The 68,786-nt window shown below is 44.2% G+C and overlaps 6 protein-coding genes across 12 annotated transcripts in view; 3 read left to right on the forward strand and 3 right to left on the reverse strand.

Annotated features, from left to right (window-relative positions):
• mrtfab (myocardin related transcription factor Ab) overlaps window positions 1–1,528 on the reverse strand; it is a 40,375-nt gene extending 38,847 nt beyond the window's left edge. For 3 of the 4 annotated variants that reach the window (XM_076759415.1, XM_076759422.1, XM_076759413.1), the window contains exons 1-2: window positions 1,420–1,528; window positions 689–750 (exon numbers count right to left, since the gene is read on the reverse strand). The gene's annotated coding sequence lies outside the window, so the exon portion shown is untranslated. Of the gene's footprint in view, window positions 1–688; window positions 751–1,191; window positions 1,244–1,419 lie in introns of those variants that run through there. The other variant, XM_076759414.1, reaches the window with a different exon arrangement.
• Window positions 1,529–10,171: 8,643 nt separating this feature from the next.
• On the forward strand, window positions 10,172–17,647 carry get4 (guided entry of tail-anchored proteins factor 4). The gene is made up of 9 exons (XM_076759609.1): window positions 10,172–10,372; window positions 11,543–11,621; window positions 12,252–12,333; window positions 13,126–13,275; window positions 13,760–13,898; window positions 14,321–14,461; window positions 14,695–14,770; window positions 15,086–15,158; window positions 15,339–17,647. The coding sequence occupies exons 1-9, from the start codon at window positions 10,233–10,235 to the stop codon at window positions 15,428–15,430; spliced, it is 972 nt and encodes a 323-aa protein (XP_076615724.1). The 5' UTR covers window positions 10,172–10,232; the 3' UTR covers window positions 15,431–17,647.
• Window positions 17,648–17,824: 177 nt separating this feature from the next.
• Window positions 17,825–26,505, reverse strand: vps35l (VPS35 endosomal protein sorting factor like). The gene is made up of 30 exons (XM_076759608.1): window positions 26,468–26,505; window positions 25,737–25,836; window positions 25,400–25,582; window positions 25,175–25,294; window positions 25,035–25,059; window positions 24,560–24,636; window positions 24,074–24,202; window positions 23,888–23,972; window positions 23,751–23,807; window positions 23,528–23,624; window positions 23,359–23,406; window positions 23,089–23,182; window positions 22,627–22,827; window positions 22,437–22,483; window positions 22,160–22,271; window positions 21,963–22,079; window positions 21,824–21,877; window positions 21,647–21,727; window positions 21,507–21,569; window positions 21,338–21,423; window positions 21,175–21,255; window positions 20,917–20,980; window positions 20,638–20,736; window positions 20,426–20,503; window positions 20,171–20,285; window positions 19,708–19,847; window positions 19,423–19,588; window positions 18,933–19,051; window positions 18,673–18,822; window positions 17,825–18,525 (listed from the first exon to the last, which is right to left on the reverse strand). The coding sequence occupies exons 1-30, from the start codon at window positions 26,482–26,484 to the stop codon at window positions 18,427–18,429; spliced, it is 2,904 nt and encodes a 967-aa protein (XP_076615723.1). The 5' UTR covers window positions 26,485–26,505; the 3' UTR covers window positions 17,825–18,426.
• Window positions 26,506–26,991: 486 nt separating this feature from the next.
• Window positions 26,992–34,886, forward strand: zdhhc16b (zDHHC palmitoyltransferase 16b). 2 transcript variants are annotated; one of them, XM_076759331.1, is made up of 10 exons: window positions 26,992–27,113; window positions 30,376–30,677; window positions 30,772–30,966; window positions 31,124–31,212; window positions 31,304–31,332; window positions 31,486–31,619; window positions 32,089–32,174; window positions 32,267–32,390; window positions 32,554–32,624; window positions 33,011–34,886. In XM_076759331.1, exons 2-10 carry the CDS (start codon window positions 30,408–30,410, stop codon window positions 33,111–33,113), a joined length of 1,101 nt encoding a protein of 366 aa, XP_076615446.1. In that variant the 5' UTR covers window positions 26,992–27,113; window positions 30,376–30,407; the 3' UTR covers window positions 33,114–34,886. The 2 variants fall into 2 exon arrangements, with proteins under 2 accessions (XP_076615446.1, XP_076615444.1); XM_076759329.1 differs by having other exon boundaries at window positions 30,380–30,677.
• A 61-nt stretch (window positions 34,887–34,947) lies between these two features.
• On the reverse strand, window positions 34,948–47,318 carry mms19 (MMS19 homolog, cytosolic iron-sulfur assembly component). Of its 3 annotated transcripts, XR_013079268.1 has the most exons (32): window positions 47,217–47,313; window positions 46,656–46,704; window positions 46,262–46,362; window positions 46,091–46,176; window positions 45,815–45,889; window positions 45,272–45,341; window positions 44,560–44,688; window positions 44,356–44,417; window positions 43,725–43,811; window positions 43,548–43,622; window positions 43,243–43,320; window positions 42,747–42,885; window positions 41,987–42,141; window positions 41,755–41,833; window positions 41,440–41,565; window positions 41,261–41,342; window positions 41,042–41,139; window positions 40,754–40,915; window positions 40,487–40,642; window positions 40,234–40,333; window positions 39,755–39,857; window positions 39,495–39,569; window positions 39,285–39,411; window positions 39,078–39,184; window positions 38,835–38,891; window positions 38,466–38,652; window positions 38,002–38,084; window positions 37,725–37,889; window positions 37,501–37,560; window positions 37,024–37,124; window positions 35,517–36,544; window positions 34,948–35,460 (listed from the first exon to the last, which is right to left on the reverse strand). XR_013079268.1 is itself a non-coding variant. In XM_076759327.1 (31 exons), the coding sequence occupies exons 1-31, from the start codon at window positions 47,302–47,304 to the stop codon at window positions 36,514–36,516; spliced, it is 3,096 nt and encodes a 1,031-aa protein (XP_076615442.1). In that variant the 5' UTR covers window positions 47,305–47,318; the 3' UTR covers window positions 34,948–36,513. The 3 variants fall into 3 exon arrangements, 2 of the variants coding, with proteins under 2 accessions (XP_076615442.1, XP_076615443.1); XM_076759327.1 differs by having other exon boundaries at window positions 34,948–36,544; window positions 39,495–39,572; window positions 47,217–47,318; XM_076759328.1 differs by having other exon boundaries at window positions 34,948–36,544.
• Window positions 47,319–47,835: 517 nt separating this feature from the next.
• On the forward strand, window positions 47,836–56,248 carry ubtd1b (ubiquitin domain containing 1b). Its single transcript, XM_076759332.1, has 4 exons — window positions 47,836–48,612; window positions 54,000–54,227; window positions 54,337–54,494; window positions 55,342–56,248. The coding sequence occupies exons 1-4, from the start codon at window positions 48,531–48,533 to the stop codon at window positions 55,609–55,611; spliced, it is 738 nt and encodes a 245-aa protein (XP_076615447.1). The 5' UTR covers window positions 47,836–48,530; the 3' UTR covers window positions 55,612–56,248.
• The last annotated feature ends 12,538 nt before the right edge of the window (window positions 56,249–68,786 follow it).

The following is a 68,786-nucleotide window of genomic DNA, read 5'->3' on the forward strand; positions in this document are numbered from 1 at the left end:
TGAATTTCAATTGTGCTAAAATGTAACAGTCAAGAAGAAGCAATCAGTCAAGAATGAAGAAGTCACTGCTGCAGTATGACAACACCTTAACTAACAGTGGATAATGCATTACTAGCATCCACAGCTGGATGTACCTATATGTATATATGATCTCTGCCTCACTGCAAACTATCACCCACAAGACATCTTAAAGTATGAATAGCTTTGGATCTCTGCTGTGTACACAGTGATACCTCAATCATCTGGCCTAACAGGGCCCATGACTCTACAGTGACCTGGATATCAGGTGTTATGCGGTTAATTAACAGAACTATGTCAAACAAATGGCTTTCCACTGATGCTCACTGCAACCATCAGTTGCTTCATCCTTACTTTCACAAGACACTGCTGTTCCAGCACGCAGCGTGGAGGCTTCTGGTGCAATGCACTGCAAAGGGACACTGAGTGCTGAGTACATTCCTCTCTACATGCCCACACTAGTCATTCAGATATGTATCACAATTACAAAAGGTGCACACAGAGACACATGCCTCTTAAAAGCTGCTTTGTTTCACCATCAGACAGGTGGAAAGTGCTACCAAGAATAACCGGAATAAACACCTTTTCAGTGTAAGTCAGTTTCAGCAGCAAGGTAAAGGATGTGGTTCCCACCTGGCCTGTCTGAGTGTGAACTCAGCGTGTTGCTTACCTGTATTACTAAATCTTGAAGGGGCGTTTTCCCATTTCAGCAGGACGGAGCTTTGAAGGGATCTGTTGAGGAACAAAACAAAAAGCTTCACCAGAGAATAAAGGAGCTCTCTTTCCCGGCCAAATCCTTTTCTCTATTCTGGTCCATTCCTCTATGGATTATGATGCTGAGCAGCAGTATCAGTTTCAGTGTAACCGGGGCATGAGCATTAAGGCCACTACGGAATAAAACAGGTTTAAAAAAAAAATAATCATGAGTACTGATAATGTGGTCCAGGCGACTCCACGTTGCAGGAGGCCTCGCCACAGATGTCATGGGGCTGCTGCCTACAGCTGTCACTGTCCAAAACACAGACATGCTAAGCTATTGTTAGCTTGTCTGGGTGGGAGTTAACCTGGGTAGTCTAAAAGCACATTAAGACAAACTACGGCGTAAAATCGCACAAAAATCAAAAATGACATGATGAACGCGAAAGGTTGCCAACTACTGTAAAACGTACTTACTGCTAGTTCGACTACATGTGAAACCTGCTCGGCATCCCTGATGACTGCAGACAGTCATACACCCCAAGTTAGCTAGCTACCGTTAGCATGCTATATCTGCCAGCCATTAAGTCTAACCGCTAGCTAGCTGTTCGGCGCAGTTCCTGTCTGTCACGTTGCGGTTCTCTCTAATGGGGACGCTAGCTAATGTCGCAAAGCTATCGATTGGATTTATGTATGTACGCTTACTTTTCATGGTCGCCACTTGTGTATTGTGTCTGTAAGGATAAACGGCTTTGGCATCACACCACCACTTCCGAATCACAAAGGAAACTTTAACCGGAAAACCCTCCTCTGCGTGGGACGCAAAGACCCACTTCCTTCACAACAGCTTTCTGTTCTGTCAGTTTACGGCTACTTCTCTGCAACAGGAGACAGTGCAGCAGAGTTATAGCTGCGTATGTCATATACCACGCTGTATTTAATATAATATGTATAATGTTTGAGTTGAAGAAACAGAAATAAACGACGGGTAGATGCATGCAGCACATGAAACTGCACACACTCCCCTGCGCAGTCTCTGTCTCCATCTAGTGTCCAACTGCGTGTATTTCAGAAGGCAAGAGCTACAGGTTGGTAAGTCATTGGGTGCAGCACAAGTTCACTGTGCCTCTCGTTATAATTTAGTATTATTGATCATCTTTCCCAAATGAAGAGAGTGCCTTTAATGGCATTCCAGAAGATTTAAAGTTTCCTGTGATATTTGCAGTGTTACAATCACAAATTTTCACAGAGCAGCCAATAAACAGCAATTACAGCAATGAAAGAAACACAAGTTTGTGTGAACATCCTCAGGATATATATATATTTATATATAGTATTTCACAACTGCTTTGGCTCAGTTTTCACATGAAGATCCTTAATTCTCAGAATAAAGCCAACTCAAATGAAAAAATTCAAATACTTATACAGATGAATGAATGAATTGAACACGTTTATGAATATGTCTTACTACATTAACAACATACCCAGGTGAGGAGCGATTTCCTGTTTCTGTCAGAATATATTGATGTTTTTTTCGTGTATCGTAAAATGTGACTCATTTTATGCTTCCTGACATCAAGTACTGACTTGCTGTATTTTGAATGATTAGATGTTGAAGTGATTGAATTATCTAATGAAGAATCAAGGGTAAGCACTGCCTCTCACCTGTAACTGCAGCAGTTTATAAGAGGAAGACTTGTTTCAGGTGTATGTTTTCTCTGTTATCCTGCTCTAAACATTCTGTTTGTGTCTGTCCGCAATCAGAACAACTTGTAGATTTTCTGTGAAGGTCATCAGCGGTTTCCTCCTGATGCTCCCTCTGGCTTTTGGTGAGTGACTTTAAAGTAAATTCAAACTAAATTCACAACTAAAACCTGGAGCAGCTCGTTTTGTGTAGTCCAGATTTTTGAGAGGCTCCTTATTAATAAAAACAAATCGTGGATTATTACACTTTTGCAACTTCTAGTATTCCATGTGAAATAAAATGGTGAAAGAATTTAATATTAAGTATATTTAAATCCCCCCTTCAGGGAGATTCATGTGCTTTCCTGTCTCTCAGGTTCCCTGTATTGTGATCGTGGCTGCGTCTACTTCCTGGGTCCTGCTTGACACCTACTGCTACAGAGATTATCATCAGTAATATTTCTATTATTATTACTACATGAATATTATTATTATGTGCATATACTTCCATATAATGATGTATACATACGATCATACACATACTATATAGTTACATTATCATATACTCCTTAATCATTAGTCATATTATATTATTAATGTAGCTATGATTGTCATTGCTGCACATACCACTCTCTGTCTTTCGCTCTCTCTCTCCTTCTAGACCCAACTGGCTGAGGGAGATGGCCGTCAGTCCAGAGCCTGGTTCTGCTTGAAGTTTCTGCCTGTTAAGAGGGAGTTTTTCCTCGCTGCCATCATCAGTTGCTGTGAGATGAGTTGGTTAATATGAGTAAATGTGTTTTTATTGAAACCTTTTCTACCAGAGATTTCATTAACACTATATCTTGATATGACAATTATACAGAAAAGCATGAAACTAAAAAATACAACAACAAAATGAATCCATGAGTTCAAGAAATGTTGTGACATAATTTTAATTTTAAAAACAAATATTAAAAGCCCCCCCCAAAAAAGCCTCTTATGTAGATTTATGTGCTGTATCATAATGACAGGCGTCAAGATTTGTTTACAAATGTGTAATAATTCACGAACAGGAAAAGAACGGATGATCATAGTCCATCCTGAGCCTGATCAGAGGTTGATTGACAGAACTCGAAATAAATACAACATCAAATAAATAAAAGAAGATGAAGCAAAAACAACAGCAACAAAAAAGATGTCTAAATAAATGAAAATGGCAGCCATCAAATACATATTCGAAATACATTAAAGCATAAAGAATATGGAATGCAGTTTCGTAATAATAAACATATTGATTTCATTGAATACTGATTTATTTTGGATGTATATTTGAATGCTTGTTGATTTATAAAGTATTTAGGGGCATGTTTGATTTTATAATTGGATATTTATTTTAGTTTAATGTTGTATTAACAGATTTCATCAGTTATAGAAGAAAGTTTAGAAGGTTGAGGCGACTGTAATGAAAGGTGCTAACAAAGATGTGACCAGTAGGTGGCAATATAACAACAGATACAGCGTGCGCGTGAGCCTTTAAGGAAAAATAAATAGCTAGCCGAAGCTAGCACGAAATTCACTCCAGTAGTCCTATTCACGATAGAATTAGAACATTACAGCGACGTTTGTGACGAAATAACGTGAGGATTCTCTGGCCGCCATTTGCGATCATATAGAGGAATTCGCAGGCAACAGACTCCATTTCACCGCCTGCGCGTGGAGAGACAGACGAGCGACAACTGACAGAGAAGTTGAGAGCTAGCAGGAACTCGAAGAACCAGCGACCAGAGAGGACATCGAAGGAGCAGCGACAGACCTCACATCAGCTGATTTACAGCTTGGACACGGAAAAGGTAAGAATATTAATCGTTTCAAATCACTGAAAATCATTTTATCCTTCTCCGTTGGTTTTGTAATTCACGTTAGCGAACATTAATATTAGCCGACGAGGGTTGCAAGTTCAAATTCAGGAATTTGGTGTAAACTTAAATCATGAAAAAATCGACAACAGTAACACTAGTTCTTTAAAAAAAAGTATTTATGGGGCTTTTATTGGACACCGTGAGTACATTTGAAGCTGAAAATGAATGAATTTAGTGAATTTAGTGTAGCTTTAGTTAGCTAATGTTAATGTTAGCTTAATGACAAAGATTTCAGTGTAACTGTTAGGCTGAATAATTGACAGAGATAAAAGACAGAGATAAGTATGCAAAATAATGAAGTGAACAAACAAATTGACAATGTTTTATCTTTTAAACACAGTCTGGGGCAAATAAAATATTGCATACTGCACATAATCATGTACTTAGTATAAGTGAACGCCTTCAGTGCTTTTCAGTGCAGCATGAAATGGCGAATTAAAAACTCCTCATATTCAATTTCTCTTCATTAGGAGCTGAAACTGTTCACATAACTGCTTTAATACCAGGTATTTGGAGAATATTTCCCTTGCAGTGTCTGGTGAGGACCAGAGGCAGCTGTTAAGAGCAGAGCCTTTGAATGTGTCAAGTCCTGATCTGTGCTAAGCAAAGATTTGAAGGTAAGTCACATTTCATGTGGATTTCTGCAGAAAAGACAAATTCAACAGAGACTGGACAGATGGTTTGTATGGAGCTCTGTCAGAGTTTTAAAGATTGAAAAGGGTCAATGTCCTCTAATCTATAAGGTCAAAAGAATCAGAAGTTAAAGTTTTTAAAGATCATAAGGTAACAAAGGTTTGCAAATTCATTTTTCATTTTATTATGATAGCAGATACTGTCTCAATTAAAGACAAATCCAAAAAGTTGTATGAAAAAACACTGTTCTTCAAGAAAGGGATTTTATTTTTGATTTTAAGTACCGGAAAAACAAAAGCTGTAGAAAGCATCTCATGACAGATAATATGAATTTTATAAACAACAAGCAAGTAAATGCTTTTTCCCCCCAACATGATGTGAAAGTGTATCCTGAACAGAGAATTTCCTTTTCTGGAAGTTGTTTAAAGTGGTTCTGGGAAATGTAGGAAATCCTGATCAGAATAATCACTAGACAAAGTGAGGGAGTGTGGGTAAACCTCAAAAGTAACTTGTGGAAGGCTGTGAACATTACAAATGGGTGATATTAATCTGTGCGCTGTCCTGTCAGGATCTTACATTGGATTTGATGCCAAACATAGATTTATCCAACTGCACGGCATCAGTCAGAGAGAGACTGAACTGGAACCGGCCTCTTCAATGTGGACGTTGTCTTCAGCGGGCCCAGACCCTCCGTCCGCATGCCCCCCTGGGTTCCACCTGCCACTGCACGGGAGGTGCTGGCAGAGGTAAGTGCATGGTGGAACGATTCTCCTTTCAGCCCGGAGCTGTAAGACCCCTCACAGGTAAAGGGCCGGGCTGAGCTGGAGGAGCAGGTTAAGTATCATTCACGGCAATTCCACCGCCACTCACTCACACATGTTCTCCATCTTTCTGTCCAACTCTTTACTTTCCTCCTTTGAAAAACTGAAAAATTGGGTGAATGTATAAGTGATAAGTTTATGTTGTAGATCAGTAATGACAAGGATATAGACATTAGTTTATTGATAAGTGGTGATAAGTTTTGTATATTTCTAAGTGATAAGTTTATGTTTTAGATCAGTAATGATAAGTTAAGGATATATAATAAGTTAATGTTGTAGATAAGTTGTGATAAGTTAAGCAGATCGATACGCAGAGCTGCAAAGTTTTGTTGATCAATCATTGGGTCGATTGCCAGAACATTAGTTTGCAGCTATTAGTATTTTTTTTAGTAATTTTCTAATGAACAGAGCCAAACATTCCCTGGTTACAGCTTCTTAAATGTGAGAATTTGCAGCTTTTCTCTGTTTTGCGTCATTTTAAAGTGAATATCTTTGAGTTTTGAAGACGTCACTCTGCACTGAAATGTGATGGTGATTTTTCACTAGATTCTGGCTTTTTATTGACCAAACGATTCATTGATTAATCAAGGAAGAACATGGCAGGTTCATCAATAGTGTGAATAATAAGTAGTTTGTAGGCCTGGAGATAATGACAATATTAGGTTGTACATGAGTCATGTTAAGTTTAGGTTATAGATTAGTGATGATAAGACTTTAAACTTCTCATTTTTCTTTTTTAAAGAAGTGTATGTGAAGCATTGATCAGTTTAGTATATCTGTTAGGATTTAGATCAGCCATAAAAGGTCCACTGACTTTTTTTCCTTCCAAAATGTCTTTAGACTTAGACTTTACTTATTGATCCCAGTTTGGGAAATTCTTTTGTTGCAGCAGCAGGTTAAACACACACGTAAACAGAAAATATATACAATAAAGAAGAATAAGGATGAGAATAAAACTAAGAAAAAAGAATGTTCTTAAAAAAATTATTAAATATATAAACATAGAATAGCAACAATTCTATTATAAATTTGTGCTCTCGCAGTTTCAGGAAGTTTGAAAATGATAAAAGAATTAAAGGGCTTCAAGAGGGTCTCAAGGAAATGTTCCATTCAAATCCTTTTTTCCTTCTGTGTTTATGTTAGAACGGCTGGAGAACAACAGAAATCAAATGTTGTGTTCGCGTGACTTCTCTTATTGACTCAGATCTCAGCGTGTTCACTGACGAGCATCTTAATGAACTGTACGACATCATCGGCCAGTGTCAGGTTTCTTGTTAAATTGGTGTCTCGTTCTGTCGTTGCACTGCAGTCTGAGCAGCAGGAAGTGTGTGTCTGGATGGAACATTTCCAGAGGGTTAGGGTCAGGGTGGGTGAGACCCTCTTGAAGCCCTTTACTTCTCTTACTGTTGTTCCTGTTACTGAGTCACAGTGACAGCTCATCTCCAAAAACAACACAAAGCATTAGTGTATAGATCGGAAATGAAGGTCTCTCAACTCTCCTTTCTCCTTCTTCGTTTGTGTTGAAGAGTTTGTTTAAAACGTCTGCAAGACCTGCAGATTATTTTACTTTTTAAACCCTGAGGGACAAAAGTTAGATGAAATATTCCAACACCTTTTACTCTATGCTTTCCAGAGAAAAACTCATTGAAAAAATAATTTAAAAAAGACTTTTCATCAGTCATTTGTGTATAAAAAAAAACATAAGTTTAAAACCTTAGACAAACATAAGTTAAGGTCAGATCGAGGTCGAATCCCTGAAAACAAAGACTGTACATGAAGGAGAGGACTTCAAGAGGGTCTTTTGGCAATGTTCCATTCAAATCCTTTTAATTAATATTATTGTCTTCCTCCACTGTCATTATTAATAATGTTAAATTGATTTGTTACATCTCATTATATTAACTGAGCAGCATATCAAACAAATGTCCACAATCTGCACACTAGTTTGTTGAACTAGCGTGTGAACAAGAAATGATTAATACATAGAAGAATAAAAATACACATTTTGACGTCCAAACAGAAGAAAAGGACTTCAGGGGGGTCAGCTGGCTCTATTTCAGTCCAGCTGCTCCTCCTTCACTGCACATGTTAATATAGTGACAGATCAGTCATTGTCCTGTGGTGAACCAAACAGTTGTTTGTATGTGACACAATGTGAAACTCATTTCAGCCACAAGAGGGCAGCAGTGCTCAGGTCCAAAGTGTTCACTGAATAAAATTAACTGTTAGCTCCAGACCTGTTTCTTATGTCACTGTGACCAACAGGAAGCACATATTTGATGGAGCATTGTCAAAGGGTTGGGGTCAGGGAGGGTTTGACCCTCCTGAAGCTCTTTACTTCTGTTACTGAGTCTTCACACTGAGTACTTGTACTTCTACTGGTAGCAGTACCAGTAATAGTGGAAGTAACATTAACAAGCAGAAGCAGAAGTGTTGAGCTCGGCGGTAGCTCAAGTGCTCTGTTACTGACACTTTTCTGTTTCCAGGTATCCTCGGCGGTCGGGAGGACGCTGTGGCATCCAACCAGGAAAACACCAGTAACTCCAGTAACAGAGACACTGGAGCGCTTGGACGATTGGGACTCGGCCCACTCGGACGTGGACCTTCACACACAGACCAGCGGGGCTCAGACTACTCAGATGTGGACCAGGGGGACTCAGACTCCTCGTCTAACAGTGCTGTTAGGGGAGACGTCTGCTGAAGGCAGACTGGGGGACCTTATGTCATATTTCCATTGCCATTTTCTGTCACGTCAGTATTTGCAGGGCCCACGTTTATCAAGCACTTGACTCTCCAGGTAATTGTGCTGGAGGTAATAAATATGTGTCCTCATCTGTGAAGGTAAATCAATGTCAAAACACCTGAATCAGGCTCAATTTCATTTGTAGTCACTAAAATGTTAGCAAACATGTTTGAGTTGAATTTTTCAAAACAGGAACTTCACAGGATTGCATATAACGAAAGTTGTTTCTAATATTTTGTACCTCCATTTACAGAAATGGAGGTGGACAAAATGAAAAAGTGTTAACCTTCATATATTTCAGTGAATACAAATTGATGAACTTTGAAATTTGTCTTGAGCTTGATTTCCCTTCACTCTCAGGGCAGCATGGTGGCTCAGGGCTTCACACTTCTCTCCATGTCTGCGTGGGTTCACTCCGGGTGCTCCGGTTTCCTCCCACAGCCCAAACATGCCAGATAAACTGGAGTGTTTGCTTTGAATCAGCATATTGAATTTGACTTTGACTTCTGTAACAATAAACACACTGAATTTGAGCTGTTTTGCTCTGTGTTGTATTCAATAATAAGCTCATTCTGGTCATATGACAAATGCAACAACTACATATATCAAGTATTATCTAATGTATGTATGAGTTTGCTTTTCCTCAGCATTGTAACTGTAGACAGCGAATCATGTAAGAGCTCAACACAGTATTTTTAAACCATCACGCTTAGATGTTCCTGGGAGATGCATAGTATTTTTTGTGATGTATGAGCATTTTTTGTCTGCCATACAACAAATCCATTACAATATAATACATTGCAATATGCAGAGGAGATGGACAATATGTTCAAAAAATAAGCAACAGCGAGGAGTTTGAGTTTCCTGCACTGCTTCAGGAAATGAGGATGAGGATGGTGAAGATGCTGCGGTATTTAATAGGTCTTGACCTTGAGGTTGTGGTAAAGACAACTGATGCTTCTGCTCTTGGAGAGCTGCTGAAGATGCTCAACATAGAGCTTTGGACCAATGGAGACATTCAAGCTCGAACTTAACACACACCCTGACCCCTGACCCTACAACTGTCAGCATGAAACAAGCTGTCAATGTAATCCCTGTCAGACCTTCCATGTGTCACCTATCATTCAGGGCAGTATTGTTAAATGTTCACCTTCACTAATTTAAGTGCTGGGAGTTAAAGTTAGGATGATGGGAGCTGGACGCGTTTCTTAAAATTAAAGGGACACTTCACAGATTCTACACATGAAGGTTGGGTTACTTGTTATGAGGAGTGTTCGAATAAATGATACTGCACTTTTTTAAAATATTACCTAATAGGCTCAATGTGTGAATCAAGTTTAAGATTGAAAAAAGGGGTCTGTTTTCTATCGGTGCTGGTACTTGTGTTGCTTTTAATAAAACAGCTTTGTGATGTTTTAGGACATAAACCGACGCATTGACATCTATATTTCCCCTATAAGGAATTAATAATACTTGGTATCACGTGATCGTGAGCATGACCACTATCTTTCACTATCCACCAAACAGTTTATTTCCATCCGCGTTAAAAATAACTATTCTGGCATCACAGTTACTTTAGTCGGTCAGGGGAGTTCATGAACTTAGTCCGTGGACCCATTATACGTCCTGTAACAACAACATACCGGCTACGGCAAGCGAAGAGGGACTGGTTTGTTTAAAGCTTTCCGGTCTGCCACGGTCAACAGTACTTAGCTCGATCGCTGCTGCGGAGCAACAACGATGTCGGAGCAGGAGTCTCTGAGGTGCTCCAGTGCCAGAAACCGTGGAGGCGTACAGAGGGTCGAAGGAAAACTGCGAGCCAGCGTAGAAAAGGGGGATTACTATGAAGCACATCAGATGTACAGGACTTTATTTTTTAGGTAAGACCTCGTTTCGTGTTCGTAGGTGCAGCTCGAATTGTCATTTGGCTTTGGGGCCTGTCTGTTCCAGATCATTCGACTGTCAACCTTGCTCATATGCTTAGCCGTTCATGATTGGGTGGATTTTACTATGGATCCACCCTCTCACGTTGGTCCGTATATTTGTGTGGGCAGCTGTGATGTCGATCTTCAGTAGTCACAAAATGGGACTGCTAACTAAGGCTAGTTAGCTAGCTACGTGTGTAGTAACACAACTGCTAACAGCCGAAGCTGAGTTAGCTGGACTCTAATGCAAGACAGCTAACCAGTCTTTATTTATTCGTCCTTGTAAAAGATACGCTACGTATAAACTAATAGAATGTAGCGGCTAACAGCTTTGTTGGCCGCTGTCATTTCCCGAACGTGTGTTGAAGCCGTCCAACTGTTGTTAGCATTTAGCTAGATAGCTACATACTGCACCGCCGCAGTCTGAACTATGTTGGCTAGACATGTTTTTGCCTACTGCCCAGTATATTATTTAGTTTTGATATACAGTTGATTATCGATACATGGCAATTAGTCAAATTTGCAGAATCTAGGATAAGTCTTGTCGGAATTAGTTAGGGTTTAGTCATCTGGTGTCTATTTCGTGAAGGAACATTCACACACTTGCTGATGTACATGGATATCTGCTCCAAGACAACAGTATTTGTAAACCATCACAACAGGAAACCTGGGTGTTGTTCGGCGTAATGGACAGATTTATTATGCTGCCTAACTGACTGACCGTCTGCCTCGCGTATAGTTTACGAAAGGATATGATTTGATCTGAATCCAGTCCAGTTAAAGCCAGACCTTCCCAATCTGACAGTGAGTTTGGTCCTCGCCTCCTCCTTCGTCATTGCCATGCTTTATCTCATGACTAACAGTCATGATTGCAATATTGAGTTCTTCTCAGATTCTCAAAACCGCTGCAGCTGTCCTGTGGTCGTCACGGATGTTGTTGTACTCAATACAGTATTCACACTGACACCCTGCTTTGTATCTCAGGCACAAGCGATCTGCATGTGTCTTATCTTGCAGCCCCACATGGGCCATGGTTTTGGGTGATGCAAACAAAGCTTGTGTCTGTCCTGATTAGTAAATAGTATCATCCCATGCAATGCTGCTGACACTCCTGTCATCCATCAGGTACATGTCACAGGCTAAACATGCCGAGGCCAGGGAGCTGATGTACAATGGGGCTCTACTCTTCTTCAGTTATAACCAGGTACATGCTACACCAGATCTCTGCTTTGTTCCTTTGTTTAGTGTTAAGTGATCATGGGGACACACGAAATGGGGAAATGATAATGTGATGTTTCATAGTAGCTAGTTGGGTGACTGACAGTGTCTCTAAGTCATTCACAAGGGAAACTGCAGCAGTGTGCAGAAAGCTGATGTTGATATTAGAGCTGTAATGATTGATTGAGTAGTTGTCAAATAAATTGCCAACAATTTTGATGATTAATTCAAGCAATGAAAAAAAAAAGTCAAAATTCTGATTCCAGCTTCTGAAATGTTAATATTGTCTGGTTTGTTCACTCCTCTGTGATGGTAAACTGATTATCTTTGGGATGTGGGCAAAACAAGACATTTGATGAGGTCCTCTTGGGCTTTGGGAAAGACTGATCAGTGTTTTTCCCCATTTTCCAAACAACTAATGGAGTAATTGGCCAAGTAACTATAAAAGTAATCATTAGTTGCAGCCCTAGCTGGCATCATGTTATTGCTGGCCCAGCTGCATGTAATCTTTGTTTTGAGAGTAGTTACACTCAACGTGTGTGTGCGAAATATTCAGCTATTTTGTACAAAAGGAATTACAAAATAAAAATGCAGTTGATTTTGTTTTCGTCTCCAGCAAAACAGTGCAGCAGACCTGTCCATGCTGGTACTGGAGGTGTTGGAGAAATCTGAGACAAAAGTTGAAGATGAAATATTAGGTGAGTGGCAGCTCCCAGCCTTCAAATACACCAATTCATCGACAAGACTGCCTTTGCTAAACTCTGCATTTTGCAACGAGGTATTTAAGGATAGACAGTTGCAGAGTATTTTGTGCTTTTATATCCTCTGTGGTTTTTTTATTGTGTGAAAGAAAAAGTCACAGGAACGGCAACTGTGTTGGAAAAATGTCTCTGTTTTGTTACTGTGCTAATGTTAAAGATGTCACAGCACAGATTTACACAAGTATGCAAGTGAAGAGCACTGAAAACTTTAACTTTTAACGCTGGTTCTCTTGCCACTGAAAAATACTTTGGAACTTACCGCAAAGCAAAAACCAAGAGAATTCAGCTTTTTATGTAAGGAAATAATGCTTTAGAGGAAGCTTGCAACATTGCAAAAAGTACCAATATTAAAATATGTTTTTACAATGTCTGCATTATTTACAGTATGTCCAGATCAGTAAGCACCAGTCTGTTAATGCAGTGAGGCATATTTGGCAGCTGGCACGCCCAGATGTAGTGTGTTATGGATTGGGCTTAAATGTACAGTCAATACAGATCCACTATTGATTGGTTTTATTGATCCATTATTGATATTGTACTGATCTGTTTGGGCCGTCTCTGCTCTGTACAAGCACCTCTAAATGCTGCAACATTAAATTGTTGTGACATTCAGAGAACTTCGCCTTTCAAGCGGACAGCACAGTAGGACATTTCAGATAAGAAGGGACATTCTCTGATGTGTGTGTGTGTGTGTGTGTGTGTGTGTGTGTGTGTGTGTGTGTGGAGCAGAAAACCTGGCTAAGCTGTTCAGCATGATGGACCAGAACTCCCCGGAGAGAGTAGCGTTTGTGTCCAGAGCCTTGAAATGGTCCACAGGAGGATCTGGCAAGTTGGGTCACCCAAAACTACACCAGCTGCTGGCTGTCACCTTGTGGAAAGGTAATCAATTAATCATTTCTTTTATAAGTGTAGAGGGAAAATAATGAAGGAATAGCAAAGCTTTAACCAGCACATGTTTAGCGTCTTATCGTCTTTCACAGCCACAGTCATAAACGTGCTTCCATAAAGCCTAACAAATCTAATTAAGGGTAACACACGATGGAGGTATATGATGTTCATCAAAACACCCATGGTTGTTTTCATTGTCGTCTCACACACGAGCAGCATCACGATGTGTGTCAAACCACGTCACAATAGGCCCCTGTCCTCTGTCCCAGCACTGACACCTGTTAGCACTGCAGGGAAGCACCATTTTTACTCCATTCCCTCCCTCTGTTGACACATCCCAGCTTCTGTGCTGCTGGACTAGTTCTTCCATCTGTAGTGCGTAACCGGTGTGTGTTGCCATTAATATTCTTAATGTGCAAAGTGCCGTGCATGAAATTTAAATCCTTTAAAAATATTGAAATTTTTGTGTGTCCAGAGCAAAACTACAGCGAGTCTCGTTACCACTTCCTGCATTCGTCTGACGGGGAGGGCTGTGCACAGATGCTGGTGGAGTATTCGGCGTCACGAGGCTTCCGCAGTGAGGTCGACATGTTTGTGGCGCAGGCCGTCCTACAGTAAGTGAAGCATGACTCCACCGCTGTGAAACAACAGTATTAGTTTTTGATGTCGTCACAACGTAAAAGCTGAAATCACCATCCACGTCGAGTCAAACAGAGAAACTGGAAAACTCAAGCTGACAGCAAGTGAGAGTCTGACTTACCTGGAAATGAGTGCAGCAGCAGTCTGTAATGTTCAGTAAATGTAATCTGAAGGTTAATTAGATTGAAGGTGTAGTATTCAGAATCTGTATGTGCGGTGGAGAGAGTGGTACTGATGCATCCTCCTCCAGCGTGCCGGCCTGCAGTCATATCCATTTTCCGTCTGTCAGCAGCTTCTTTAAAAAGTCTTTGACCTCTCTGTGTTTCTGTGCCCACTCTCTCTCTCTCTCTCTCTCTCTCTCTCTCTCTCTCTCTCTCTCTGAACCTCCACCCTCCAGGTTCCTCTGCTTAAAGAACAAAAACAGTGCTTCCGTGGTGTTCAGCACATACACAGAGAAACACCCGTCCATAGAGAAGGGCCCTCCCTTCGTCCAGCCTCTACTAAACTTTATCTGGTTTCTGCTGCTGGCAGTGGATGGGTGAGCAAAAGATCTTGTATTTAACATATTTATTTATTTAAATAAATATATACTGAATTCATTATGACCTCTGTGTCAGACCTGAGCACTTAATACGCTAACTGAGCTTCTTACTGATGTCTCCTTGTATATTTTCAAGCAGTAAAAAAAACATTAAATTGTTTATGTTTGGAAAACAGATTGAGGATAATGATTTACAGTATTTAAAACTCTTCCTCTCTTTGTTTCTTCAGGGGTAAATTAACAGTTTTCACAGTATTATGTGAGCAATATCAACCTTCCCTAAAGAGGGACCCCATGTATAACGAGGTGAGTGTCCAGAAAACGCTCGATGCTCAGATGTTTCTTCCCATGAATCGTGTATTAAATGACCTTCAGTGATGTGGCTGCAGCTGTGACACATGAGGTGTCCCGTATGTGTTAAACTTGCATAATTTGACTGTAACCGTATTCAGATAAAGGGCATCAAAAACATGATGTTATTTAAAATATTGTCTTGTCATGAAGGAGTACTTCAGTGCATGCAAACACCGTCAGCGTCCTCAGCTGTAATGTTCTCACCTTCTGTCTTCACAAACATGTCTCTCTGTCCCTCCTCCTTTGCACATCCTCTTGTCTCCTCAGTATCTTGACAGAATAGGACAGCTTTTCTTTGGAGTTCCACCCAAACAGTCCCCATCATACGGTGGACTGCTAGGTGAGTGGACCAAGTTCATTTGAGCACATGATCTACACCGTACGTTTTGTTCCCCGCATGAGCTGTCAAAACTCAACCTGCTACATCTCACATTTAACCTTTTGATAAAGACCTCTCTGTACACAGTCGTGCTGTGTAAACCGCTGCAGCACCGAATGACGCCTGCGTTTCACCCCACAGGAAACCTGCTCAACAGCCTGATGGGCTCGGGCGAGGACGATGATGGGGCAGAAGAAGCCCAGGAGGACAGCAGCCCCATAGAGCTGGACTGAGCCCGCCCCAGGACAAAGAGAACAAACGAACACACACACACAAAAAAAAGAGGAAGACCACGCCGCCTCCCTCCCTCACCTCCACAACGAGGGCGGGGCGAGGCGCCGGACTGTGTTTTCAGAGGCGTGCTGTTTCGAAAAAATAAAACCCCTTCCCCACTCATCCAGTCTAAAATCAGACCAAGTATCAGGCCGCCAAAACATCCCTCTCAGCACTGCTGGGACTGACTGCGCCAAACTGCAAACTCTTCCCGTGTTGAATTATTAAGATTATGTTATTTTAATCATTATTTTTCTTAGTTTGGGACTGCTGCTCTCTGTTTAGGGTGTATGATTTTTAAACCTAACAAACCGCCCTCTCCCTGTGTAAACCAGGGCACGGGAGCGGCTGGGGTCTCTCAGCGGAGAGGTGAAACCTCTCTTCATAATATTGATTAGTCAAATCACTACAACTATCCAGCAGCGTGTTTGACAGCCACACGGAGCGATCAGAGCCGCGCTGTTGCTGTCGTCGGCATTTTTGAACAACTTTCTCTGTGGAAAGTTCCGTTTTTCAGTAGTAGATGAAATTGTACTTGCAGTCAGGGCCACCTTTCATCAACTTTGTCTCATCTTGCTTGTCTGTGTTAAGTTATTAGAGGTCATTTTGCACCTTGAATGTCAAACCAACCCTTCCCGCCCAGCGGCTGTCTGTGTGCTCCACTTTTTCTTACTGTGCACTTGCTGAACTGCTGCTGAGTGTGGTTGCATCTCTCAGAGAAATCATGTGAAGGCACCCAATTTTAGCTTTTTTTTTTTTGTTACAGTTGCCAAGTCGTGAAAAAAATGAGGCATTCAAAGCACTTGGAGTTTGTGTTTCGCTGGGTGTTTGCTCTGGCTGTCTACACGTTGCTGTGAAAAATAAAAGCCGTGTGTTGGAGTGAATCTTGCTCTTCGTATTACAAAATGCTAATATCTAAACCCGTAGGTCACCTGTGTGCTTCTGGCTCAGTCGTTTGTCCCTTTCTGGCTTCAGTCGTCGGGCATCAGTTCAGCCAGTGCACAGTCAGAAGGGTGATCCATGCAACAGCTGCTGTTTTATCAGTGTTAACTTCACGGGCCCTCAGAGAACACACTCGCTCTGCTCGCTCCTCCGACGAGCTTTCCCGTCTCCTCTCACACAGTTCAATCTTCAGCTTCCTTTTGTCCTTGTCGTGACCTTCTGTCAGTCCAGGCCTTGTCCGTCTGCTGTGTCAGGATTAAGAAAAACTGCGCTCCAGATCATTTTAAAGCCCCCCCTCCCCAATGAAGTCAATTCAATTTACAAGGTCCTGAGGTCTTCCAAAGTAATCTTTATTTAATTATCTGTGGGACTCGTGGAACACTAAAATGGCCAATACTAAATAGGAAATGATGGAATAGTCATGTGATAAAATACAGAAATGTACCAGTGCACAGCTCGAGAAAGCTTAAAATGAAGTTCACCCCAAAACAATGAACTAATTCCATGGACATGAGCTGTATTAATAACTTATTTAATGATCTCACAGCTCACTGGTTCATGTCATTGTGCTCATTTATGCCCGATTCTTTGTTTGATGGAATGCTCTTTAATATTGGCCATTGTTGGCAGACCGTGTGGGACTAGCTGGCTGGGTGTCTGTCAGAGGGACAGACACTGTTGATTTGTCTCTGCTGTGATTCATCCATCTAATGTTAGCGTTAAAGATACAGAGGAGGAGGCCGCCGGTGTGGAAGACAGAGTTGAACTGCAAACATATTTAAATCAGTCCGCTTCATACGCTGCTGTGTCTGTGATGAGAAGTCCCCGTTTCTGAAAGAGGACGATTGTCTCTGGCGAGCGGCTCGTCCTGCAGACCTCCGGGAAAATCTGACTTTTAGGTTCCTCAACGTCACACATTTCCCCAAGAGATCAACCAGTTAAACAATGCCAGAGCATGCTCTACTACTCGTCACACTAGTTTTATTAGTCAGCGTCAGAGAGTCCGTTTGGGAACAAATTATCTGGCAGTGGGAAAAAAAAGAAAAAAAGAAAAAAAAAAAGGTGTGTGACCAAATTCCTGTGTGTGCGTGTGTGTCAGAGATCATCAGTACAGCTGCTTGCATTTGTTTTTGATAATTATTTTCCTTTGAGAACTAAAGGGGAGTGTTTGCCTTTTCAATGATTCACTAATTAATAAACTACGACTGAGAAGAGTTTGAGAATGTCTTGGAACAGATCTTGTCCTGTCCACTTTTTATTTCATTGGCGTCTGTCAGAAAAAAAGTCGGTGCAAAAAAAATAGAATTGTCCGTTTGAATGTGGGATTGAAAAAAAAAAAGGTGATTAGTTAATATGCAATTAGTATCAATGAGAAGAAGTTTCTGAATAGATTCATACTCATGATCGGTAGGATGAATGTTTATTTGTACAGATGCCTGACGAGGACGACATGTTGAAACACTATTAATGAACCATGTTACATATGAACTGTATGCATGATGCCAGATTATGTTGCAATACAGGGAACACTTGTGAAAATCACCTCGTATGCTAGTTTTTTTGCTCGTTTAAGGTGAAACACTGCAGGTAGCAACACCAGGTACGCCGCTCGTCGGCTTGTTTGTCCTCGGCGACCTGCGACTCGACGGAAGGAAACATGCGGAGAGATGTTCCCCGCAAACACTGACGCTGAACAAGAGCAATGAACTGTCTTTAAGGTCTCATTGTCTTATGATTGTGTAATTAGTTGCTATTTCCAGGCTTTAAAATGGCAAGAACAAGGACTTCTGGCACATGCACAGCTTTCTGTAACTTCAAGTCAACAAAGCTCAATATTCAGTGCCAAAGTGTAAAATGAAGCATCCGAAGTGCTTTGGATTCATTCAAATGTACGCAAAGTGTCCTCTCACAAATACATTAAGGCGTTTTCTTCTTCTTCTTTGTGCTCCTTGGTATCTTTTATTTACATGAACTTAGTGCACAAACATTTCACAAAGGTTGCGGAGGTTGACGCTCAGGTGCGGGACTGCAGTGCCAGCCTCTGGACTGTGTCCGACAGGTGAGTCATGTCAGGCTGCTGGGCCTGGTGTTTGATGCACTCCAGGGTCCGAACCTGGAGCGGAAACACGAGACAGGAAGTCAGTACAGCTGCGTTCACACAGAGTATGTTCAGTGCTGTTGTTTGTCAAAGTCTTGAGATAAATGCTACTAATCTGAGCTGAGTGCAGCACACATTTCGATAAGTGCTGAGTGAACTCACTGAGATTCGGGTCTCACAGTATCCGTGTTTGTGGCTGAGGTTCCACAGGTTGACGGCCAGCTGGCTCAGCTTGTTGTTCCGCAGGTCGCCGTGAGACAGCAGGACACCGAACAGGGAAAAGGCCAGAGCGCCTTGACGCCGTGTGCTCAGCTGCAGAGGGGGCGAGAAGAACGTGTTAATGGACTGCTGCTCGTGACTGGAACACCGTGATTTAAGAAAAAAATGAATAAAAAAAAAAAGCATGAAGAGATGCTTCTCACCTCATCCCGACCGAGCGCCTTCAGGTGGTCCAGGATCTGTCCGATCAGAGTCTCACACAGCTTGTTGATCTCTGATAGGAACTTGGGGTCTCCCCCATAAAGCGTCTCATTGGAATCCACTGGGAGCAGGAATTGAGGGACAAGATCCATTTAGTTCAACAAATGCTTTCGAAGGAAAACCCCTCTCTAGAGAACTACAACTTAAAAAGAGATGAAAAGTAAAGCCTCTTGTACTGCAACACTTACAACCTGGTAATCTGGATGTACACAGAAAATAACTTTGGGATAATCCATAGAAGGGGATCAAGAAAATTATCGGAAATCTGGGAAAATCCTGAAGTTGGGGTTCAAAGAAAACATAAATTATATCTGTACGAACACAAAGAGGCGCAGTAGATTGGATTTCAGCGCATCAGAGATGTTTTTACAACGCTGTGTGTGTGTGTGTGTGTGTGTGTGTGTGTGTGTGTGTGTGTGTGTGTGTGTGTACCTTTAGGGATGGAGTAGAGGTAGGTTTCCTGGCTCATGGCGGCCAGCAGGGGCAGTGCGCTGACGTAGACCCGCACCTTGGCGTCGCTGTTCTCCTCCCAGGTGTAATCCTGGACCATGTTGAGCAGACCACGGACCAGGTAGAGCACGCCGTGCTCTGGATGGTCCTGCAAACACATTCCCACACACAGGTTAGCCCGTTGGTTTGGTACCTCACCTCCTTTGACCCCTGACTAAGCTGACTAAACAGAGGAAGCTGAATGCTTTGGATGCTGGATTCTGTTACCGGGACAACCAGCAGCGTAGACAGGAAGTTGTTGATGAAGTCCAGCAGGAAGCTCTCAGAGGAGCGAAGCTTCCCCTCCACGCTGATGGAGCGAGGAACCTCTGGAATAATACTGACCGCTGCCTTCAGGAAAGCATCCGCTGGAGGTGTGGACAGAAGGACGGAGACAGGGAAAAAAGAGGGAAGGAGCAAGGAAAGGAAAGGAGAAAAGAGATAAGGAGGGAGGAAGGAGAGAAGAAAGAGGAAAATGAGAGAGAGAAAATAAGATTTGCAAATGGTGGAAGAAAGGAAAGAGGTAGGAAGGAAGGACAGATGCAAAGGAAGAAGAGAGGTAACAGAAGAAGAATGTCAGGAAGTAATGAAACAAAGCCAAATGGACAAACCATCATCTCAAGACTTAAACCCAGAACGGGAACTGAATTTTTACTCCTGGCTTAAAAGCTGACAGGAAGCAGCTGCTCACCCTGAGACAGACACTGGTTTGCCAACGCAACCTGTCCAGAGAGCAGATAGAGGCTGAGACGACTGAAGATGCTGCTGAGAGACGGGATGGTGATGAAGCTGTAGGCAGCACACGCCTGGAGGAGAGGACACACAACAGAGCTTGAACTGGCAGCAGGCATCGGATCATGTTTCCTCCCTGTGTCTCAGCGGGCACTGCTGAAACCTCTTCCTGTCGGCGTGTACGGTGGCCTGCGGGGATCAGTAGTTGACTCACCCTGACGAAGGCTGCTGTTTTTCTGGAGTGACTCCCTCTCATCACCCGACTGGTCTCCATGGCCAGCTGGTTCACCGTCTGGAAACCACAAGGCCAACACTGAGGATCGCAGGTGTGTGTGTGTGTGTGTGTGTGTGTGTGTGTGTGCGTGTGTGTGTGCGTGTGTGTGTGCGTGAGCGTCACACAAACTAGACATGGTGATATATACTGACGTGAATGAGCTGCACCAGCACTGGCTCCAGGTTACAGAAGGTGGCTCTGGCCTCCACACAGAAACTCAACTGCTGCTCGAAGTCACGGCCAAAAGAGACCTGAACACAGACAGACGAGTGCAGGACGAGAGAAAACAGATCTTCTCTTACTCAATGACTGCATTGTATTTAATTTACTTATATGACATTTGACGTTTTGTCATATGGGATTGTGTCATCAAAATAGTCCCTGGTGACCACAAGAAAACCAACGTCCTATCAACGTCTGAGGAGTCTCACCATGCGGATGAAGCCGATGATCAGCAGAGCCAAAGACCTTCTCTCATCGTCCAGAGTGAGAGCGCTGCAGGAGAGAGAGCACACAGGAGACTGACTGAAGGCTGTCGCTGGGCAGATCAGGAGAGCAGCCGAAATATCTGAGCTCATTCACTATCTACATGAACAGAACTGGAACTAAGAGGAACGCTAGGTGCTGAAAATCACTGGACTGACTGGAATTAAAAGGAGACAGAAAGTCAAAAAAGTCAAATATCCTACTTGACGGAGTCGTGCATGGTCTTGCAGATGTGCAGCATGGCGTTGAGGATGACCGGGTCTCTGGTGGGCTCCACCTGGTGTCTGCAGGAGGCAGACAGTGAGAAGATGCCACTTTTTTTTGTCACAAAGCAAAATAAATGCCTTTAATGCATCGAGCTCTTACTTGATAAAGACCTCCATGATGGATCTGCAGACCTCCACCCTCACGCTGTCCTTCTGGAACATGTCGAGGAACGGCAGGAAACGCTCCTGGGAAACACAAACATTGGGGAACATTGTGGAAGTGTGGCCTCCAGAGTGCAAAGGTTTTGAGCTTGATGGTGGGTGCTCACCATGGAGAAGAGGACGGAGAAGTCGTGGAAGTAGGTGAGGATCTTCCTGATCACTGACTGCAGCTGGATTCAGAACAGAACAACGTTAAGAGTCAGCGCAGAGCAGATGACAGGAGCTGGAGACGGCTTGAGCTGCTTACCTGTGGATAAGCGTCCTCAAACGCCCGGTCAGGGGTCATGTGTTTGATGACGTCAGCCAGAACGGTGTTGACCTCACGTTTCTGAGAGCACGGGAAAAAAGAAAGGAAGGAGAAACTTTGACATTCTAAAACGTGTCACAACTCTCCTCCTCCTCCTCTCCGCTGGGCTTTACTCACTGTGAAGTGACGGCAGGTGAACTCCACCCAGATCTCTGCACAGTTGATGTAATCCTGAAAACCACAGACGACCACACGTGCAGTCAGACCCTGAACGTTTTCTGGGGAAAGACACAGAGCGGCATTGTTCTCACAGTACCTGAGGGCTGCGCACTTTGGTGACCACCTTCCAGGCTTCATTCAGGATCGTCAGCCTCTCGGATTCTGGAGGGTCGGCGCAGGCCAGACTGCGACCCAGAGACCCGAACAACAGATGCTGGAGAACAGACGACAATCAAGCTTCAACATTTACACCCATTGGATCACCTCGTTACATCTTTGTTCACGTCCTCTGACCTTCGGGAAGCCGGCCTCGTCGCAGTCTTTGATCATACCGATGAAGTCGGTGGCTCTGGCTGCAACAAACTCTGGCCTGAACGCCCTCATAACTGAATTCAGCAGCAAAGCACTGTGGGAAACAGGAACGAGGTGGATCGTTGCACTCAAAAGGACATTCTCTGTTTTTCACCACCATCATCTTGTCATCTTGACATTTACCCTGAACCTCTTGGTGGGGGCTGGTAACCACTGCGCTAAGTCCATTAATCTAATTATTGTTCTTTAAAGCACTCACTTGTTCCCCAGCTTCTTGCATCTCTCCATCATCTCCATTAGCAGAGGCTGAAAATGGAAACACAAACAGAAGTTTTGAGCGGGTAGGACTTTGGCACTGAAACTACTGAACGCTGACCTCTTTCAGATGGAATATTTCTGGAATATTTCCAGCTGAAAGCGCTCTGAGAACCACACGTGTGGCTGCGTGCCTCTGGAGCTCTGTAGGCGATGCACTGCAGGATCCAGTTGATGGCGGGTGAATAAAGCGTCAGGTACTCGGGCACCTCCACCCTCTGCAGGACCAGCTGGTTCTGGACGCTCTCCCCACTGATCTGCCGGAAGGTGCCGAGCAGGTCGAAGAAGTTGCGGTTCAGGCTGTCTTTCAGGTGGGGGGCGACTTCCATGCCCACCTGGAGGGAGAGAGCGATGTTAGCTCGGATGCCAGACCTCCGTTTTCTCCCTTAATAATTTTAAAACTGAAGGTTTCTCTGGTTACATACATGCAACTGGGAAACTGGCAAAATGTGACAATAAAATTTGCAAAGAATAACAGGAAACAACACACTTTGGAAGCATTTTTCTGGACAGAAACAGGCAGAGGAAATGAGCCAGCAGGAGAGAAAGATGAACAAAAAACAGCAGATGAAAGGTAAGAAGTGAGCACATCTCACCCTGCAGAGGTAAGCTCTGGTGTACGCTGCCACGAGGGGGTCTCCTATCCCTCTGATCATGGCTGTCAACCGAGGGAGCGTCTCCTGAATACCTCTGTGGAGGGTGAACGTGGTGTCATTTGTTGAAAAATCCTCTTACATACAAATCTAACTGGGACCTAATCTGGACCAGCTATTGGAACAAGCAAAGGCAGAACACAAGCTAAATTTACTGTACAGAGCTAATGGGATATTAGTGACTGATGAAGCCCATGAGGGTTAAAAACTCACGATTTGTTCAGGAAGCGGTTGCACTTGAGAATGGCAGCCTCAACGTATCTGTTCAGCGAGGTCAAAGAGTCAAATAGAAGAGACAACAGAGAGAGGGATCAACAGGCAGAGTCAGGACAGGCCTGACATCCTGGTCATCTGAGAGTGTCCTGGTGGTGGTAAAGGATACAGTCTAGGAATAAGCTCTCTGATGGAGGCGATCTTGAAGAACCAATTGAGGCACGTCTCCTTGGCCGTGTCATTCACATCTTCGACTGTGAACGAGTCTGAGGAGGGAGGAAAACAAGCAGACGTAATAAATAACCACAGCGCCTCGTCAGAAGCTGGAAAAAAAGCCCAAATGCTATAAACCTGAGTGTATCGACGGAGCCAAATGACCATCACATCCATACCTGGGAGGGGTCTTGGGTCTGAACACATGGTCCAGATTCTATCGTACACCAGCCGGCCTACAAACAAAGTGAGACCAGAGTCAGAAAACCTGCACTGTTTCTTCCTGAACTGAGAGGAAGAAGGCTTCTCTACGCACCGAAAGTGTCGAGGATATCAGTGATGAGAACAAACTTGCTGGGGTAGAACTGGATCACAGAGGTGTCGGACAGAAGCTTCGAGCACTGGAACAAACACCGCGGATCAGTGCTAATGATTCCACACACAGAACAAGAGATTTTTCCTCGTTATTTTGGGGGTTGAGTGTTTTCAACGGTTGGCTTACCTGGATGACGATCTTCAGGGCTTTGACCTTCTGGTCAGAGGCCCAGGCCTCCTTCAGGGACTGGTTCAGCTCTTCGATGCGGTTGGCGTAATCCTGCTGGGAGAGGTTCAGCAGCTCTCTCTGGGAGCCCTGCACACACGCACGCACGCACACACACACACACACACACACACACACACACACACACACACACACACACACACACACACACACACACACACAGGCAAGCAGGTCCACAATGCATCCATGGATTCACTCTGCTTTGCTGAAGGGCTGTTTACGTCAATAAAAATCTATTTTGTTGATGAGTTTTGCAAGAAGAGGTGGTTATAATGTATGTACAGGATTTGTGTGCATACCACACAAATGACAGAGTATTTGATGACCACTTCATCCACACTCCACCCATTCAGCTACACAGGAGCACGCGTACAGCACAGACAGATTCAAGCCTGCTCCTACGTGAGCTTTTGGACAAAAACGCACCTCCTCCAGATCATCCAGTTCCTCCAGGCGAGTACGAACTTTCTCTGAAACAGCTGATCCTGGACTGGGAGCCTTTCCTACAACGACAGCAGGAGGGATTTGTTAACTTTTGACCAAAGGAGAAACACACACACAGCCTCTGCATTGTTTTCTAGAGATTACTTAAAGCAGTACTGGCTGATTATTTTTGCCACTTTGGGCAGCACAAGGGTCCATAAACACAAAACTGATGTTTTATTGCTTTACACAGTTGATAAGGCTAACATGATTTGGCCTCCACCTACTCCTTCACTATGAGCAACCCCAACCCCACACTCACACAGTCACTTCATCCATTCTTCATATGAATATATTGATAATAGCAAATTTAATTGTTTTCCAAATTAAACAGATGAAGCCTCAGATGTTCATGCAACGGGTTTGTGCTGTTAAGTGAAGAACTCATGACATTATTAGAATGAACACAAACTCTTACCTTTGTCAGAGCCCATGAAAAGATTCTGTGAAGACAAAGAAATTGGTTTTATTTTCTGCACATGAAGGCTGATTGAAGACACTGCTTTAGTTTATATTAACAGAGCTCGGTCCTTGCTGTTATGATGGAAGATGACTCACAATTGAGAGTTTTTCGGTGGTGGTGAACCTGGCCAGGATCTCCCCTCGTTTTGACGACCAGTGCTCAAAGTCTGGTCCGACTGCCTCCTCCTCCTTCTCCCTCTTCTTCCTCCCCAGGTCCTGAAAGCACAACATCTCTTCTTAGAAAACCAGTTATCATCTTCTGTCCACTGCTTTTGTGTGTTTGTCTGAGTATTTCCTGGTCTGTCTGCGGTGTGAACGCACCCCCGTGGAGGCGCTGTGTGACATGGCGGGAGCCTCGCTGGCTGAGGCAGCAGCAAACATGGAGAGGGGGTCGGTCCCATCCAGCATGGAGCTGAGGGGGTCTGCGGGGGCCGAGGAGGAGGAGGAGGAAGACGAGGAGGTGCTGCCTTTACGGGCCCCACGGCGCGTCTTTGTATCTGTCACCTGGATGGAGTGGAGGGGAGGGAGAGCGGAGATGTTAGAGACTGTGATGGAGTAACTGATCCAGATGTTGATTGATGCATGTGTGCAGAGCAGACAGTGGTGTCTGTGAGGACCCTAAACACGAGGAAGACAGTGATATCAGCAGATGGTCTACCATGATGGGTTTGAGGGGATGGTAGTCTCCAAACTCCACCGGAACCGCCTCAGGACGACATCTCTGCTGCTCGGCCTCATAGTTGCGCCCACGGGAACGCCTTGATACACAGCAGACAGACAGGAGAGCGGACCAGGTTCAGCTGTTTCTACTCACATCCTTCCAGAGGGTCGTGACACTGTTGCTGATAACACTGTTTGTGTTTAAGGCATATCATTGCAGTGCTTCTGTCTTTAAGAAAGCACATCTGCGATCATGCCTTAAAGACAAGGATGGAAATCTGTGGTGGCAAACACACCCAGCTGTCATCGAGGCAGACAAGTGTCAGCTCAAGACAGAGATACTACTTATTTGTCAGACTCATCATATGTTAATAACAAGGCGCTGGTATCACTCGCAGGACTAGTTTTTTGTACATACACATTCAGATCTAAACCTGAAAGTGAGAGTGCTACAAGACCTGTCTAATATCTCTGACACATCCTCAAAGTCTCCGAGCAAACCACAGCCAAAGACGGCATTTCATAGGCATAATAATACCTCGTAATGTTATGTTGAAAACTCACAAGGAGTTGCTGTTTCATTTAGGAGGCTAAATTAATACTTGAGATCGCGACGCGCGCCTTTGCATTGCATGTTCTTTCTCAAACTTCGTTTACTATGAGTGTATACACGGTTAAACCGATTTATGTTGATACGAGAGAGTTTTTAATGAGTAATCATCGTCTTACCACTGCACCGCAGCCATTTTTCTGCCGTCATGTGACACCTCAGTACTTCCTGGTTATGCCGCGTTTTGACAAAACACTTCATGTGAGCGCTCTGTTCTACTTTTTGCTGCCACCGTAAGGACTACTACTGTCAATACGAATTATGGTGCTGTTCTGCCATTTGTAACTACAACAGCGTCAAATGGGCGACATTTTAATGAATCGTAACAGCAACATACAACTTCATTTCCCAGGAGACATTGCGCGCCCTCAAGCGAACTACTACCAAAGAGAGGCTAAAAACGAAGAGTCCCACTTTGGGTTAAATTTTCAGGCACTGACTAATCATAGAGGAACTTTCTGTTGTCTAACGGATTACTTGGAGCAAATCAACCACACTCATTTGCGCTCGGTGGATTATTGGTTTTCCTCCACAGCGACATTTCACTTATAAAGACAACTTTCACCGGCGGCAACGTAAGCCTACCGGAAGACATGTTTGTTTGCTGTCGTTAAACGAAACCTCTGTTCAATAGACAATCTTTGTCAGCACCGCTGCTCTTGGCTGCGGGTGAGCAGCCGTCAGTGTGGACCTTAGCTAACCATTTAGCCTGAACATGACCTGACCGTTGTACCGCAGGCTTGTCCGCCCAGTTCACCTGACCAGGTACAGCATGTCAATGTAAAGTTTGGTTGGAGTTGGGTACTGTATTGTTTTAAAATGACTCTTAACATGGGCAGGTTGAAGGTGGCTGGAGGCAGCTAGCAGTTAGCTAACCTTAAAGCATGAAATATTGTAGCTAAATGAACGAATGCTTTACAGTGTGATTCAGTCGGTCGGTCAGTGTGAACGAGCTTAATGTGCCATTTGTTTCATTCTTTTATTTCACCTCGACATAAACGATATCTTGTGAACTGTCAAAAGCAAAACGCCACGTTATACAAGTAACGGTAATGCAAGATCTTTTTGTCTCAGCACTTGTATGTATGTTGTGGGTGTGACACAGTGCCTGATCCAAACTACAGGACAGGGTGATATAATCTGAGGGACAAATGATGACCAAGTGGAGGGATTTGATTTCTGTTCATTTTACTCTACTAGAACTGTAGGTTCAAAACATTGCTTCACTTGAATGTAAGGTGTTAGACTGGGCCAATAAATATAAGATTATAGTAGAGTTTCTATTAACAAAGGTTGCGTTGATGCTTAAAGAAATGAAAACAAAAGATTTTTGGTTGAACAAACACGACCTTAATTTCACTAAATTATACGTGCCATAATAATATGATGATATATACTACATCAGTGTGAGTTTAGTTTGTCTGTCTTCCACACAGCTGTAGAAAATGGATTTGCATTGTATTGCATTTGTCAGTGTCCACAGTGTTCTGGGGGGGGGGGGGTGCAGATTATCTGTCCATCATTGAACAACACATCACCTTGACTCAGGGTGCAACCTAGGCAGGGATTTCACTGTGTCTTTCTGTTAGAGACAGACTAACATCCAGATCAGTCCTCATCATTTGGGGGGAAGACCAGCCCGGCTGTGACCTCACAGACGATTCTGCTTCAGTGATCTGCTTATCTCGAGAAATCGGCCTTTTGTTTTCCTCGAGATAACGAGATAGATTAACCTGCTGTCATGAGAAAATGAGCTTTGTTGACTCGAGATAACGAAGAAATGAACTTATGATTTCGAGATTAACAGTAAAGCAGTTAAGGGTACGGCTCCTCTCTGCTCCTGTAGTTTACGCCCCATTTCAACCCCTCTAACACGCAGAATGCACATCCAGTGTTTGTGAGCTCACGTCCAGAGGAGCTGCTTCATTGGTCTGAAAAGCAGTGACAGACGAGTGACTTCTGTCTTAATGTCGATCACGTTGAATCACTTTATGAGTCTTAAAGCTCAGATCAGCAGACACATCGTCCTCCTCTTCGGCTCGGAGAGACTGAGACAGCAGGACGAGGCAAAGCTCATTACAGCGAGACGCAGTCCTCTTCCCTTCCTCTAAGACCAGATTTAGGACAGCGGGTTGCCATAGCGACAGCAGCACCCTGCCGTGTGCCACTCTCTCATGTTCTTACTGTCTCTGCCAGGTACAGGACGTGGAAGTGAACGTCACACCTTTAAAGGTCCTGTTTAGTCAGCCAGCAGTCCGTCTGTGTGATGAGCAGAGGTCTTCAGAGGAGGGGACGTTTCTCACAGTTACGTTCTCCTCCTCTCACATCGTGATATTGATTTCAGTTCAATTCAACCTGAAACTGCTTACTGAAGTTTTCTCTGGAAGAACGAGCCTCTTCCTGATGTTTGACATCACAAATTCAAATGGAAAGTGTAGAAAGTGTGAGGGGTCTCATTTGTGTGGAAGTTGTAGGATCGGTCTCCTTTCTGTGTTTTCTGTGGTAGAAAGTGAGTATCTGTGGGTGTTGGACTGTTAGTCAGACAAAATGAGCATTTTAAATGTGCCTTGTGTGCATTTTTGAAAATGTATACACTGATCGATTAATTGAGAATATAATAGGAAGACGTGTTGATAACGATGATGGATAATCCTAAATTACAGCTCCAGCCTCATCGTCAGAGCAGGATCAAATTATTTAAATGTAGTAAGTCAAATACTGTAATTGAATATTATCGTACCAGCTTTGTGATACTGGAAAACGAGAGTTAAAGGGTAACTATAATTAAATCAGGGCCATGTGTTACGCTGCAGTCATTGCAGCCCGTTTCGTGGCTGTCAGCTGAGGCGATCGACCGATTCAAACACTTTTTGTACCGAGTTCTGAATGTAGAAAAGAAAGCAGCAGAAAATGAAAACTGATCAACCGCTTTCAGTTATTTTTAAGAAAGCCAAACATTATCAGAAGTTAATCCCTTAACTTCTGAAATGTGAGGATTTTCTTTTTTTTGTCATGTGAAGGAAGAGTTTTATTAATTAAGAAACAGATCTTGGATTTAATGGGAATTATTCACTATTTTCTAACATTTATTGACAAAATCATTTTCAGATTAGTCATTTATGGAAATGATCATTATTTACAAAACATGACTCTTGTTTTTTTTTGTCATTGTGAACATTTTATCCATTTCTGTCCTGGCAGTAACGGGCTTTCCACACATTTGCGTGGAGTAATTACACTGATGTTGCAGAATTAAGGTGGTCATCATTTATTGATGTTGCACCTTTTAATGAAGATAGAATTTCCCACCTTGACAGATGGGACATGTCTTAGACCTCTTGTGTGTGTGTGTGTGTGTGTGTGTGCGTGTGTGCAAAGCAGTAATATTGAACAGTTTTCAATGGTCACATGTCCAATCAAGTAGCAGCTGATGGCAGAGAAAGAGGGCAGCTTGTCTGCAGGCCTCACTGTTACTGTCCACCAAAGGTCCTGGATTAGCATGTCTCATTATTAATGCCATGCTATTTTGGAGAACCTGAACAAACCTTATCTGTGAAACCAATACTCACTTTCATGAAATGATGCCCTGGATCAGGTGGCCGCTTTATTTCCTTCTTAAGACATTCATCCCTTTGCATTTCCCTCTTACAGGGTTACCACTCTGCATCTCCCATGTAAGTTTCTAAGAGGCTGCTGGCCTGCAGATCTGGATTTGCTGTGAATTATTAAAAAAGAAGTTAATTTGCAGGAGCTGATGGGCGGAGGACATTACCTGATAGCCCCTGTGCTTCTTTTCTTTGACGGGCATGTGTTGCACAGAAGATGCTGTCACCCACCTTGAATGACTCGTGCTTTCTAGGAAAGGAAGTACTTTTAAAGTGTGGGGGTCCGGCTCGCTGCCTCGTGGCAGAGATGACCATGGAAAGCTCAGCGGTCATCAGGCTGCGCTACGAAGAGCTGCTGTTCTACGCAGCCTGCGCGTCTAACTGCTGGTGTGTGTGTCTGTGTGTCTGTGTGTGTCTGGAAGGCAGAGTGTGCAGGAGAGGGGGTGGCGGTGGTATGCGTATGGGCAGCAGCTGGAGGTGGCAGCTCTCCCGGGCCATGCGATTAGCGCTGCGCTGGTGCCGGCTGTGCCACACGCCGCGAGGGAGCCGAGGCGGGGGGGCCAAGCCGTGGCTCGGCGGCAGGTTTTCGGAGCTGTGGAGCTACAGCAAGCTGCTGCTCAAGTCGCTGTACTTCAACAGCCTCAGCAACTCGGACACTCTGCTGGACTGTGCGTTTGAACCCGTCTACTGGATCGTGGACAACGTGACCCGCTGGTTTGGAGTGGTGAGTCGCTGGATTTCTGTTCTGGATGTTTCTGCTCTCCTCTCTCCTGGCCTCCAAATGTTCCTCCTCGCTCTCTCTTGTCTTTCTCTCTCAGGTGTTTGTCTGTCTGGTCATACTTCTCACGACCTCAGTCGTCATCATCATCTATCTGTTCGTCCTACCCACCATCCTCAGCACTTACCCTGTGCACTGGATCGCCTGGCACCTCTGCTGCGGCCACTGGCTTCTCGTCATGGTGGTCTTCCATTACTACAAGGCCGTCACCACCTCCCCAGGACACCCGCCCAAGGTACCCAAGTCCTCTTAGTGCTGACAGCTAAGTGCTGGTGGAGCAAGATTTCTATCAGCTGGAGTCTAAAACATTGTGTGCATGGTGGTCGTCTTCTTCTGTGGCACCACAACGTTCCACATTGTCCTCTTAATTTTTGTTTTTGTATTTATTTTAGGACAAAGTTCATATTCCCTCAGTGTCTATCTGCAAGAAATGCATCACTCCAAAACCGGCCAGGACGCACCACTGCAGCATCTGCAACATGTAAGACAACTGAACAGTAATCCTTCTGTACAGTCTGTCATTTTTCTGTCTCTTTAGTCCTTCATGGTGAACTGTCTCTGTCACTTTAAAGGTGCGTTTTGAAGATGGACCACCACTGTCGTATCCTTCTAACAAGGAACACATCAGAAACCCCAGAAGAGAATGCATGAAAAAAAAAATAGATAAAACAGAATTTGACTTTTTCTGCTTTTTAAATGCTTTGTGTTTCTTTCAATTCCCACTCTTTGCAAATGGACCTGAACATGTTTTCAGCTTGGTTGAACAACTGCGTGGGCCACTTCAACCACCGCTACTTCTTCTCCTTCTGCCTGTACATGACGCTGGGCTGCATCTACTGCAGCGTCAGCAGCAGGAACCTGTTTATGGAGGCCTACAGTGCAATTGAGGTGAGTCAGGGCTGCAGATGAATTTGCTCTTTTCATGAGGTTTTGTGAAGAGTAGAGACTGTTCACTTGAGGCGAGGAGCTGAGATGAAATGTTCCGTACAGTGGCACCTGCCAGACGGTATTAAGAAGGCAGAAGTGGAGCTCAGGTGAGAAGTGAAACAGGAGACGTGGAAAGGATCTTTGCTTTCTGCTCTCATATTTATCTGACCGGGGATGGTCTCATCTCAAAGCTGATGGTGCAGCAGCTGGTAAACAAACAACTCAAGGCTTCGAATACAGCACCCAAAGATCACTTAACAGGATCAGGATCCCGCATGTTAGACTTGTAACTTACCCATATTGTAAGTGGCCTTCTGATCCCGTGCCAGGATGACCTCACAAAGCAGCGAGCTAAAGCATCCTGGGATCAGACCTGAAAGTGAAATGTTCTGTGTGCATCTGACACCAGTATGAACTCTGTCTCCTTCAGAGTTACTATCAGACCTCTCCTCCAACCGGCACCTTAGGCGAGACCACCGCTCACAAGAGCGTCATCTTCCTCTGGGTGCTGACCAGGTACTGAACGCCTCAGCGCGTATTCTCCAGCTGTCAGAGAAAGGTTGACAACATCAGGCAGGCAGCTCAGGTTGTACTGTGTCCCCCTGCAGCTCGGTGGCAGTCGCTCTGGGAGGTCTCACCCTGTGGCATGTCATACTCATCAGCAGAGGGGAGACCAGCGTGGAGCGCCACATCAACCACAAGGAGACCAAAAGACTGCGGGAGAAGGGGAAGGTACACACACGCGTGTATACAGTCAGTACTGAAGCACTGCGGGCTTTGTTCAGGGCACATGCTGGTTTTCACTGCGCAGAGCACTTAAAACACAAAAAGCTTACATAACGTTATTCACTCTGCGAGTGTTTCCTACAGAGCTGTTTTCTCTCTTCTCACGCAGGTGTTCAGAAATCCATATCATCACGGTAAAATGAACAACTGGAAGCTACTGTTTGGTGTTGAGAGAAGGAGGTGAGTTCAGTGTAAAAATGTTCCAGTCATTACAAATTCCATTCTATGGAGGCGAAAGCAGGAGCAGTTTAATACCACAGTGAACGCTCGCTGAGCAGCTACAGAAACACAATACATGGATCTGTTTACAGAGCAGCCATCAATCCCATGTCGCTTCATAGACAAGTCAGTCGATAATAATGGCAACCGCAGTCTGACTTGATGCTGATGTGTGAGTGATGGAGGAGAGATTGCGGTCAGCGACACGTTCGGTTTCTTGCTCCCTGCAACGTGTTTTCTCACCTGACAACCTGGTGGATACTCCTGCTTCTGCAAACTGAATTCTAAAATAGGATTAAAGCAACTTTCCAGCCACATTTCAGGTCGTTTGTTCCTCTGCTCCTCAGTCACTGGTTGACGCGGGTCCTGTTGCCGTCCAGCCATCTTCCAAACGGAGACGGCATCATGTGGGAATGCACCTTCACCAGAAGGGACCCCATGGCCATCTGACCTTCATCCTTTCACTCGAAACCAAAAACGTCGGACCTGCATTTACACTACAAGCAGCGTGAGCGGTGTCACCTCATCCGTTCTGGTCTGCTGCTGCGATCATTTGATAAGGAGAAAGAAGCTTTGGAGCTACAATCAAAGAGTTTGTCCTGCGTTGGTATTTGCACTGCTGGACGTGGGAACCGTGTGGATGTAAGCACTAGTGACTCGTCTTCATATCATGTTCCACCTGTCGGCAGGCGACCTGCAGCTGCAGCACTGTTGATTCACATAATTTCAAAACGGTGCTGCTGGTCAGCATCGCTGTCAACACCAAACCTCTTCCTCCTTTGTCCCAGCCATCCGTAAAGACTGGACTAAGACTTTTTGTGCATTACCTGGACTGAAACCCTGCAGCCTCTTTTGATGCGTGTGTCAGCTGAGCAGACGGACGGGCAGAGGGCAGTGTTCTCTGAGAGGTGCTATGTGGTGCATTTCTAAACATCACTGCAGCACATTTCCACTTCCCAGACGCTCTGCTTGCCTCGTATTCTAAGCGGTTTTCTGTCTTTACCCAAAGAGGTAAATATGACACTGTTTTGTTTACCATTCTGCTTTCACTGTTTCCACCAGGAACTTTACAGCTTTATCCCATTTGGCGGTCCTTATTCGTGCCGTAGAGACGTTCAGCAGATTTCCCTCCAGATTGGACTTGCTGGCTGGTAACATGAAACTCAGATTGACGGTCTTCTCAGGTTTCACTGTCATGCACTGTGCTGGCGACAGCTGTGGACAGAGGCGTTTTCAGGCTCGACATACATGCGTCTCATCTTGTGAATACGGTGTCTCAGGAACACCTTGAGGGAATTCCTTCAAATTTGGCACAAACGTCCGCTTGGACTCATAAAACTGATTAGATTCTGGAGGTCAAAGGTCACCGTGGTCTCACAAAACACCAAAAACTAACCACTTTGATTGAACTCCTTCAAAGCCTTCATTACATATGAGTGTGGACAGACATGGACGTGAACTGCAGCTTGTCTGGCTGGCGGAGGGATACAGCCGCGAGGTGATAGTTCTACTTTTACTGTTTTAATGTGGCAGCAGGAACGTGTTTGTGGTTCATTGATGAGAAAATGCAAAACATAGCACCATTAATAAGAGATGCCCTATTGATCACTGCGTCCATGTTTAGAGGTCTGAGCCTGAACCTCGCCTGTCTTTAAGAGGTCTGTACTTTTCATTGTATACTAACTACAATAACTGTTTGCGTCTCGGGCTGAGGACAAATCCAAGTTTCTTACTGTGGCAGAGGAAAGCCATGAAATGACCTGTTGGATTTTAAGCTTTCCTGCTCTGCATATTTATACCTGTGATGTTTTGCTGTTTCTGGGGAGCGTGTTTGAAGCTCTGCTCTGCACTGATGATCTGATGAAGAGCGAAAAACCAAGATTTTAATTCACTTGTCTTAAATTTCTGGCTCGGATCTTTTCCTTATGTGCCAGTTTAGGAAAAGAAAAAAAAACAAACTACTTTTATCGTGTTTTTTTCGCTGACACTGATGATGAAATACAGCTGTGTGCCTTCTTTGTTCACCCTTTAAAATGAGGCACATGTAATTCAAGATTTCTAATTCCCGCTCCAACACGTTCAGACTCGACTTAACGATAGATGCGTTGGATCTGCAGTTGCCATAGAAGCATGACGAACATCTGTGATTATCATTTGTGACCAATGGGAGCTGTGCTCCAGTTGACTGTTTTTTTTAAAATAAAACACTTGTTTGATATTTCCAGCGTTTTCATTCTGGTGTGGTGATATTTAATGTAGTAAAAACGACAGAAATGCTTTGTGTATAATTACAAAGAAAAGTTTTAATGACATGTTAAGTTAGACAGTTTAAATATCGTCTGTTTCCTTGGCATAAGTTGCTGTGAGGTCCAAAGTCAACCTTACTGAAATGACTCACCTGTGATATAGCTTCAGTATCTCTTCAAATATTGAAATACAAGGAAGATGTTTGACATATTGTCCTCATAACTTACAGCCTGACGTCAGTGTACATGAACTTCAACACAGATATTCATGATGCAATAAAATTTGATTCATCAGTGGAGGTGTGATACATGGAGAGGTGCTTCATTTATGATAAGCTGTGAGCATGTGGAGGACAATTGGCACATCCACAGTTTCCCAGGTCTCAACAACCCCACCCGGTGTGACAGGAATCAAACGCAGCGGCTGTTAAGACAATACTGCTCAGTTTCACATTCATCCAGACGAGGAGATTCGAGGCGGTCAGTGCCTGCTGGGTTACTGCCGCTGCAGTGACTTGCCATTGAATGTACACGCTGTGGTTGCTTTCTCCCTGCGTACGTGAGCTGATTCGACGTGCTCCCAACAAGTGAGTCTGAATTTTAGAACTTCATTACCTTTAACTTTCATACCAGCTCTGAACAAGTTTGATTCGACTTTCAAAAATCTTGTAAATTCTTGTCTAAATTCTGATTATTTTGACAAGTCAGCTAATAAGTTACTCAAGTAACTGCTGAACATTCAAAAGTAGCTGTTATTTAATTATCAGTAAGTATTTTAATCTAATGTTGGATTCACCCCAATTTGTACCAACAACATACATGAAGCGTGTCACATATTAAAAGCATAGTTCAGGCTTTTTCAAGTGCAGATGTATGAGGCACACACCTTCAGTAGATCAGCACGCCTCCAGTTTGGAGAAGCAGGAGTACCACCAGCACAGCCGCTCCGCACCGTACTGCTGTGGACAGGACAGCAACAAAGAGTATTTCCTCCACCTAAAAAAATGGGCCCACCTAGCGTATATTTAGCATTATATTACCTGATGGTCTATCCGGCTCATTTGGCAGTGTGCTACAGCTGATATTCTACAAAGAGCAGACACTTGAACTGATACTGACTGGATGAAATGTGTCTTGCTGCCGACGCAGTCCACAAGCTTAGCTTCTGTGCTGGTACTCCTGCCTGCTCCTCCAAACAGGGCAGGCTGTCCGCCATCGACTGTCGCTCACACACTGACTATTGATAAGGACCTCATACAAAACCACTTAAAAAAAAAAAGCCCTCAACGATCCTTTTAAAGAAACTGATCATTTTCAGTCTTGTAACTTCGACATAGCTCCACTGTCAGTTCATATCATCTTATTTGTGCGTCCATCAAGATATAAGAGTTACCACGAAAACATTTCAGTAAAACAAGTGACAAGAAGGATGAAGGATGGAGGGACTGTGGCTGAAAAGATGAGCGTGTGAAAAACTTGGCGAGGGGGGCTGTTGTGTGGACTGCACAGCTTTCATCCTTTGCACCTGGTCCTGCACTCTGGACCATTTGTACTCTTCCATGTTGAGGAAGATGGGGGACTTGGGTTGTGTCTGAGGAGGAGAATCACCTTCCACCAGGACTTCCCAACAGAAACCTGTGAGGAAGATAAAGACACCTTGTTGTGAGGAGACAAGCGATATTGTTGTTCTTCGTTTGGAGAGGAGGGTCAATGATCAAAATCAGTGTGGTACCCAATGACATTGGCACCAACCAGCTGCTCTTACAAAGCTTTTAGCAAACAATGGCGTAGGTAGGCCTACATTAACAGGAGAGGCTGCAGCACAATCAGTGTATTTACAGGAGGACAGATAAGAGAGAATGTCTCTCTCTGTTTCTCTGCAGAGCTGAGCTGCCATCATCAAATAAAAAATGCTAACGTGGGTGGTTAAATACACTTCAGTGGGCGTTGATAAATCTGGGCAGCCTGCCCGAGCGAAGTGTGAGTGGGAAACACTGGGATTAAAGGAGCTAAAGTGAGGACGATAGTTTGAAACAAAGCACTAAAAAGGCAGAATCTGTGATGAAGAATGTGGCACATTGCCCTTTCAAATGTGGATTTTACTCAGCTCTTACCACTCTCCTCGTGCCTGGACCGCCTCGCTCCTCACCAGCCTCTTCCTGTCGTCCAGGGGACGGGCCAGAGCTCGCAGCACGCGGGCCCGAAACGGCAACACCTGAAACAGAGACAAAATGTGGACATTTTATTTTTCTGCTGTTACAGTAGATGAACACAATGTGTGAATACAGGAACATTATTAAAGGTTACTAAAGGTCATTTCAGGTTCTTCTGAAGTCCAATATCTAAAAAACCCAAATGGAAGAATCCACCTTTACTGAATGGAGGTGAGGGAAAATTAAGGGCTTAAAACATTTTATTTTATTCAAACTTTCTCAAAGAACCATCTGAGGTTTCTCTCCGCATAAAATGAGTTTCCTCAAAGCTTATTTTTACCTGAGTGACCAAGAAGAGACTCTAAATTTGATATTTTGAGCATAAAACAAGTTGCCAACATATAAAACACAAAACAGACATTTCACATGCAGCTTTACCTCATGTACGGGGAAGTGGGAGACAGCATGGATGCACCGCAGGGAGGTGATCCTTACGTTCTGCAAGATAACACACAACAATGGTTAGAGCTCTGGCTAACTAACACGTGCATGCTCTATGATGAGCCGCTTCATCTGACTAATTAAGACGAACAGTATGGCATCTTGGGGCAGGAGGAAGGAGCTGGTGCTGAAAACCCTCTCAGGTGTGGTATCTCTCTCACCATGTCTGGACTGGAGGTGAGGGCCAGCAGCCTGTTGACCAAAGCCTCCAGCTGCTGTATGAGTGCTGGTGGAGGGTCGACGAGGATGGGCTCCAGGCAGGACAGAGTGGACAGCTGGACGCCCTGGTCAGGACATGACAAGGCCTCCAACAGCAGAGACAGGAGCTGGGCAGGGACAGAAAGCTTCACATCACTGCTGACCTTCTGCTGGGATTTGCAGGTTTTTTCAAAGAACTGACAGGTTACAGTCGTTTTAGTACGTTTGCTCTTCACTCACCGCTGGTAGTTCAGTGACTTGGACCTGCTTGGGCAGTTTGTTGACTATGTTCGACAGAGCCTTCAGGTAGTTGGGCTTCTTCTCTGTAGAGGGGGCAGACAGTGAATAAAGCTAACTGAGTCTTGTAGGAGAAGATCAGAAAAAGTCTAAAACCTGCAAAAAGCAAGTGACTTCATCTGGAGGTGACTTGTTCTCGTTTGGAAATTTCAAAAAGCAGAGTAAACATCTATGGAAATTTGCATAAGGGACACTAATCTGTTATCCAATGGATGTAGAGAAAGTTAGCTGACATATTCTAAACCTGTGGAACTAAATCAAAACCTGTGACTGTATATACGCCACCGTGCCGCCCCTCTTTCTTCTTTATATATTCAATTATTACACTCCAGGAATCTACAGCGCCTGTTACGACATCAGGACTTCAGTGATTTGGTATCATCAGTCCACACAGCGGTGGCGAGTACCCTGTGGCGCAGCGTTGAAGCCTTGGACCAACTTGGCTGAGTTCTCGCTGAAGAAGCGCTGGCGGTACATGATGCGAACATCGGCGTGGCAGCCGCGGTTCAGGACGTCGGCAGAGTCGCTCATCAGCAGCAAGAAGCCGTCGGCCGCCATCGGACCCAGGTCGGTGTCATCGAGCAGAGAGAAGAGCTTCAACGAGACACAGTTCAGGAGGGTGTCAACCACACGTTGTGCTGAGGTCCAGTTTCTCGTGGTGAATCTAATAAAGTCTACATTATAGCTGCATGTGCTGAGAAATAAATACAATCTACAAAAATGATTGTGTGTGTGTGTGTGTGTGGTTGCGCGTGTGTGTGCGCTCATGGTGTCACCTTGTCAGTCAGTGCTGTGGACAGAGGGTGGTATCTGAGCAGCAGAGCCTTGGCAACCTGGAGAAAAGAGCAACTTACATATATGAGCACACTGGTTTAATGATTTAACAGTCAACTTGATTTATTCACTGACAGTCAAACAAGTGAAACACAATCAAAGCTTTGTGTGTCGTCGCATGATAAATATCACACGACCAAGCATTTTGACAGCAAACTAATGAGGCAAATTAAAAACACTCTTACCCAGATCATGAGGGTGAAAGCCTGAGTGCGGACAGATGAAGACGCAGAGTCCAACTCACGGCACACTCTCTTCATGGTGCTCTGAATCAGGCTGTCCAGAGACTCGCCTGAAGAAGAAACCAAACCATCACAGCTGCTTTTAGTTGACACAGTGAGGCTCTCAGTTTTGGGACAAAACCAGTAGGAGCGCATAAAGAGCAAACTGACCCTGCGGTCTCTTATTAACTAGGCCTGCAAAGCACTTTGCAGCCGAGGTGTACGACAGCGGGTGGCTGCAGGAGCAGCTCATCTCCTCCAGCTGCGACAGCAGGTGATCCATCTGAGGCACCTCCACCTACAGGACGATACACAGCACTCAGAACACATCCTCAGGAGCAGAAACAACTATGGCGTTCAGTAAAAGAAGTGGAGACTCACACTGCGAGGTAAGGAACACACACATCCCATGAGCAGACAAACCATCTGGGACTGGCTCCACGACTCCCCCTGCTGCTGCTGGGGAAACATTACATGCCTCAATAGCCAACCGTGATGTTAAAAGTGCTGCAAATCCAGAGATTATCAGCCACCGAATTAGGACAGGAAAATATAAATGATGTGTGGTGTACAGATGATGACTCTGCAGTATGATTGCAATTTTATGATTGCATGAATCATGAATCCACGTGCACACACACCTTGAGCAGCTGGATGTGTGAAGGGAAGGAGTTGTCGGGCAAAAAGGAAACATCGCCGTTCAGGAAGAGAGACACAGCCCTCGACGCCGTCTGCGCCGCCAACCTGAAGGCGTGAAACACCCGGGAGGAAACCACAGAAACCTCATGAAAAATGCTCACAGTACAAATCAGAGAGAGTGACTGCTTAAAAAAAAGGTGAGAAAGAGACAGGAAGTGGAAGCATATTTAGTTCAGTTCCCAGCAACTTGTTCCCAAAAGAATACCAAAGAGCTTCAACTACAGAGCAGCTGTGAGAACAACGGAAACAAGACGCAGGTGGTACGCAAGGTGCATGATATGAAACTGGGGTTAGAAAAGCAAATCGAGTGAGTGTCTATTCTACCATGAACTACTGTTCTCTTCACCTAATATGAAACATTCAGATGAGTTCAGATCTACACAATCACCAGCAAAAAAAAAAAAAGAGAGTTTGTACTGACGTGGGCTGCAGCCTGGAGCAGGAAGTACTGATGACAGGGACCATCGCAGACAGGACCACCTCCTCCAGAAGAGGACTACAACGACCAGATGACCCCTCGCCTACAAGACACCAACACGAATTCCAGCTAAAATAATTCATCTTTTCAACATCAACTTCAACAATCAGCAGTTACTGTAGAAGCTGTGGAGTGTGAGGCCTTGGTGAGAGGTGAAAGAGGAGATTATCATCGTTTCAGAGGAGGAAGTGCTCACCCTGCAGAGCTGCCTGGAGGGCCAGACACAGCAGGCGCGGGATGATGATGTCATGGAAGCATCGTCCGGCCTCCTCGGTGTCCTGCACCTGCTCTGCTATTCTCTGGAGGCTGCGACACGTCAACACCGCCTCCTCCACGGAGAAACCAACACTGCCTGAAACAAGAACACACCAGCAAATTACAGTGGTGTCTGTTTATTATTGACCAACTTCCACCAATCAGGTAAGAAAAAAGGAATCAGAAAACATCTGTCCAGACAGATTACCTGTGTGTGCTGAGCTCAGGACCTCCAGGAGGACAGGCATGCTCTCCTGGACAACACTAGGCTGGGTGGACACCGCAGCCAGAGCGGACAAACACCGCTGCCGCACTGCATGATGGGACGGCTGCTCAGAAGCTACTCTGTTGCTGTCCTGATCCATGGGCTCTGAGCAGAGGAGAGGGAAAAGGTTTACTCATGAAGTGTGTCTGCTGAGCTGATGTCCAACTGTAAATTCAAGAAAAACCTCTGAACAGAATCGGTCTCGTGTTCTCACATGTTTCTGTCACTCACCAGCAAACATCTCCGCCTTTAGTCTTGGGATCAGTTTAGTAATAAAGGCTGCTGGGTGCAACTCCGCTACGGCCCCGGCACATTCCACCACAGCAAGACTGGAGGCAGAAACAAAGATATAAGAGTGTGTAACAACTGCATGTGTGTGTGTTTTTAAGGGATAACCAGAGAAGCAGCAATACAGGAACGTAAAGGACGCCTGAGGAGACACGAGCTGACCTGACTCTGTCGTCCTCCTCCGTCAGCAGCAGTCTGGTCAGGTGATCCACGGCCAGCTCAATGTCCGAGTCCAACAGCAGACCTGAGACACACATTGTGTTGGTTATATCTGAAGCAGAGCTGCCTTTGTGACTCACTCTGAGTGTGCCGTCAGCTGTGAGGGTCAGCGTTCATCTCACCTGCTTGTTGTGCCAGTGAGGTGAGCACAGAGGTGGCCGTGATCTGCAGGCTGGCATTGCTCTCGGCCAGGGCTGAAAACACAATGGTGCACAGAGCCGGACGGAAGGCTGAAAACACACTCTCCTCTGATGTGGAGGGACGGGATGCAGACAAGGACCAGAAACAGATGAGAGTTAAAATCTGGCCTTTCTGTCTTCGGTCTGCACGGCCGTGTGCAAACCTCAACAGTTACAGGATTTAAAATGGTAAAAAACATCTGGGAAACTCAAGAGAGACTACACGCAGCGAGACTTGTACGAGATGTTTTAACTTGCCTTTCTCTGAAGACTGGCAGCTTTTTACCGACTGGATGAATCGCTGCACCACCTCCAGTAACGTGCGTCTGTGGGAACACTGCACACAGAGGGAAAGACATGTCCTCCATGTCTATTAAGAGTCACTGGCATCATCACACACGAGCAACATTCTGACTGACATACGCTCTGGATGTTTCAACAACCGCTCGTACCGTGCTCGTATCACACCTAACAAGCATCTTTTGTTTACCTGCGTTCTGCTGTTGTACTGCTCCACGAGAGAGGGCATGACGGTGGCTGTGACGATGTGGCTCGCCCTGCTGGAGGCGCTGCACGCAGCCTGTAGCAGCTTGGCACTGGGCCACACCAGCTTCAGGTCCGGCTCACACAGGTGATGTTTGCAGTCTGGAACGACATCACAACAAGACATGGACGCGTTGAATGTCCAAACCACACATAGACTATTCTAGCCTAAAATATTCATACTGGTAATAGCCAATCCCCAGCGTCTATATGACAGTTAGAGTCATGACTGCCCTCTGAAGAGCCATTGATTTTAAATGAAGGTATTTCTAATCACTTGAGCTGAATATAAAAGTCTATACTGGCTGACAAGTTTCACTAACTCTCACTGCACCTTGGCAGGAAATTAAACTTCATCTGAGGGGAAACTCTGTGTCTAGTACACTGTTGACATGACATGTTGAGTGTACTGAATAGGCACTGCGGTATAATTTCCTGCCCGTCGACCTGAGCGGTGCTACGCAGCAGTGAACCGTCCTGTGACCACAGCTCTGACATATTCAACAGCTCCTCCATCTACACAGCCTCTCTTGCTGCCTTACTGTCACTTTGCAGGGAAAATGTAATTTGTTATTTAACAAGTCTTTTCCAGTCTTGTTGGTTGTATGTCATCCAAACTGACCTCTGTATTTAGCTCAGCTGTACCTCTCTCATGGCAGTTATTTTGTCCTTTCATGTGAATAATAAATGATTTCACAACGTTTCACCTTTGAGAACGAGATCCAGGAAGGTGCAAAGGGAGTCTTCAGAGTCAGAGTTGAGGACTGAGCGAGACAGACAGGAAGTGAGTGCGGTGAGAGCAGCGAGGCCGGCGGACTCAATCTTCTCACTCGACGTCTGAAACACCTGCAGTGAAACAACAAGAGGGGAACATTTTTCATTAAGAGGCAGTTAGATAATCGTTAACTGTTTGTTTACGTAGGTCTAAAACATATTTCTGTCATTGATTCCATTTCAAAGTGAGGACTTTCTCTCTTCTCTTGTTAAAAACAGGAAAATACTGATGAAGATCAGCCTTGGTCCAGACAATGTTTTTCTTGGCTTTCCAAGCAAGACAAACTGCACTTAATCCTTTCTTCCCATTAAACACTGTGTTCAGGGTCATTTTTAAGGGTGGAGTGGGGGAAAAAAGGTTTTTCACTAACTAAATCAGTAGAACGGTATTTCTATTAGTGTCTCTGTATGAATGCATCTCAAACAAACCTCTCTGCGCAGTGACGCCCACAGTCCCTCGAGGAACTCTGCCAAGTCTTTACGTTCATATTTTGACACGCAAGCAGACTGAAAAATATCAAGTGTGGTGAGACAAGAAATCAGAAGCTGCTTTTCCAGCAACACCAAGCATCACCTTCCACCGCTCAGCAGCTCCACCGTGCCTTTAATGAACGACTGTGTTGTATCATCCATATTTACATCAGAGAATATGAGCTTACACATTCCCACTCACATGTTTGACCACCCAATTGACAGAGGTACATTTTAGAAAACAGCAGATAGACATTCCTCACCAGAGTCTGCAGCGAGTCCAGCTTCGCACTCTGAACATCTGAGTCCAGCTTCTCAATGATGAGAGGCAACAGAAACTGCAGCAGAACATAAACTCTTTAGGACGTTAACCAGTTCTTCTCAGGTCACATCTCCATCGCACCAAAAAGCCAAATGTAGATGCAAGTTGAGAGTCTTACCTCAGCAAACTGTGACGTCCCAGTGAGGACATCCCTCAGCGTCTGGATGAGCTCCTCTCGGGTGATGCCATGGGGGTCGTTGGGAGGCTGGGGTGGGCGGAAGGGTGGTGTGTATGGGTGGATGAGGTCGAGGCAAGAAGAAACAGATAGAAGTCGGAAATCAGAATGCACCTACACATGTTCCCACATGTGTCTTGTTGGTATTTCACCAAATAACTAAGATTAGTCACTAGTCAGTCAAGCAGTGATCAAGTTTAAGATGCAGATTTAAGCAAGATTTTGCCTACTGCAATATTCCAGGTCCACAAGACAAAATATCTCAACATAAAGTCAAAGCTGATTTCATTATCATCTGGTAGGATTATGCTGTCACACAAACCCCACACTATATAAGTCTCATTGTGGCAATGTGCTGGTTTGCTACAGAGAGTCAACAAACAATCAGAGCTGTGATCGTCTGTGATGTAGAGAGGGGAAACATGTGTGAGCAGACGAGGAGGCAGACGCTGTATCATTGTTTTCCTCACAGTCCCCCTGCGGTCACAGGAAGTCAGTGACGACGCTTTGGTCTGCTGCCCTCTCTGCTGTCGTCAGTTCTCAGGCAAAAGCAGCTGAGTAAACAGACACTTACGGGGGTGAAGTCGATGGGGAAATAGCAGGACGTCACCTCGAACAGCTCCTCTGTGAATTTACCTGAGAGGGAAGGACAGGAAATTAACAGCAGGCCAAACAGAGTTAAGCTTCAACCGTGGATGGATCATGAGAGGCGGACAGAGAACACACAACTCAGAGAAAGATGCTGCACGTGTGTGTGTGCACCTGCAAGTGCTCTCACCTAGATCGTAACCTCGGTGGACGATGTTCCTGGCGACCTGGAAGGCTAACAGGAGGTTGCGAGGATCCCTCTCTCCGTCCATTGATTGGACAAATCCAAAGACAAAGTCTGCCCCCAAACCCTTCAGTTCTGTGGAAGTCAAACACGAATACATGTTTTTTTACAGCTGGCAGTTTGACCTCTCTCTATAAATCTGAGAGCTGTTAGGAGGTAGGGTGTAGCCTATGACTACGCTAAAGATTGCTTCATCTAATCTTGCCTGACCACAGATTCATGTCGTTATGTGACATTGGAGGGAAACAAAGATGAATCTATGACCAGCAAGCATCTGGCCAAAGGCGATTTCCCAGCATGTTTAACGGACAAACGCTCGGCACGCAGACGCACACAAACACTTCAGGGCCAGCCCTCTATTTGCATCTTTCACAGTACGTGTATGCAAAAACCATGCAAAATGATCAACTGCCACACAAAGCAGGAGGTGTGACAACTCCTTCATTACAGGGCTGCTAAGAGCTGTACTGTCCTGAGGTGACCATGATGACCACAGTGATTAGACAGCCAACCGCTGCTGAGATTTCTGACTTTCAAAACTCCCTCTCGACTGCGCTGAATCCCCTATTACTTCAACAAGGAACCTTATATTTCTTCCAGCGGAGCTCTCTGCTGTTACTCCATTATCTGAGTCACGCTCAAAGCAGCTGTCTCTTACCGGCCTCTCTGGTCTCCATGAGGTTGATGAGCATGTTGTAGACGCACGCTCTCTCTGCCAGCATCAACGACTGCAGAAAAATAAACAGAGCCAATGAGCTGCTTGTTTACACACACTGCCCTTAAGAACAATTTAGATTAGTCAAGCTGACCTGAAAAGCATACACGATGAAAGAGGAAGTGCTTCTCAGACGTGGAGGAAACAAGAACAACATCTTCACACACACTCAGAAGTGTGGTCAAGCATTGTATGGGTGTGTGTTTACACATATGAGGATTTGAGAGACACTTCGATGTACTCGGTCAGTGAATGACCACACTGCTGCTGTATATTGTAATCTGAATATTAGACTTGGAAGGTAACTCATTTAGTTGTTGTTGTTGCTCAAAAATAAACTAAACAATATGATTGAATGCAATGGTGTACCTATTAGAGTAAATCCACCTTTGTATTTATCTGTCAAACAAAATGCTCAGCAGTCTTTCACAATAGCAGACTTCCTCAGGTGTTAACATAACTTAAAATCTTTATTATAAGCCTCACCTGAACATGAACATCCTGGAACAAAGACCTCAGCATGGACACAGCCGAGCCTGGAGGCAACACTGTGCATTTTGTCTGGAAAGCAAAGCACAAACACACACACACACACACACACAGCGTGAACGTTGGCCGCCGCCATCACATCTGGAGCCTCTCAAAATGACTCGAAAAACCAGCCAAGCAGAAACTAGCTTGCGAACTGAGCAGTCAGTTGATCTGATGCGGGACGTTTCAGATGTTGTTGTCACTGAAAATCTGTCACAGGCAGACACTCACCAGCGCTCTGAGCCCCTGTAGAACAGGCGGCGTGATGACATAATGGTCCTTTAGACGGTTTTCATAGAAGGCAATGAGCACTTCCACTGTGGAGAACAGAGACAGGGAGACACGCTGATGACGCATTACTCTTGACAGGACTTTCTACAAAATATAAGAGAAGATGTGCACCTTCTCTTTCTGTAAGGCCTCCATAACACTCCTGCAAAACTTCAGAGAGAAGCTGGACTCCTCTGGCTCGGGTGTGAGGCTGAGAGCTGGTCAGACTCAGTCTACAACAGGAGAGGAAATGGAAAATGTTAATTACCATTAAATATTAATATGAGAGCGACTCTAACTGGGTTGAACTGACGCCTTAAAATGAATAGAGGCAATAGAGTGTAGATATTTTTAAGACATGATTAATGAACTGCCATTCACTACCCCCCTTATCTAACATGTACTAAAACCAAAATAAGACCTCATCAGATAGAGCAAAAAAAAAAACGGAATTACTGTAACTTCATGCTTTTGTTTAGTCCATGTAATTTCTGTGAGATTAGAAAATAAAATGTTGATATCTTACCCCAGAGCTTCCACTAACTGCAGCACTGTAAACTGTCCATCTTTGACACCTGAACACAGAGCCAAGTTCAGTGAACTGTGGTTAAGATAACTACAACAACTAGAAACACACACAGAAAGCAGACACAGAAACACACGCGGATAACTGAGTTATTTCTAGTTTAAGTGCAGATTAAGCAGCATCATCGGCGGGTTCAAAGTTTTCGAGTTCATTGACAGGATGCTTTCATTCGGAGCAGCTAGCAGGCGGCGTGCTGTGACACCACAGCGGGCTAGCATCAAAATTCACATCTCCAGCCCAATGACAGCACAATAAAACGCTATGGATACTCTCAGTTTGTGCTGGTATCTTGGTAAAAGCACCAGACCTGTGTCAAAACGAGTGTGTTTGTATATTCTGAGGTCGCCACACAACACAGGATGTTGTGGCGCTAAGTTAGCTAGTTAACCATCATGCCGTGTTGCGCATCCTTGAAGCGGCACCTGAGCAGTCTGAACAGCGTTTTTTTCGCAACGAGCTGTTCTGGAAATGGTGTTGGGGAAAGATATGATGAAGGCTAACCTGCTGCTGTATCTTTGGCCTTGCTGTCCTGTAGTCCCGAGACATATTCCTCCACCAGAGACAGCAGCAAGGGACTGTCCGCAGCCATCGTGCTTCTATAACTGAAGTGAGACCACGCATGCGCAGAAAGTTAGGGGTGAAACGCAAAAGTGACTGATTTTACAGAAACTTTGATAAAATAGGACCTTTAACGAACAATGCAGAGTTAAATTGGTACCGTTTGTGCATGCTGCTTTACATCTAAATGTCAGATTAATGTTTTGCAAAAAGCACATTTAGTTTTTGTGCTGCCTTCAGGTGCTGTCTGAATTCCAAAACGCTGAAAAGAGTACAACCTACGAAAAGTAGAATTCTGATATACACCGTCTCCGCTTTCACTGAGGCACAGCGTGCTTCTGTATTGTTAACTATTTCAAACGAATTGCTACGAGTGTCCATGGAAATAAAAGAAACATAACAGTTGTTTATGGTTGCTATGTATTCGTGTCGAATGTATTTGCTGTCGCGTCCATTCATAACTGCTTTTCTGTCTGACTGGTCCTGACGTAAAGGAACACAACACCTGCCTGCGTGCTGACGCGCAGGCGTAAAAAAGTTCGGTGGCGCTAGCTCCGCCGCTAGTCACCTTTTACCAGCAGAGAGGGAAGTAACGTTTGGGGGATTTAAAGAAAAAGCAAACTGAAGACAACGACAAACAATTGAACTCGTAAAACGTGGCCTGCGGGAAAGTCTAACTACCCTCTGTGTTTGGACGAAAGTCGGCGTGCAGGAATTGGTCACGAGTGCGCGGAAGTTTGTGTTTACTGATGTTGCGGTAGCTAGCTGGTTGGCCCTGTTAGCTTGTTAGCGAGGAAGGTGCGCGCTGGTCACACTGCTGGACATCAGCATTTACAACCAGCTAAACTTAACAGCCAAGTTAAATAGCCGACGCGTTGCTGGTTATATCCTGACATTTAAAAACTGTTCGGCAGATGTTGCGGCGGCTTGCTGGTCTGGCTGTCAAACTCTTATAACGTTAGTGCGGGCCACAAGCTTTGAATGTTGTGGGGTCGTGTCAAACGCAAACAGCGCTCATACGGAAAGAGAGAAAACGCACTTTAAGACACGATCTTCCAGGCATAGATCTGCTCAGGGCTATCAAACATCCAAGCGCTCCCCTCCTCACCACAACGGATGACCCATCGGATCGATCAGGCTCGCAACGTCGGACCTGCGACCCGTCCTCCTCATCGGACCTAGTTCATCGTCTTCGCCCGTGATGGGCCCCTTGTTCAGCTAGTACGACGCGTGGAAACAATCTGCAGCTCTCTAACCATGGGAGGATGTGTGGGGAGATACTGGGAAGGCTGGGAGGACTCACAGAGCCGAGGCTCGTCTAGGAACGGTGGACGAGGAGGTAAGACTACTGTGTGTGTGTGTGTGTGTGTGTGTGTGTGTGTGTGTGTGTGTGTAAGTTTAACTGCTTCCACCTTCCTCTGATGTAGTTGAATCCTAAGTGACGGCATGGTCAAATCATGCCGCTTTGCCACTTTAGTGTGATGACCCCTGCTGTGTGTGTCTGACAGCTGTCCAGATCTCCTTAATTGGATGTATGTTAAGTTTGTTCACACCCAATACTCATTAAAATGCATAGACAATACACAAATTATGCCTGTAGAGGAGGTTGACACTCACTGTATCCAGGTGTATTTCACTCCTGCAGCAGACTCAAATGCATCTCAAGTGACCTCTCGTGATTGGGTTTCACCTCCTTGCTCACCTTTGTTTTTCTGTGGGGACACTGGCTGCTGCTAAACAGAGGACTGCTGGGTACATCACTCTGGGTGGTCTTTAGCCGTGGTCTGGGATTCATTTGCATTCACAATGCACTACATATCTTCTCCACTTTAAACTGCAAAAGTTGTGTGTACAGAGGTTTTGCCCATGTGGATTGATTAGATAGGGATCAAACTGTATAGTCACAAATGCAGAAGCACCTGCTGTAATAAATTACACAACAGAAAATAAAGCTGCAGGACTTCAACAGGTTTGCAATTTAGAGTTTTGGATAGAAAGTCAGATTTCTGTTTCATTCTTGGTCATAAGTCAAATGCAGTGCAGATCACATATCAGTGCTCTCTGTGTGTGTGTGTGTGTGTGTGTGTGTGTGTGTGTCTTCTCTGCAGGGCAAACACCAGTTCATTGCTTTGTCTCGCTGCTTTGGGAATGTTCTTTTCCTATTTTCCAGTACACCCTCTGTGGAGTAACTCCCTTGTGCTGTTTCAAGTCGAGCACCTTGGCAAACTGTGCTATCAGACCCACTCTCAGGACTGATTACTGCCAAATTCACCTACACAACACCTTTGTTTACCTGACGTTGCATCTAAAACAAGGCCGACAATTTTCTCACCCAGCAATTTCAAGCCTCACACTTAAACCTGCAGCTGTGAGCTTGTTGGGCCAGCTGTTATCTTAAAAGTGGTAGTATGGTCACCCTGTGAACACCATGTCACACTGTAGTTTTAAGCATGAGATCGTGACTGAGCAGGAGGTTGTGGTTACTGTAAATGGCAACACTGAGGCGGAGGTTGCATCGATCGGCAAAGTTACTTATTTGCTGATTTATTCACATCAGGGACTTTAATTCAGGTCCATCAGTTATGTACCGTCCCGGAAGATAACATTCCTCTCCAGATAAACACTGGCGAACTGCCACGTTTTGTTCCTTTACACTTGTGTTTGATGGTGACAGACAGAATTTGGATTGGTGCTTCAGCACTTAGCAAGAATAAATGTTATATTTACAACCAGACTAAACCGAGGGACGCAGGCGCCGCACAGCAGAATTGGCAGACGTTCTGAATTTCTGCATAGTTTCGACCCCAGACAACAATGTCAGTGATATTTAGCATGACCTTTTTGGAAATTACAGTGTGACACATGAAAATGGTCACTGTTTAGTGGATGATTAAAGGCTTTTTGGACCTGCAGGTTTATGAATGTTGTCATGAACTCAGTTGGGATGGGAGACAACCTTTAGGACCCTTCCCAGATGTGGTGTAATCTCTGCTGAGGTCAATCAGTTAGTCAGTTCTACCACACACTCCATCCGGTAGTCAAACAAATAGAGCTCAGCTCTGTCTCATCCAGCATTTCCAGAGCAATAAAGTTCCCTTTATAGTGACTGTTTGGGAATCTAAGTGTCTGTTGTTCATTTGGATATAGGTTCTGTCCCCTTTGTTTCCTCCAACTATACAAATGGAAAGTTTTTTTTCTCCAGCACAAATTGTCTCCAGTTTACATCACAAAGACAGGACATTTTGAGTCCAGCTTTGTGCATGACTATCAGGGAAGTTAAAGTGGGCTTTTTTGACCCATGGCCACATGGCTGTACTCCAAAATGAACATCTGATATTCATTTTTACAGCACAATGTGACCTTCAAAATAATGTCTTTCTTCATCACACGCCAAAGTGGCCGATGGATAGACTATTTAAAGTTAAAGTCACCACAGCCAAGATTCCCCAGGCTTTGGCAGTGTCTCGTGGTGATTTCCCACCCTGATTGGTATCAACAGGCACTCCCTTTTAGACCAGGCTTCGATCAAAAAGAACATGTCACATCACGCCCCGCTGCTGCGTCATTGACTGGTTCTCGAACGAGACTCTGCTTGACATCCTCATACAGACAGCCACGTGAGAGGAAGAGGTCAAATACCATGCAGGGCTCATGTGGTCTCGCTCTATTTTTCACAATGTGGGATCAATTATTTCAGTTCTCACCAGGCAGAAAAATGTTCTTCTTGTTTTCTTTGCTTTTTACCTGGTGCGTCACATGAGGAGTAAAAAGCCTCATTTGCATCCTCAAGGCAGGAGTATGCTCTGAAGTAAAAAGGCTTCATCACAGCCTTGAGCTCTTAACAGTTTTGCACTCTTGAGTTAAACTTCATCGCTAGGTTTTCTAGCTAATGTTGTAGCTCACAAATTGATTTTTTTTTTCCTAATCTCAAGCATAGTTTGAGATGTTCTGTAGAAGTCGTCATCAAAGTGATTAAAGCTAAAGGAAGGTAAAAGTAGAGGTGTGCTCAGCTCCATGGGAAAATTAGAGGTCAACTAGTCCCTGGCAGTGTGTGTGGTAAACAGGTGTGTGTGCTGTCTGAAGTATTTTGTGACAGGATGAATGTCTCGTGTTCCCGGTCTGGCGAGAATGTTTTTAAAAGTATCATTATGGATGCTACGCAGGACTTTGTCTCGGTATGAAGGCTCACTTTATCTGTGTTTGCAGAGCGCTGAATGCACCGTTGTGGAGATAAGATAACCGGCTACAAGGATAAGACCGTGTGTGTGTGTGTGCGCGTGTGCTTGACTGCTTGTGGGAGTGTTTGTGTGTCCTGAGGAAATACAGTCATACATGGATTCAGTCTGTGTCTGGCTGAAGAGCGCACTTCCCTTCTGTCCACTGTGGATCTGCTCCAGTGCGTGTTCACTGATGTCTGCTTTACAGAGGAACACCCCGCACTTCTTCCTTCTCTCATGTCGGGGGAATGTGAGAGGCTGTTAAATGTCTTTACAGGGCCAAACAACGTGATGTTACAGTTCAACGTTCTTTTCCCAGAAGCAGCTATTCCTTTAACGGCCACCTATGGCCGTCGGGCATGCTGTTTTGTTTGCGTCTTGACATACAGAGAGCACGCAGAAACGTTGTTTATGACGCATTTCATTAACGCTCGTAAATACAACACACTTCACCATAACCTCATCACATGGTTTTACGAGCTCAGCAGGATGAAAACACCCTGATGTTGCTTCATGCGTCTGCAATGCGTTGCTTCATGTCTCTGTTTTGGTGGGCTTGAGTAAGATTTGATACAACAGGGCCGTTCGCTGAATCACTTCCTTTTGTTACTGCCTGCTTTCCATACACACAATCCACCAAAACAAACCTTCCCCCTAACGTGTAAAAAGCTCAGAGTTCAGCTCACTTTTTACAAACTTCAAGGACCCCTGATTACAGATGCCACAGGAAAGACTGTAACAGCAGAAGGGGTCAGCACAACAAACGTGTACCTTTGTACACCCTGATCAGTACGGGCAGAGTTAAATACTCCGTTTTTTGTCATATCGTTATCGCAGAAATACCCTGAAATATCATGATGTGATCTCAGGGCCGTATCGCCCACCTCTGCTTTGAAGTCCGAAGCCATCTAGCATGTCAGCTCTTCAGAAAATATCCCATGTACAGTAGAGGTCACGTTGACTCAATGTGTCACTCAGAGATAACCAGACCTCTTCTTAGGAAAGAGGAGTCATTAGTCACTACAGCAGTGGTTCACAATACAGTACTATGACATTGTTTTGCCAGCTTTGCAGAGGTTATTCTGTGATACACGATGTATAGCAAGGCATTTATTCACATCACATCATGGTATGTGTAAATCATGTTCCATCGATGAAACCATGTGCCCCGAACTGCACATCATCTGAACCTCATCAATACAAACAAAATGACAGAGTGCACCATTATTTAAAGGAATGATTCTAAAAAAGTGCTCATTCCATCTCAGAGTTAAGTCAGAGGATCGTTGTCTCTCCTGTGTTCAATAGACATGAAACTACAACCAGCAAGCTGGTTAGTTTAGCTTAGCTTTGCATAAAGACTGTAAATATGGGCAGCTAGCCTCACTGTGCGATGGTAACAAAATTCACCTACCAGCACCTCTAAAGCTCCCAAATTAGCATTTTACATCTCATTTGTTTAATCCGCACAATAGCCAGGTGTAAAGACTGTAGCCTTGCTGATTCTGAAGTGTAGGTCACACTGGATCTCCTGTGGAGGTCTGTGCTGCAGCTGTGTGTTCTGGGACCTGGAATAACATGTAAATATCACCACCTCACCTGTATTTTACGTGCACACATTCGGATATGTTGAAGTATATGGACCGCATTAAGACAGATGCTGACCTTTACACCCCTTGTGTCTTATATAGACACCACATGTCCACAGCTACTTTGGCTGAGTGGTAGTGAGGAAGCCCCTTTGCTTCACTGTAGGATTCACTCCACTCCAAGTGCTAATCCTACACCACCCCCTGTCCTCCACATTACTCCTCCTAAGCCGCCTGCACTATAAATAATTTGTTTGAAAGAAATGCAACCTCTTGGATGTGTGCTGTCTCCCTTATGCTCGTCTTCATTTTCCATCCCGCCTCTCCTCAGTGACTGACATCTCTGCCTCTCAGGCATTTGGAAATATAAGCTCGGTTGGTTCAGAACCTGTTTTTGACTTAGTGCTTAAGGTGCTTTTTGACAGCATAAACTCACGTGGCTCAAGTGAATTGCTTGTGAATGTTCAGGTGTTTGACTGCTGAATGGTGGTTAGAAATGTTTGTTCCCTGTCCTGAGCTCACTGTTTGCGTGTGACCCCCGGGCCTCGACTAATATAAGTGCTCACCTGGCCTAGGTTTGCCATGTGTTAATATTGAATGGTGGGAAACACAGGTAAGGTTACGAGTCAGGACAGATACAGTATAGGCCACAGATGCCTCATGTATATTGCAAACTCCGAATGACCTCCTAATTTTAGATCGGGATGGCATAGTGGGGCGGGGTGGGATGTTCTGTCTCTGGTGACGGCTAGCGTTTCTCTCTGCTGGCAGCTTTGTTTATGACATGGAAGCACAGGATATGAATTATATGGGAACGTCACACCACTCATGAATCAGTGTATGTGTTTTCTGCAGTGTGGAAATCACAGACCTTTTCACCACTTGTACTGATCCTCCCTTGCTTTTTCCTCCCATCACAGGACGGAACGAGCCTCTGAAGAAAGACCGTCCCAAGTGGAAGAGCGACTATCCCATGACAGAGGGTCAGCTACGGAGCAAGCGGGACGAGTTCTGGGACACGGCGCCAGCCTTCGAGGGACGCAAAGAGATCTGGGACGCCCTGAAAGCTGCCGCTGTGGCCCTGGAGTGTAACGACCACGAGCTGGCCCAGGCTATAGTGGATGGAGCCAGTATCACCCTGCCACATGGTGAGGGCAGAAGACCTAGAGATCAGAGAGTAATCCAGAGCAACACATTTTTTCCGTTTAACAGATTTAAATGGCAGCTTGTCCTGTTTTCTTCAACACCCCTCTCCAGGTACTCTGGCAGAGTGTTACGACGAACTGGGGAACCGCTACCAGCTGCCCGTCTACTGCCTGGCTCCACCAGTCAACCTCATCTCAGAGCGCAGCGACGAGGACCCCAGCGACAGCCCCGAACCCCCTGTAGCACCCAAGAAGGAATTCCAGCTGAAGGTACCGTGACAAGCATAGCTGCTGGATACATACTTAGTGGTTTTTCTCATTTATTATATAAAATTGTAGTATAAAATGTCTCTACAAACGACCACAAGCAGCGCAGTTCATCACTTGAAGAGACATGTGACTGGAAAAGGACGTTGATGTTGCAAACAGGGCACCATCCAAACCTCAGCTAGAGATGTTTTCAGATGTTTTCTTTATTTGCCCATCATGGTAAATTGCAGGGACATACCACCTCCTGCTGTGCAAAGCAGTCATACATTACACCTCATGTGAGCTGCACAAAAATCTCAAATTTGGATCATCATACATACAATATCCTTTATATTAAATTCATATCACACAGTAAAATTGTTCTCATTAGCAATTTGCATGCTGTGTAATCACTAAAAAACTAGCATGGAAAGATTTAACTCATCAGCCACAACGAGCGTCTGTGGGGAGACATTAAATGAAGTTCTTCGTTTCTTCCTTGCGGGCTTGTTTGTGGTTTTGGTTTTGCTTGATAACTTGAAAGTACCACTTTATTTTCTCATGTCATCAAGCTCAACTGGTTCATAGACATGTGCAGCAGAAGATGCATCAGTTAGGAGCTTCTCCTGCCACCATGTTGCAGCAGGTTCTGCCCTCTCTGAATGGTAGAAAATGCAGGAACAAACACTGACTTAGCACCCTGACATTGTTCTTATTTTTCTACATTAAATTAGATGACAGAAAAGGAACTTTATCACATAATTATATATTATGTAAAATAGTATGTGGAGTAGTTCTTGTATGGTAACAGCGCAGAATGTTGTCACCTGTTACCTGTGTTCATTTTCACACTTCCTGTTCCCTGTAGGTACGGCTGTCCACGGGCAAGGACCTGCGCCTCAGCGCCAGCATGGCTGACACCATAGGGCAACTGAAGAAACAGCTGCAGGCCCAAGATGACATCGACGCCACCCACCAGCGCTGGTTCTTCTCCGGGAAGCTGCTGACAGACAAGACGCGGCTGCAAGACACTAAGATCCAGAAGGACTTTGTCATCCAGGTCATCGTCAACCCGCAGGCCCTCCAAGCCCCCAAGCTGTCTCCCACCACCACTGCCTCCCTGCCTGCGTCTGAATAATTGAGGACACAGAGGATGGGTGGAGGGGTGGTGCAGTGGGTCATGAGGAGGCTGACAGACATAAAAGGACCAGAGGTGCCTCCTATTGCTGGATGACTGATGAGCTTTTTGAGAACAGCTCCTGTTATTGAACTGCGGTGGTACAAAACGCCATGAGGATGAAGCTCAAAAGTGCTGCTTTCTTTCATCTATGTGTCACTGTATGTGTTGGGTCTGCTGGGTTCTTCTTCTAAGTGAGTGCAGTCATCACACTAACTGCAGATCCACGTGTTCTATGAACCATCTTGAACAAAAGCAGAACTGCTGGCGCTCAGCCTTTGGCCCACATACAGAATGTGCACATCACGCTGCACATGCAGACTCTGTCTCTGCCCTTGTGTCTGCACTAATGCTAACTAAGTGCCAATGGAAGAAATGCAGAGGTGTTGGTTCTAAAGCACATTTGTACGATGACTCCCATGGACTCTGCACTGCAGCCCTGTTCTCCTCCTCAGAAACAGGAGGAGTCAGCAGACAATGAGATACTGAACACCCCCCCCCCCCTTCTTTCTTTTATTGAGGAAATAATGTAAACTGAGCTTTTTTGCACATTTGGAGATTATTACTATACTTTTGTGGTAGTTTGTGTGCCTTCTACAAGACAAAACAAAAAAGGGTTAATGTCCTGAACGACGCTAGTTTTACTGCTATGCTAAGATTTCTGTATTTTTTTAGATTCAGGAACTCTTAGATCAATCAAAGCTATAACTTCTGCCTTTTTTTAACGATTTCATAGTTTCATCTTGCATACAAACAGTGTGTGTGCGTGTGTGTGTGCGCGTGTGTGTGTGTACGTGCACGCATGCATGTATTTGGCCCATATGATACATTTCAGTATGACGTAGCTCACAAGACTGTTTCCCTGGTGTGTGAGTCATAGCTTTGCAGTCAGTCATATCATATCATACTATCTGGGGAGAGAGAAATGCAAAAATGGTGGTCTTAACGGCTGCATTATTGACCACTTAATCCCCCCAGACCACTAGGGGGCAGCAACACAGTCCTGACATAATCAGTTGCATAGGGCTAATTGTCCTATTTCTCACCACCTGATGAATGTAAATCCAGTATTCACTCGCCTTTTATGCTCGTTGTGGTCCAATAACTACAAAGGAAAAGGTCTGTCCCATTTGTTCGCTTGATGTTCGACCTTGGTCACCAGCATGCAGACGTTTTGGGTGAAATGGTTGCCTACACGTTTTATATGTGGGGATTGGTGAGCAATTAGGAGTCTATGAGGAGCGGTGAATAGAAACAAAGAGCTGGAGGCTGCAAAGAGCTTCAGACTTGGGTTTTAAACTGGCAGTATCCAGCTGCATGGTGGGAAATGTATTTCGTTCTTTTTTTTCTTTTTTTTCTTAAATCCATCTCTCACATGTCCCCATAAGTTAATGGAAGTTTGTTTTATGCGACATGGACATAACAGTAGCATTGGGACAGCACATACGATTATGCACAAGCAGCAGATGCACTGAGTTCAGTGTTTGTAGTGAGAGGCTCATTTACAACATCTGTCCACAAGAGGCAAGAAGAACAGAAAATAAAGACAGAACAGGTAAAGAAATATAAAATAAAAATGCTCTTTAGCCATAATTTAGCACCTCTATTGAAAACACTGAAATTGCTGGAGTGCCGGTGTCTCGCAACAAGTTCATGAAACATGGGGAAGGAGCATGAACATGGAGGCATTTAAAAATAAGCTTTTTGTCCATCGTTTTTAATTTCTGGGTATAAAAGTGATGTGATTGTGACCATGCAGTGATGCAGTATGACTGTGTGAGGACATCATGGCACGCATGTGGAGCTGTAGATACTCTCTGATGAGTCTTTTTCTTCCTGACTAAACAAAGTAAATGTATCAGTTTCAATGTGGAGTGGGTCATCCTGGACGAAGATTATCAATATTGCCATCTGTCCTCCACAATGAGAGCTGTACCAGCCTTTTGCCTCTATATAGAAGTGCAGCTGTAATGCTGTGAAGCAAAGATGATTGGAAAACAGCCATCTTCTCTGTGGAAGCCGCAGTGGCTGCTGGAGGACAGAAACATGTCGGCCACAAGCACATTTGCCTTGAATTTATGCAGGCAGCTGAAGTTCCCCTTAGGCCAGTAGAAACACTCACATCGCAGCTCAAATTGCAAAGTTTTGCCCCCCCCCCCCCCCCCCCCCCCCCATCACATGTGACACATCAGATTTTTCTCTGAGTACTGCGAACATCCAGAAAGTCCACAGCTGGCTTTGGTTTCTTGCTTCATGTGGACATGGAAGAAATCATCTATCTGAACTCTGAAATCACAATAAAGTTTTGCTTTTGTTATACGTTTGATTACATGGTAGCTTTTCTGTGCAGGGCGTTAGCATGGAAGTCTCCATGACACAACGCAAGGGGAAATGGATCACGGACTCCTCTCAGTTTAGTCCACATGAATGAGGCAGTAACAGCTGGAACGATTAGAATTTTGATCAGTAACTAAATACCTTGTTGTGAAATTGAACCACTGCTGAAAGCTGAGTTTATAGGACTGGAATAGTTTCATTTGAAAACAATCAGAATGGTTTGAATTACCCTGTTTCAAGTTCCTTTCTTCTTCGTGGCTCCAGGGATGGCTCTGTTGGGTGGTCACTGGTCCAGACTGAAATATCTGTCATTGTTGGTAGATTTGATCACTTTGGTGATTTTTAGCATGCATTGGTTCAATCTGCAAAATGACAAATAGATTTTGAGCATCTTGAATATATTTTTTTAAAATATTGGACACAATATATTAAAAAAATCCCATTTTTGAAACAGCAAAACTTGCACTTGCATTACCACATGGCTTTGCTCTGCTTCCTCACATCGCTGTGACTTCCAGGTCATGGTAATGTCAGATTTGGGTTACATCCCAGAATAGACATTCAGGCAATTCAGGGTTGAGAGTGGAGACCTGCTGTGTGAATGTAGCCTGTATTGTGTGTGTGTGTGTGTGTGTGTCATTGTATAATACTCAGAGTTCAGTATTTCGTCTCCAGCCTACCAGTCTCTAGCCTGACATACACTGTTTTCATTCACCGCTCCTGATGGAGGGACTAAAACTGAACCATCAGTGTGAAGTTTAACTGAGCCACAGCTCACCACATCAACAGAATCCTTCACTTTAAGTAAGAGTTTCATTCTCTCGTCTCTTTTCGATCCAGTCTCAGATAATCACTCTCACTCTTTGGTTATTTCCATGCCTTTTTTTTTTTTTTTTTTTTTTTGCCTTTCTTTTACTGACGGTTCTTCTGGGGATATTTCTTAATGTATGCAAACTTGAATAAGCATTCTTCTCTGTATGTGCAATACAATAGACATAGACCTCATATCATTTTTGTTTTGTTCTTCTGACTCTACAGATTCTATGGAACACCAGCTATGAGTATTGTTAAAGAAATGTCAGTCCGGGTGCAAGCCTGCCGTCACCTGATGCTTCTTTCAGCTGTTTCAAATGTTCATCTTTGTCACTTTGAAAAATGTATTCTAAGCTGTCGTCTGGACCGTTCAGGTGGACACTCACCTTTTCACAGAGTAAATATCGAAACATTAAAAATGGCTACACAGTTTTTTCTCTCGCAGTGTCCATTCAGCCCTGCACGTCTCAGGTGTGAAGGTTGGCGTGTCATTGAGCCTCGGGTTGGGGGAAAAGCTCTCGATGCGTCTCCTGTTACGGCGCCCTTGCTGATGTGAGCTGTGGGTGGGTGTTTGTCTTCTCACTAATGTGTCCCTGTGGCCATTGTTTCATGTTAAACTACAAGGTAAAACATATTACTATGACGTAAAGGGGTTTAAGAAACTTCAAGGTGTTCCTCAAGTTGCAGCCTTCACAGTAGTCACCCTCATTGAGGGTTGTAGCATTTACCAAATCCAGTCCTTTTCCCATTAGCAATACAATATGGAGTATCATGATGTGTTCAGGGAAGGGCATACAAATGCATAATAATGTGCTGCTCCTCTTTAATGTGCTATGATGTGCTTTTTTTTTTTTAAATCAATGCATGAACATTTGGAGGAAAAGTCTTTTTTTGACTCAACCCACCATGACTCATGATGTCACAGAAAACTGTAGCAAAGGTTTTTCTCCAAAGTAATATCTTGAGTAGCCTGATGAAGTTAAATGAATGGGTTTCCTCCATTCTCCAACACATCTGGTCAGGTCCAGAGGAGTGTGTTCAGGTCTTCCATGAAAAAGGCCTGTTATTTTGGAGGAGTAGTTGGGTGGATCTATTCATAGAGTCTGCTAAGAGCTCCAGACATTATGTGCTTAATGCCACTCGGATGCCACAAGTTTTCATTTGTAGGAGATTTAGAAAGTCCCAGGGTAAGTTTCCCAGCTCTAACAGGTGCATCAAAAGAGCAGAGTGAGGGGGAGGCCAGTTCAACAGCCTGCACAGTCCTGAGAGGAGGCGTAATCAGGCAAAGTACACACACCTGTGTGGGTTTGCAGGGACTTTAATAACCCACTCCAAAACAGCCTGAAATTCACTCCTTTGTTCTAATGGAGTGTGCAATAAATGCTCAGCTCCAGCCTAAGTGCAAACCAGTTGCTTCCCATCTGCTTATGTTGGGTGATCAACAAGGTTTCAGTGCTGGTCAGATTCCCTGTTAGCAAATCACATCTAAGATCTGACTCAGACAGGCCTCTTCAACCTCCAGTTAACAGGAAAGAAGGAAGATCTGTTGCTTCCTTTATGTGTTTTCTCTTCCTTTTTATTCATTTGTCAGCCTTGTACGTTAAGGTTACGTTATATTCCAGACACTGACGCTGAAAGTTTCATTTTAATTAAAACTAAAGGGACATTTTTGAGAGTCACAATTTCAGGAGAAATAGGAAGCATCTCTGAGATTTTGACCAAAAAAACATCTTAACTCCAATATCAGTGACTAGCTTTTTGTGGAACTTTGAACCACATGTTCCTCAATTTTGGACACACATAATCAACTGCCTGCATGTGGTCAAACACATGTTTTTTGTGGTACACGGAACGAACTGAAGTTTACAAGCCATAATAGTCCCGGAATATTTATTTTAAACTCATATAACAACCAGCATCACTCCATACATCCTTTCTCGGCTTTAAAAACTCAGAAGAAGGTAAATAAGTTAAGTAGAGCATTCACACAAATCCACAAATCCAGAAGAGATATCTCAAGTCCAAACAAAAAAGAGAAAATCAAGTCATCACATGGATGACCATGAATGACACCCGCAATTTCTTTTACACTTGTTCATTTATATGCTGATTTCATGTCTATCATGTTTTTAAACTGCTGAATAAAATTTAGTGTGGAAAAAAGCTTACCCTTTAATTACTCCTCCTCCTTCATCGACTGAATAAAGGCTGAAATGGGTTAAAAAAAAAATAAAAAATCTGATTAGCCAGATGGAAGTGTCCATGCAAAAGAAAGATATTTCTTACCACAACATTACTTTACCACAAGATGGTGCTCTGCTCCTGTGCAAATCCTCAGGCAACCTGATCAGTGGCAGGAACGCAGCCAGGAAGATGGAACACACACAGTCATGAATCACATGATCGCTTACAGAATGTGTGTTCCTTGAAAGCAGCATTGCACAACCTGATGAATATATGGAGCATGGAAAAGTTGTTTTTCACAAAGACATCCTCACTGAGGGGTTCAAAAAGGGAATTTGAGGACACGAGCTGAGAAAATTGGTCGTATGTTTCCCAAGATGCATTTTTAGCCTGTCAAAATAAGGGCGTGGACATGGTAGATGCAATCAAAGGTGGTTTCATGTGCATATAAATGGTCTGGATGTGTCTAACTGTGGGCTATGAAGTCATAGTTGTTGAAGTCTCATGTCACTATAATGTCTCATTTCACGTCTCACTTCATTTCCCAGCAGCCACCTGTCAATCAAACAGCATGGTTGGGAGGGTAAGGGTCTTTCTAGATTTTTCTCCAGATCTGAGTCTGAGTTTCTGTAGGTGGCGCTCTTTCCACCTACGGAACTACAGCTTCTGCTGCACTCTGGTGAACGTCAGTGGTTATGTGGTTATGATAATGATCATTTTTTTCCTTCTGTTAACAAAAAGAACTGTAAAATCCATCATTTCTGGTCTTGGAGGCATTAAAAGGCGAGCGGTGTCTAGAGTGTTTGGAGCAGATAATGGAGCCACTGTGCTCATGTTTACTATTTTGTCATAGTAAATACCCAATTGAGGTATTTCCTTACTGGAAGTATACTTTGCAGTACAGTGCCCATTATTGCTGTCATGCCGCATTATTTAGCAGCGGCAAACGTCATTTTCTAAGTACATGAAGCGGGAACTTTTCAAGCAGTACAATTCTGTCTCTTTCCCTCTCTCTCTGCAAATACAGTCAACACAGGGTCTCCGGAGGGTTGTGGTGCACCGGGCCTGGAAAAAGCCCCTATTGACGGTGGAATTTCACAGGGAGCGCTGTGTTTGTGGTCACTCGCCCAGTCAGCCTTATTCTAAACACTCTTTCCCCCACTGACAGACTCAGGATGACCCTGACGCCACAGCAGAGACCTTGGAGGGTTTGGACATAACATGTCCCATGCTTGGTTGTTAATTTGATTTTGGACCTCAGTCAATATGTACTATGAAACTCCCACATAATATGTGTGTCTAATTTTCTTTCCTCTGTCTCTTTTCTATGTGTGGCAAAACCTCCCGAGTAGACTGCATAGAAGATTTACACTGATCTTCCTCAATGAACTGCAAGGCCATGACTGAAATTTTAGGAGATTGCTTTAAAATACAGTGTTCAGAAACACCAACTGGCTCAGCGAGGCCAAGATTTACTCTTTTTGTATTGTATATATGTAAAGTATATCATTAAGTTTCTCATTTTTTTCTTGTTTGCCATATACTGCATTGAATCGTGTTGTTTTGGAACGTATTGCTGATTTGAGGGACGGAAGTAGGCGGACCTTTTTTGTGAACTCCTCTGGTTTAGGCTAGTGATTAAAAAGCTGTATAAAATTAAGCCTTACTTACTTTGGACAAAAAACTACCAAAGAGACAAAACAAACCCAGCTTGTCATACTGAATCACAAAGTAAAGCTACAACAGTATGGCGGTAAGTCTGGCCCACAGGAAGTGGTGAATCAAAAGAAAGAAAATAAAAATGGTCCAGTTCTCTGGACTCGCCAGCAAACCTCCTGCATCGCTACCCCCAGTGGACAAACAGTGAGCATTGTATTCCCTTCAAAGATGGAAATTCCCAACTTAAAGGCTATTGTTATAACTGCTGTGGGTTCCACTCCTGCTGGCCGTTAGCTTACAATGCTAAAAGCTAATGCTAAAGCTAACTGTCAGTATGACTAGTACTAGCCCTGCCTGTGCTAGTTAGCCCTGTGCTAGCTCCCAGTAGACTAACAGTAAGCATTATGTTCCTTTCAGAGTTGAATATTCCCAATTTATAGGTCGGAATTACAACGTCTGTGGGTTCCACTCGCGAGTCGTTAGAGTACCATGCAAAAGCTAATGCTGAAGCTGACTGTGCTAACTATCACTGTCTCTGCTAATTAGCACACATTAGGACAAACTAGCTGTGCTAGTTAGCACAGACAACAGAGACGTTTATATTTTCAGTTTCATTCCAGAGGGGGGAGATATATATATATATATATATATATTCATATTTATATTTTTTTTTTTTTGTTAGAATCTGTGACAAATAGATATATAGACCCGAGGTAACATGTTAGCTTGTATAACAGGCAGACACCATCTGCACTTTTAACCAAACAGCCATGTATTAATTCTGCCAATTTAGAAGATATTTCTCTCACAAACTCTACTTCACTTAAAATTCAGTTCAGCACCTGGGTGGAGAAATTATTGAAAAAAAAAAAAAAACATTGTTAAGGATCTCAATTGTGATGTCTTGGTGCTGACTTAAATTTCCCTTTTAGAAGCAGTCATTTCTTACTATCCAGAGACCCAGAGAAGCACCAAATGAACACTGGAGTTAGTTTACTGAAGGAACTGTATGACTTCAGAGTGATGAAACACTCTTACTGCTACTTGTGCAACCCTGCTTTGTTTAAGTTCAAAGGCGCAGCTCTAATTTCTCCTCATTTCCTGCCTCCCCTCACTCTTTTCCATTACCAACCATCTGCACGCTTTTATTATTTTTCCCTCATCGCAATTTTTCTCGAAAGTAAATATTTTGACACAAAATCTAGATTTGATTTGACTGTGTTGTGACGGGGAGGAGAAGAATAAATTAGCTGTGGATGAGTGTGTTTGGTGGAATGTCCATTTCCACACATGCTTTGTCTCAGGATTGGAAAATGTTCTGATATATGTGGATGTTCTCAGTGAGAACACCTCCTCGCTGCAGCTCCTGGATAAGCGTCTTGGTTTTGAACAAACCAGACCATTATGTCTGCTGATCCATTTTGGTGTAACGTGTACTTGATGTGAGTGGACCTGCAGTAAATCTCTTATGCTGATTTACAGGAACTGGAGGTCACTCATGAGTCATCAGGATGTTTATGTGTGTGTGTGTGTGTGTGTGTGTGCCCTCTGTTGGATAAATGCAGGAGATTGTTATGCAAAGCAGACTGTTGTCCAGAATAACAGAGGACTCTAACCAGAATAGATGAAGCAGTAAAATCCTCTCAGCACAGGGATGAGAGGCTAGTGTGTGTGTGTGTGTGTGTGTGTGTGTGTGTGTGTGTGTGTGTGTGTGTCTTTGGAGGCATACAGTGTGCCGGCAGGGCTAGTTATGGTGGCTTTAAAGCTAATCCCTGGACTCCCGCTCTCACCGGACTCTCATCCACTTACCTAATTCTTACCCAGCGTACACCTAATACTATGGTGTGAGTGCGAGTCATTTAATACCTTCTACTGTAAACTACAACCGTGAACCTGGTCACCCCATGGCCTGACAGGCCACGTCACAGCGCCCAGTGGGAGCAGAGCCAATGGAAGGTGTTAAAGGATGAGGCAGGTTTCCAAGGCTTAGCATGGCGGGAAGGTGTCAACCTGTTATGTTGACAACATGGAGCAAGGAACAGGCTTGAAACAGTCATTTTCAATCATATCGTCAGACACTGTATCACTTCAGGGGAGAGTTGGTTGAGCTGATCATAGCACACAGGGGGTTGCAAACCAAGAACACTCTGATCCACCTCACCATCAGGCAACTGCAGCAAGAAATCCACTTATGAAACCAAGTCAAAGTCTCTCTGAACCGCCTTCCCCTTCAACACTTTACAAACACCAGCGTTTCACTTCTTTGAGTCCTTGTAAGTCTGGTTTGAAGATGAAATACAGGATTTTGTTAAAATTGAAGAGGTCTTTCTTTCTTTCATCTTTTTGACTCATCTAAATGCTGCCATTTCGCACAGGTCTGCAGATTTAGTTACTGTTCTTCAGCAGCTGGTTGCACAAACTGTTCATAAGTACAAACATTACCTATTTTTAACAGAGGTGTTTACTTCATAGAGATTTACGCATCACTAAATTAAATTTATGGCACCACATAAACTATGTTTTACATAGTTTAGGTTGAACGGAGGGATACATTTTCATTGCTAGTGGTTTTGAATTGTTCCTGTCCAAACCTGTGCTCTAACACTGAGACACAAACCCAATTAACTGCACTCTGTGTCCAGGATCAACACACTGACCAGACGGCCTCTTCATCTGCCAGAGCCAAGACACCAGGTCCAGATCTGAGACCGACACTGGCCATGAGCCCCCTGCAAAGTTCTCCAAGTGGGCCAGCCAAACAACACACACACTCAGGTGAAACACTGATTAAATCCCCGAGGGCCAAAGCAACCATCTCCTCATTTCCAATCCCTGCCCTGCAACCAATCAGGAGGCTTCTGGACAGCTCCACATTGATCAGCAGACTGTCTCCAGGCTTTTACTGTACCAGACTGTAGCTTAGGAGAATCTCCTGATGTTCTACAGGGAATTAGACGCTGATATGAGCTCTGTCATAGACAGATTCTCCCACAGCGGAGGGAAGAAGTAGAGCGGCGGTCACCTGGAGCTCAGAGAGACAGACCTCTGACTGGACGGGTGGCTGGCTGGAAAAGAGAAATGCTGCTAAAGACTTGATGTACTCATTGAAAAAGTGTCATTTTTGAAAGAATAACAACACACTCAGGAGCTTTTCTGTTACAGCTAAGTAATATTAGCTACCATAAGCTACTAGTCATACCACACCAAGTATGACTATAGCAGCAAAGCCCCTCAGTGCTCTGAACATCACCACCTAGCATTTTCTAAAGTCCAGCCCACCAGTAGCTTTTAAATATTCAAATCCCTTTTCATAATTTCCAGGAAGCCTCTCATTTCAGTGTGGTCCAAAATGAAAACATCATGCGGAGAACAGAAACATGCTCCAGAAAAGCGATCCATCACATTTAACATCATGTCTGGTTTTCTTTCTCTTGCATTATTGTTGAACGGTAATGCAGATGCAAGTATGGAAAGAATTCCGGCGTGATGCATTTTGTGTGCTGGAGGCGGAGGCTGCAACTGAGGCCGGGCCTGCAGTCTGCATCCAAAACGGCAATCTCTTTAAATCCTTTTAAGAATTTAGCAAACCAAAATTATTGCTTTAGTAAGTTTAGGTTAAGTTTAGCTTAGAGCATACGAAGCTGTACGGCAGCTCACAGTGTGGATGTTGAAGCTTTGTACCAGAAGTTGAACTTGCCACATCTCAAAATGAGTCAGTCAGTCAGCAAAATACTTGAATTTATCTGTTTGCTTTTCCCCTTTCAGTATTTTTTTGTGCTCTGCTCTTTTATTATCCTTATGAGGCACTTTGTGATTCTTCTTTATGAAAGAGCCTTATAAATAAGCTTTATTACTGTGGCGCGATGACACAGATGAAGCGTTACTCAAGTCATCCTGGCCTCCCTGTCAGTGAACCAGACAGCGACGATTCCGGTTATTTTGTTCCTCACATATATCAGTTGCTTGTGACAGAAGGGGGGCAGTTACATTCTTGATTGAAACACACACACACACACACACACACACACACACACACACACACAAACTCTTAAATATAGCATAATTACTGCTGGCCTACATAAGGCTCTGTCCAAACCGCATGACATGGCAGGATAGTGGAAAAATGACAATTTATGTCACTTGATTTGGTCCTATCAGGTTGCACAGCTGTTTGTTTTCTTTCTGTGGCCGGTGATGGCATCTGCAGCACTGAGGGAAAATTCATGCTCATGAAGTCTGATGCAGATGGGGTTTCTCAGTCATGCAATGACTGAGAAATGTTGTGATAGTTTTGCTAAAAGGCTTAGTCATACCGGTAAGATGGAGTTTGAGTGAGATGAAGGATTTGGGTCATTCCCTGAGATCCTTGTGACTGACCTGCTTGTGCTTGAATTGAGAGAATATGAGACTGGGAATTTTCTTTACCATCAGTGCTGGTTGTTGTTCTGAGATGGTAATATCAGGTTAGGATGGATGTCTGAGCACCAGTTGAGCATAGACTGCATTTCTCTGGGTGTCCATTAATTCCTGTTAATGGACACCTGTTGTGGTGGTTTGGGAAATTCTGGTATTCTCCACTGTGGAGAGGTGTGGGACTTTGTCTCCTGTGCTTCCTTTGTTGGCAGAGGCTGGGTGTAGTTCTCCAGGTGGCTGGGAGCTCCAACTCAGCTGGGACTCATCACAATCAAGCTCAGCATAAAGACTGTGGACTGCAGAGGACTCTCTGGCGGATTGCCTCCACCTGCCTCGAGCCTCTAGTCCTCAACCTTACATGTCACACTTTGGTTTTTGTTTGGATTAAACAGACAACATATAATATGTTAATTCGTGATCTTTCGTGGTACCAGGAAGTGGCTTTTGACAGATTTGATGGAGCACTTTTCCACCTGTTATCAGTGACAGACGCTGGCTGCAGTGAACAGCACAGCCTGTATTTGTTTCTGTCAAACAGTAGATTTCTACAGGACTCTTACTGAACATGAGCTGCCGGTATTCTTCCTAACTAACAGCACTAACACGGTCAGATTAAGGTGGCTCCACCCATGAATAATAAGGTAGTCATTGTAAGTGTTGGAGCGCTTATATAATATCTTGTGTGTTCAGGTTTTTGTGTGATTCAGCATTATTTTCACAGTGAGCTGTAGGCTGTAGGCTTTAGTGTGGCTTGACATCATGCGCTCTGTGTATGCCTCACTGTATTTTCCATGCAGTCATACCACACCTCCACTTTCTGCTCAGTTTGTTTTTGTCAGACTATAAATATCAATTGTGTCACTCAGATGCAGCACTCTGTCTCTGTCTATCTATCATTGCATCCCCCTGCCTCTCTCCTGTTATGATGACAACTCCATACCAAAATTGGTACAATTGAAACCAGTTGAGACACTGTGTGTTTCCCACTAAGCATTACTTTGGTCCCATAACCCTTGTTTCAGCAGCACATAAATAATTACATTTCTTCTCTACGACGCAAGAGACGGTTGTAACCATAATACAGTTGTTTAAACACGATTGAAACAATGATAGAAACAGGCTCTTCATTACATGCATACTGGATTACAGCCGTCGAATGCGAGATAAAGTTTCATGAGGCAAAGAGTTCCCCTCCATTTACTCTCTGTGAGAAATAAATAAGCATGATAATGGGACATGGGGATTTATTTGCAAACCAGGTCTGCAAAATACCTTGAACATTTGGAAAAGAGAGTTTGCGCATGAGCACATTTGTGGGACGAGAACCAACCGAGTGAAGCAAAATGCTGCAGGCTGCGGGCGTGCTGGCCGCCCCGCTGGTTAATGTGCCCACCATGTAAATGTGAGACTTGTATCGGGTCCCTGAGTTTGGTCACTTCATGTCCTCCCTGTCTCTGGTCGTGTCTCCAGTGTCTTTATGCTTTAAGGCGCCTACAGTTGCTTCCAAATCCCTAAAAAACCTGGATGCTGTTGGTCTTCTTGGGATGTGTGTCTTACAACAGGGGAAGTCTGAGAACTCTTTAGGGGCTGTATGAACGTTATTGGGCAGGGGGGCAGAAAAGGGGGTTATTTTTTTGGTAAATCTACTCACACTGTGCGATTTGCTGGAAATGACATTAAGGTTTAAATAAGAGTCTGCTGTCTCAAATTTTATATGTACTTTTATTTAT

Source organism: Chaetodon auriga, chromosome 20 (genome assembly GCF_051107435.1).
Source record: "Chaetodon auriga isolate fChaAug3 chromosome 20, fChaAug3.hap1, whole genome shotgun sequence".
Classification (NCBI taxonomy): domain Eukaryota; kingdom Metazoa; phylum Chordata; class Actinopteri; order Chaetodontiformes; family Chaetodontidae; genus Chaetodon; species Chaetodon auriga.

What these genes read in the sequence shown, in the direction of transcription:
- get4 (XM_076759609.1), top strand. Translation starts at nt 10,233, where the DNA reads ATGTCGGAGCAGGAGTCTCTGAGGTGCTCCAGTGCCAGAAACCGTGGA. An exon ending in TCTTCTTCAGTTATAACCAG is followed by an intron (nt 11,622 to 12,251) that starts GTACATGCTACA and finishes TTTCGTCTCCAG; the next exon opens with CAAAACAGTGCAGCAGACCT. An exon ending in CTGCTGCTGGCAGTGGATGG is followed by an intron (nt 14,462 to 14,694) that starts GTGAGCAAAAGA and finishes TTGTTTCTTCAG; the next exon opens with GGGTAAATTAACAGTTTTCA.
- ubtd1b (XM_076759332.1), top strand. Translation starts at nt 48,531, where the DNA reads ATGGGAGGATGTGTGGGGAGATACTGGGAAGGCTGGGAGGACTCACAG. An exon ending in TAGGAACGGTGGACGAGGAG is followed by an intron (nt 48,613 to 53,999) that starts GTAAGACTACTG and finishes CTCCCATCACAG; the next exon opens with GACGGAACGAGCCTCTGAAG. An exon ending in CAGTATCACCCTGCCACATG is followed by an intron (nt 54,228 to 54,336) that starts GTGAGGGCAGAA and finishes ACCCCTCTCCAG; the next exon opens with GTACTCTGGCAGAGTGTTAC.
- zdhhc16b (XM_076759331.1), top strand. Translation starts at nt 30,408, where the DNA reads ATGCGTATGGGCAGCAGCTGGAGGTGGCAGCTCTCCCGGGCCATGCGA. An exon ending in TGACCCGCTGGTTTGGAGTG is followed by an intron (nt 30,678 to 30,771) that starts GTGAGTCGCTGG and finishes TTTCTCTCTCAG; the next exon opens with GTGTTTGTCTGTCTGGTCAT. An exon ending in TTTGGTGTTGAGAGAAGGAG is followed by an intron (nt 32,625 to 33,010) that starts GTGAGTTCAGTG and finishes TCTGCTCCTCAG; the next exon opens with TCACTGGTTGACGCGGGTCC.
- vps35l (XM_076759608.1), bottom strand. An exon ending in AACTGGATGATCTGGAGGAG is followed by an intron (nt 24,203 to 24,559) that starts GTGCGTTTTTGT and finishes GCGTGTGTGCAG; the next exon opens with GGCTCCCAGAGAGAGCTGCT. An exon ending in AAACCAGTGTCTGTCTCAGG is followed by an intron (nt 19,848 to 20,170) that starts GTGAGCAGCTGC and finishes CCACACCTCCAG; the next exon opens with CGGATGCTTTCCTGAAGGCA.
- mms19 (XM_076759327.1), bottom strand. Translation starts at nt 47,304, where the DNA reads ATGGCTGCGGACAGTCCCTTGCTGCTGTCTCTGGTGGAGGAATATGTC. An exon ending in AGGCCTTACAGAAAGAGAAG is followed by an intron (nt 46,177 to 46,261) that starts GTGCACATCTTC and finishes TGTTCTCCACAG; the next exon opens with TGGAAGTGCTCATTGCCTTC. An exon ending in CCACCGAGGTTACGATCTAG is followed by an intron (nt 44,418 to 44,559) that starts GTGAGAGCACTT and finishes CTTCCCTCTCAG; the next exon opens with GTAAATTCACAGAGGAGCTG.